We start from the raw sequence: 72,089 nt of genomic DNA, 5'->3' as shown, positions 1-72,089 counted from the left end.
TTTTATCCTCAACGTCCTGGTGTCCCGAGAAGGATTTTCAGGATATTAAATTATCCCGGTTTGGTAAATAATGTAAACATTATTTTTCGGAAGACAAATTTCACTCTAATTTAGGGAAATTTTATGCGTTGAGGGTTGACAACTTCTGACCTGCGCGCCTGCCTGCAGGCAGCAGATGTCAAACCAAAACAAAAGCCAAATCTAGGTTAGTCACTTCACTGCTCATAGACAGTCTGTGTCATTACTGTTATTTTGGAGTTTAGGCTATTTCATTGTGCACATATTTAAGTTGCTGCATGTTAGTGTAGCGTTTGCATGTACAATGCCAAAATGAAAATGTCATTTCAGAGAACAATATTCTAAGGTGAACTTTTATTAAAAAGGAGAAGAATGAAGAAGAAGCATATTGTTCTTTCTGCAACAAGTTCATCTCAGTAAGTCACGGCATTAGAGCTGATCTGTTAAACCATTTAAAAACAAACATAAAAATAGCATGCACGGTGTGAATTCTTCTAAGATGATTGGCGAATTTTTTTGTGAAAAAGGATTCGAAAGAAGAAATAATCATAGCTACTGCTGATCTTACAGCAGGTACCATGTTGTAAAATAGCATCGCTCTTTTAAATCAGTTGATTATTCAAATAAGTTAAATCCGAATATTTATCCCGACTCTAAGGTTGCAGTAAAACAATAAACAGCACGCACTAAAGCTACTCATTTATCAGTTACATGCTTTCTTCACATTCAGTTAGTACGTGGGTTTCAGAATTAGAAGAAATTCCATATTATCAAGTTTCAACTGATGCTAGTGACCATAAAGCAGAAAAATATTTCCTGTTGTTGTTCAATATTTTAAAGAAGATGATTATATTACCAGTAAAATAATAAAGGTTTCATCACTGAAAGATAACAGTTCAGATACCATAACCATCTACTGCTTAACAAGCAAGCCTAGCTGAAGTAAACCTCCCTTTAGATAAATATTCGTCATTTTGTGGTGATAACACAAAGGCTAATTTTGGAGGTGCGAACCACAAAGGGGTAAACAACATTTTCCACAAACTGCAAGGTAATTTGCGGAAAGACATAGAGGGGATTGGGTGCCCTGCACACACATTGCACAATACAGTTTCTTGTGCAGCTGATGTCCTTGCAATGGATTTTGACACAGTAGCTGTCAAACTGTTCAACTACTTCTCTACACAAGCAGAACTGAAGTTTCTGTGAGTTTGTTGATATAACTTACAAACAGTTGCTTTACCACTCAAGAACAAGATGGGTATCTCTTACGCCTGCAGTTGAATGAATTTTAAGTTTACAGGAAGCTTTGAAGGTGTAGTTCCTCAATCAGGAAAAATCCCCTAAAATACGCATGGACTTTTTCTCAACCACACTAAGTGAGGCTTATATGTGATTTCTCTACAAGCAGCTGTCTTTGTTTCATAAAAAAAAAAATAAAAACAATTGAATCAAAGCTAGAAACAAACTATTGATTTTATTTTGAAAAAAATGTTCAATGTTATGATCTTACCAGGTCTTACAGTTATTTTGTTCTATCACCAATTTTCAAGTGGTAACTGAGGTAGTCTTCTTAATTGCTTTGTGCACGGTGAATGACATTTAATTTATTATGATCTTCAACTTTACAGTCATTAACCCAAATTTGACATTGATCAAGCAATTGCTCAGTATTACCAAAATGCGAAACCAGACTGGGTTTCAAATCTAGAACCTTTGAAAGTATAATAATCAAAGACAAATACAAAATGCATATTTTTTTCAATCCTCAACTAAGTTGAAGCAGTGTGTATTACACATTGCTTACGCAAAGGTGTTCATTATTTTGATTTTAAAACATTAGTTTGTTCTGTTAAATACTTCCTTAACTACTGCTATTTCATTTCCTATTTTGTAGTCTTCTATTAACATAGTATAGTACCTAATTGTTTGTACTATAATACTTGTTCAATTCCTCCATTTTGTATGCTGATATTCATTGGCTCCTATGTTCATTACTTTGTTATTTACTAATATTCATTTTAATTTCATACCTTTTTTTCATAATATTTTCTAATTTTGAAATCATCTGTTGAATATGCAGTGCTTCATCTCCAAAAAAAATTGATATCATACATCTTCAACTATATACTAAACAATGTAAATGATAGGAACAGCCTTGTCTTAATGTTTTTCCTACATCAGAAAACTCGTCATAGGATTTTCTGATTTGGAGACAATTTCTTTAAACTATCTTTCTTTCCAATCTATATTTTGGATTTTTAGATACAATTGAATGGTTTTTCTATATCTACAAAACTAATTACACTTATCCAGAATACACTCATGTGTGCAGTCTTGTGGTTTTTAATTCAAGAATTGATAATGAAAATTATATTATCTTTATTAAATTCATTAAGCCTTTTTCTCCCCTATCATTCTCTGTTCCTATTTGATACTTTCCCACTAATTTTTTGTACCTTAAATAATATATGTGACTTATTATTATAAGGAGACCAGACAGCTTGGAATGCTCATTAAGTTAGATCAACATATAGGTTTTGAGTTGTATGTACAAACTGACCTGCCACTGTAGTAATATATTTTTATTAAAACTAATTTGTTAGTTGAACATTGTAGTTCAATTATTATGTTAGATCATAACTGTCAGAAGTTTCATTCATTGACCTCATTAAAAGTGAGCCAACTTTATACGTGATTTGTTGAATATATAATATGAATTGACTGCCATATATATGATAATATTAAAAATTAATAATTTCAGCTGAGTTGTAAAAATGTAAAAAAGTAACTTAAGATAACATTGTTATTTATTTTATGATGAATCTATTTTTTGGAATAATCCTAATCTTAACCCCTTTCATAAAAGCCCTAAGCCCTAATCATCTAAACCTCTGTCTAACCACTATATAACCTATTTTATATCTTTTTTTACATCCTGATCTCATTCATATTTGTGCTCTTTTATGATTTTTAAACTGGATGTTTATAATCACTAATTTATACGTATTGTAAAATTCTTGAGAAGCCTAGTTGCTCTTTCATTTTTGTGATCTAGCACGTAATCTCTGATTACTTTCCCTTCTATATTTTCCTACTGCAGCACTCCAGTTCTAGTACTGTTTAATTAACATCTCCTTTATTTGATCAAATTATCTATTTCTTCATACACTCATCAGTTTTTACTGCTGAAAAGGTTTACACATATTGATCAGCATTATTGAAGTAACCTGCATTTTTCAAGGTTTTTCATTATTCAGTACTCAAAGCCTACAATAGGTAAGCTTTAAGTTTTTGGTTCTGTCATCAGTTACTTGGCACACAACCATTGAGAAGGCTGCTCCCATCATATAGGAGTTTTTCTCTCCTCTGTACACTTACTCACTTGTTATGTTGCACCTACAATACAGTTACATGCTTTCAGAGACAGGTTAATTGGCTTGTTTGTAGGCAGGTGACTGATATTTATCTCTAGTAGAGTTTCTTCATAAGCTTGGTATTATTTCTTTTTTTTTTTTTAGTTGATCGCCCCTCCTAAAACAGCATTCCACCACTCATCAGATACAAATATTACCTTTCTGGAAATACATATTTGGATTCTGGTATGTTCATAATTATCTTACCAATGGCCATTCCCCTGTCTATTACTTAAAGACATGAACTGTTACCTACAACTAGACTCCCAATCACCAGATTTTATTGCTGTTGTTATAACTCCTATTAAGATTAGGGGCAGTTTAGTACATAAACTTAAATCATCACCCATTGCACTGCGTGGAATACTAACTACAACCATGAAGGCTTAAATATTATTCAATGGATTTATGTACAATGTGTTTGCGAATTTATGAAAATGTTTAAAATATCAAAAACTTAGATTACTCAGACTTAATGGATTATGAACTTGAATTTCTGGAATGTTATGTATATAAAATTTTAAATCCTCTTGCATTTCTGTACTTTAAATTTTAATACACAGATCGATATTAATTTTTACATAGTGTACATTGTACTCAGGAGGGCAACTTAGGTTTATCATTCCCTTGTTTGTCTTCTGGGTGATCTTTATTGAGCTCATGCTGAAGTTCTAGATCACCTAATTTTAACGTTCTGACGTGGAATATAAAATTTTGTTGACATGGAATGATTGATTATTATACAATTCCTGATACCAGTAGGTGTTAAAACTATTACATTGTCTTCATCCGTTGTCGTGAATGCTTTTGTTCATGTTCATGTGCTCCTGTTTGAGAATTTTAATTTTTTATACTTATTCTGAACAAATATTTTCACATTATAACACAAAGGTTTGGTTGTGAACCTTCTGAACTTGTTCAGCTCTATATTTTATGTTTAATTATTAATCAACCGACTGTACATATTTGTATAATTAAGTTGGTAAAAGTATATTAGAAGATATAGGAATTTTTTAAATTATTGGTTATGCTTTTACAAAATTTTGATTTTAATTTTAAAAGATCCTTTTTTATTACTGTTATTAATACTAAGTTATTTCCATATGTCAAAAATAACATTTGTGTTAGTTTCTGTTTTGCATCAGTAATTATTCCATGTTTGCAAAGTTTTGCCCATGACAGCCATTGATGAAAATTATTTAATTCTATATTCGTTTGAAATGACAAAATAAAACAAATTTAATAAAATATTGTTTTTTATAACTTCCAAATTTTTTCAGTTGTACTTCCAAACATCTGTAGTGAGTGGTACTGGAATTGCTTGCTCTTTTCACACTAGTGTCTACTGAAGCTATTGCTGGCAACCTTTTATAGTAAGGAAGTTGCATATTTAAAATGTGGATACATAATTAGAGATGAGCTAAAATTACTATGCTCTGTTCATTTCATACATCATTTTTGGCTATTCTTGTGTTTGTATATTTTATTATTATATTTTAATTTGATGAACTACAGTCCTTTCTTTTATTTATATGATAATACCAAGGCTGTTCTCAATGTCAGTGGATGATTTGTGTTATTTGTAATTGTCCTGTTTGACTGGTAATCTTTGTGTAGAATAATGCAGTATATACCTGGAGTATAAAAATAAAACAAAACAATTATATAATTAATATACAAAAACCCTAAAAACCACTGGCAGCAGCATCAGCTGATATCAGGGTCAATACAGCAGCTTAAGTTACTGTAGATTACTGAAAGAGTGACTGAAAGCATTATTTAGTTAGTTGTTAAAAACAAATATATTCAGGCTAATTTTCACCATGTTTAGAAATTTGAATAGATTATTTCAAAGGTAAAAAAAACAAACAGTGATTTTTCATTCACTTACTTTGATTTTATATTTGTAAAATGAATATGTCATATTGATAACTAATACATGACATGCATGACAAATCTATTGCTTCTGGTACTTGAAAGAAAGATTTACTTTATATGCAAACCAGGAATGTGAAAAGTTCATTTTATGATATAACCTCTCTCAAATAAATGAAGATAGATGACACTGCAGCAAACAATTCTGTCTTTGAGCAGATAAATTACAAAAGGGAACATGGCTGGAATTATAGATTGCCCTCATTACTGTATTTTTAAAACATTTGTGCATGAGGAGATGTGTACTTAGCACCAAATTTCGCATGTATGAATTCACCATGTCTAACATAGCAATAAACTAAAAGAATTATATGTGCAAAGATCAGGCCAATTCACTATTAAATAATCTGGTAATTATTGTTGATCAAGGTGAAGTTGTGAAAATCAACAAGACCCCTGTTTCTTTTATAGATAGTGTAAAGTTTGTCATCTGTATTGGTCTTATACATTAATGCCTTTTTAAAACTGCAACAGAAAAGTTAGTAAAGATTTAGTTATTAAGTCCAAAAAAGGGAAAAGTTTAAATTTAAAATATGTTCTTAAAGATAAGTATATATTATAAATATTTAATTATAAAAAATTAATTTAATTTCAGTGTAGTAATGGTTAAAAAACTACTCTTAATTTCTATAGGTTGTAATTCACTAATGTTAGAAAAAGAAATAGTCAACTTAGAAAAAATATTATGATTTTGTGGTGTGAAGAGCTGTTTGTTGTTTTTCTATAAATGGGTATAAACTCTCATAGGAGATAATTTTCACGGTAGAAGAATTCACCTGTGATGATGAGTGTTTACTATATATTTAAATAAAGTTTAGAATATTGAATGTTCTATATGAATTATAAACCTGTTTTGTAAATCTTTACAGACTTCTGGAAGTGGTGATGAAGTTAAAACAAATTCATTAAACAATAAAGAGATAGCTCGATACAGTAGACAGATTATTGTTCCAGATATTGGTGTTATACAAATAGAATTCGTTAGTATTATTTAAAATGATTTTACATTTTAATGAACTGAAAAAATGTACTATTATTATATGAGTATGACTTAATTTTTTTTAATCATTTATAATGACTGTGTCATTTTAAGACAAACAAAAGAAAAATTCTTTTGTGAAATTGCTATTTTCCACATGCAATCATTTGTTTCAAATAATATAACATAGATCCTGTAAGTGTATCAGAATGACAAAAATTGAACACAGAAGTATGTAGGCAAACTTGGTTTGCTAAATTTTCAAATTTAAGAAAATTGAATGTCAGTTTAAAGCTTTTTGTTTTATTCATTTTAAAAATTTTTATGTTGTATTTGTAAAATGATCATAAATACTTCACAGAATACTTATATTTACTGTATGCAACAAATATTATTGTGAATTGAGGAGTTTTTATTGTTTTCCACATAACTTGCTTAGTGATGGGGTAAGCTCTCATATGAGGTTAATTTTCAAAATAGCAGAATTCACTCTATCATGATTGCATTGTGTTGTTTGCAGCAAATATTATTTCATCAAACATTCATAACTCTATGTCATACCATGACTCGGTCAAGAGGTATTTATTTTATTTACATTATCTATTTTGTGCAATGATTGTTTTGTTTTTTCACTAAATGAACACACACAATAGTGGACTGTATAACATTTTTATTGTGATGAATACTAAGACATTGTAATACTATGTAACATTTGAATATTTAAGATATTGTAACATTTTAACACTATGAATGCTTAAGACGACACACACATCCTTCTTTCACAATATCTCACCACGCACTAAACTACGCACCAAAGAATCCCCACTACTTCACACTCGCACATCAACATACATCAGCACGCACAAACACACAAACACACGAACGATACCAAACAATGATCATTCTTGTTTATCAGTGTTATTATTTTGTCGATAGCAGTATTCTAAAAAAGAGATAAGGTGTAGTGTAGGATTATGATTTTCAGAATTTATTATGTAGTGATTCATGCTAGTGAAGATTTCATTAAACAAAAGTTAGAAATTTTAAGGGCTTATGTGTAGTGTTAAATAAAAATAAAAAATTGAGTTTATTTAAGTGAAAAATTAATTATTAGGAAGCAATATTATTACCTAGTAAATCTGTTATTTATTCCACTATCAACTTTTTCCTTTCATTGCTTCCTCTTTCTCTTCTTCCAGCAGCACAGAGGGCATCGTCTTCTTCCTTTGTACAGGCTCCCTAAGTAAAATCTTTTTAGATTCCTTGAATCATTCAGCCTACACGCAAGATCAAGTCATCTTTACTGCTTTTGTTAGACATAATCCATAATATCTTTATGATACATACCACCTCATATGTCATTATTTTCAAATCTGACCAGCATCATCTTTCTCATATTCCTTTTGATATTCATTTCTGTTATCAAAAAGTTTGATCATACCTTTGATTTACATGCTATGCTTCTGTTCCAGAAAGCAGTACACAGAACTATAGTTCTGTAGATCCTTTTTTCATCTCTTACTTTTATCAAACAGCTGTTAACAATCATCCTACTCATATTATTGATCTCATCTAAATACATAACCTTATTGATTTTTTACATTATTTCCTTCTCAATTTTAATTCACCATCGATGTCCTATATCTATTCAACCAGATATTCTCATTTTCTGACATTTGCACTTAGACTTCACAATATTCTTCTCAAAGCTTTTGCACTATGTAGATACAATTTTACTCATCTTCAGATTAAACCTTGTTTTCATTATAATCACAAGCACACATTTTCTTACATATCTGTCTAATTTCCAGTGTCATTTTTGTAGAAAACATAACAGCATTAATAATATAGCTGATACGTTTTTACATATCTTAAGAATAACTTTAAGTGTATTTAATTTACATCATAAAAATAGATGTGTATTTGAATCAAAAGTTTATTATTTATTGGTTTTTTCCTGCTGCTCTGCATTTAATTTATAAAACTAAAAAACGATGAAAATGAGTGAACAGGTTTAATAACTTCAGAGTAAACATCTGTTTTATGTTTTTTATTATTATTTTTTTAGGACAGACCAGACTTAAGACTTCTTCAGTTCTTATCATCGGAGCTGGCGGATTAGGTTGTCCTGCTGCTCTTTACCTTGTAGGCGCTGGAATTGGTTAGTGCAGTATATATCTTTTACTTTTTTTAATGCTCATAGGTTTTATGTAATGTATAAAACTACAGCCCTTAAATTTTATTTCCTTTCTTGCCATGGTGTGTGTGCATGTGTGTGAAGATATGAAAATGTTTTATGTAACTATTCTCCACTTCTTTTTACTACTAATAATGTGATAATTAAACTAAATAAAGAAAAAAAAAAAATTCTACTTAAAAATGGTTTATTTATGAAATAGTTGAACTTTAATCAAAGTCTTAAAATTGTAACATTGTCACAGTGCTTCCTGCAGAACAAGTAATCAATCAATTTATTGAATTATTTAACGTTTTTTTTTTAGATTTATAGTGTTTATAGTTTTTTTTTTGCATTGCGGAATTTAAATCCATAGTTTAGAATAAAAAGCTCCATAGTTAAGCTTATGGAGTAGTTATAATAATGTATAAGATTTTGTGAAGAAATAATCTATAAAGTTAGGAAAATTAGAAGATAACAAACATTAAATATGCATTCAAAAAGTGAAGGAAGAACTGCTGCAACTTGTGAGATTTCAAATCATAAGTTGAAAAACTTCTAAAAGAAAAGCAGGATCTTCTTAAATCTAAATCACAGTCGTCCTCATTCAGAACACCAAAAGATATAAACAATGTTCAAAACCAGTTCTGGGAAAGACAGTTTTGATCAAGGCATTTTAAGAACAGTTAACGAGCTTCATGAAAACATAATGAACTGCCTAAATTAAATAAATTACGTGAACTTCAAAAGAGAATTAGATTTAAAGGTTCTAGAACTACACTAGCGGCTATCCTGAAAGAGTTAGGGTTTAAGTTGGTGGTGGAAAACTGATAATAATAGGGAACATTTGGTTGAGAAAGAAGACATCTGGTGAAAGAGAATAGAATATTTAAGAAAAATGATCGATTTCAGTAAAGAAAATTCTTCAATTGCTTATTTTGACCAATTGTATATAATAATGTCCCTTTTGTGGTCAGATGACAGTGGTACAGGAATAAAAGTGATCAGTTAATCATAATCCATGCTGGATGAGAAATGGGGTTTATTCCAAAAATGAGTTCAAAAAGTGATGACTATCCTGACAGTTTCTATAACAATTTCATGAAGTGGCATCTGAAAAATAATTTCCTGGTCTTTTTCCCCAGTCAGTGGTTGTTATTGATAATACATCATACCACAGTTCACTTCTAGAGAAGCTTCCGAATTCAAACGATAGGAAAAGTGGCATGATTAATTGATTATTAAAGAACAATATTCTGTTTAATAAAGTAATATTAAAACTGCAATTGTATGACATAATTAAATCACGTTGAAATTCAAAAATAAAGTACCATTTTGATAAATTATTAAAAAAACATGGGCATCAGGTTCTGTGACTTCCACCTTACCACCCTTATTTAAATCCAGTCGAGATGGTATGGTCGGCTCTGAAAAGAAATCTTGGTAGTAATAACACAACATTTTTAATGTCAGATATTAAAAAATTAGCCATTGAAAAGAATCAATGAAATGAATAAGTTAAATGTTCCAATTGAAAGTGAATACATGTGTTTACTTTGAATTGTCTCTCATTGAAAAAAAAAACGAATTAAGAGTAGGAATATAGGGCTGTGAGAGAGCTGAGAAAATGTACTGGTATATAAGCCAGCACACTCAACTAAATTATCGTTATTTAAGGAAAAAGTTCATTTAATGTCTTTTAAAGAATTAGAATTTTCTACAAAAATTCTTAAGAAGCAAAATTTTACAGTGATAAAATTAAATATTTTCAAAGATGTATGTGTGGACGAGGATCTGAAGAAGTATAAATTGCAATTTTTTTACTGAAAAAGATTCTTCTCATTTATGCAACTTTGGACATAGGAGTGGCAAAAATAATGATTTTTTAATCAAGCATTCAACTGTATAGTTGAAAATTTATATTTTTTATTAGTATTATAATTAACATTAAATTCATGGATAACTTTAAGAATAAAAGTATGTGTTTACAGAGAGATTTACACTTAAAATTTTTGTTTGTTTTCTTTCTTATGTGTAAGTAATTTACATATGGATTTTTAAATTGATCTTTTTTTGTGTTTACTGTTTACAAGTTTATTTATTAAAACTTACCCGATTACTTTTTATAATTTAAAAGATTTGTGTTTTTGAGTATTCATTTTACAGATGAAACTAATTTTTTTATATCTGTGAAAAAATAAATTTTAGCTGTTTAAAATAAATATATTATTTACTTTTCAGGTCATATTGGTCTAGTTGATTATGATGTAGTTGAAGAAAATAATTTACATCGTCAGTTGCTACATGATGAAGGAAGTATTGGTAAACCAAAGGTTACATCTGCAGCTGAGGCTCTTAAAAGATTACATAAAACCTTTATTTAATTTTTAATGTTAATATAAAATATATCAGTGGAAATAAAATTAAATTATATCTACTTTATTAGATTAAAAAAATAATAATATCTATTTTATTCAATTGCCTTGGGTTGATTTGCAGCTGTTATTGAAGAACTCAACAGTTTGAATTTGGTAATCAAATTCAAATTCTGTTAATAAAAATTGTCATAAATCTTTTTTTTTATGATAATTATTATTGTCATTTTATAATTCTTAATGAAACTTTCCTAATCTTTTCTTCTCAGCCTATTTTCTCTAATCTTTCATATTATTTTTCTTAATAAATTGTTGATCAGGTACGTATAATCAAAAGTCTTTATTGTGAAGGTTTAAGCAATTCTTTTTCAACAGCCCAAAATATTATCAACTTGAAAATTTAATATTTTTAATTAACTTTATAATACCTGAGAATAAGTATATGGCTGTATTTGCTCAGGTGAATTTTTGTGATCTTTTACAACTTTTACTGGTTTGGCAAATTTAATTAATTATGTTTTTTGATTAGAAAATAAGGTACTTAATAAGTATGAAAGTGTGGGATATATTTTCTTGATTTGTTCATTGTTCTACATTCTTACATACAATATATCATGCAATGATCAATTTTTAGTTTATGCTGTTCCATTTTTCTATGGAATTTTGTATTTTCTACTGTTAATATTTTTTATGGAATGTTGTACCTTTAGGATTTCACTAAACGTTTTAGTATTAATACTTTTTTCATGCTTTATTTATTTTTAATGTTTCCAGTTTATAATTGTAACGTGATGTAATCAGTTTTTATTTTTTTATTAATTTCTTCCTTTTGGGGGAGGGGGCTAATAGAAACTTGCTCTTTCCCTGATATGTCACTGCTTTCATCTGCCAAAATACTGTAAGCACATGCTTTCTTTATGTCAGTAGTGATGTTGTCTCTTAACAACATTGCTTCATAAGCCAATTATTTCATTTTGAATCCGTGGTGACAAGAAGTGGCAGTTTTTGTACCCTTTTCTATGTGTTCTTTTAAAATGTAATCACAGCGTCAATTTTGATCAATCTTCAAAAATACCTTCATGATTTTCTTTGCCTCTCAAATGTAGGTCATATGTACCACAAAAAATCACGGTCAAAATTATTGATGCAACAGTTTCCTTGTTGTCTTCCATTCTGTAATCAGCAGGTATATTTTCATCAAAATATTTTGCTGCCTCAAAACATTTGTGGCTGCCGATTTGTTCCATTGAGATGATGTGTGAGATTTTGCAAATTCGTACATGTCTTTGCAGCGAGTAAAGGGCCTCATTATGAAAGAACCCAAAACACCATGCACATTAGTTGGTGAAAACAACACACAGTAAATGCACACACACCCTTTAATTTCTCTACACCAGCCAAGGAGCATAATCCGCCAACCAGCTGTATTTGAATTTTCTTTTGCACACAGCATCCTTGGCAAAGTAATAACTTTGAGATGGTGACCAAGTTTTTTAAAACTTTCATTTTTTGAGATGAGGTCATACTAAACAAATGCCCAAGCCAATGACCCACATCATTATCAAAATTCATTTGATCCCGTACACCAGAACGGTAAAGACCCACTTGATTTTTCACCATCATTCTACTTTGATTTCTCTTCTCTGTTGTTATCACTTTTGCCCCTACTTTTATCTAATTGCTTCCTCTTCTGTCACTTTAAAAGAAAATAAGTAAAATAAGTCACTTCCCAAAAAAACTAAATCAACTAAGAATTTAAGCTTCTTAACAGACTCTACTAGAAACTTTAAGCTTAAAAATGTTTTTTATCATCTTTATACAATAATTTTTCAAAAAGTTAAACATTTTGAAAATCAGTAAAAATTCATATTTAGTCTAAGTAGAAACAAGAATATTAGAATAAGTAGAAAAAAAACAACAAAGAAACAGGTGGAATGGTGAAGTCTAACAGCCTGTGGCTATGTACAGAACAAAATTAAAGTGAACAAACATGGTTCTGTTTGAGGTTAGAATGTTTGTGTTTAACATAACTTTTGTAGTGATGGAACTTGATCACAACAAAAATTGGACTATTATGAATTTTGAACCATTCACTACTTATTAGCTGTCGACATTTTAATGTTTTTTTTTTTTATTATTGATTGATATTAATTTTTATAAACGTTTAATATTTTGTACAAATTTGTTTTATTATTTGCAACTAGCAGAAGTAGCTAGTAGCAAAATCAAACATTTCAAAATTCAAAACCCTCTAATTAAGCAAAAGTAGCTAATTACAATTTTCAATCATTTTTTTTTTAATTATTGGAGTGTGGTGTACTAGTTATTACTTCCTTATTTAGTATTGTATGATTTTTCCATAAAATTTCAATAATTAAAACAATATCAAAATCACTATTATTACAAACAAAAAAACAGTCTGTGCATTTCTTGAACATTTAAGGTTGCTTTAATTAGATGCTTTTGCAGCTCAGACTCAAATGAAAGTAATATAGATACATAACTTTTGTGCTAAAAAAGTTTCTAATATTCATTGTAGATTGCTATTGTTACGGGATTGCGGTCTGAACTAGCTCAAATTAGTCAATTCACTCAACTGACTTATTTGCACTGACTGCAGTACTTAAATAGGGAACAGAAGGTACTAGAACTTTCCCTTTAAATTCAACCTCAAACATTCTGTATTTTTCACCATCATTCTGCTTTGATTTCTCTTCTCCATTGTTATCACTCATCTTTGAGTTTTACCACTGACCATCCAGACCTTGAACTGCTAGTTCCCCCACTCATTCACCAGAGAGCGCTTCTGCCACGATTCAAACATGCTTTCTTGCCACGCAGTACTATTATAACCTGTTGATATTGACCTATAATTTTTTGTTTGACTAAATGATCCAGGGGGGCAAGTGCTCCACCCACCCCACTGTGGTTACGCTTATGTGTAGGATTAATTTCTTCAAAAACATTTTTTATAATTATTAAAAATATGTTTATCCCTAGAAAAAACTCCTCTCTTTCAATTACACACACACATACCCACCTGTCTTTTCTCATGCATTCTGTCCAGATTTTTTATACTATTTATTTCTCTATTTATAAATGGTGAATTGATATTTTAGCATAGTGTACTTTCTAATCATTACAATAATTACTAATTTCTGGTCAGTATTTTTGAAAATTATTTCCATAAACTTATAATTATTTAGGTTTCATCTTTGTATTTCTTTATGTAATTTTATCTTTAATTGTATTTTTATTCCTACAGTCTGATCTCCCTTCATTGTATACAAATTTAGAAATATGATTTTTACAAGAATTTTCTGTAAATAAATAAATTTTCTACTAATGTTTTTCATTCTATTGCTCATCTGAACAAATATTTTCAGACTTTTCAAGAATTGGTTATTATTATTTAATAACAATAAAAAATAAAAATATATTAAAAACTAGTGGTAATTATGTAGAAGTGGATTGATCCAGGCTGGTAGGGAGGACTCATCTATTGAGTTCTTTCAAGATATGGATCTATTGATTCTGTTTTTGGGTCCTGATAAGTGAATTTTAAAATATTTTTTCCAGTTATTACTATCCTTCACTTTTAAGACTCATGAAAAAAATTATTTAAAGTGGTGCATTAAATAAATAGAAAAATTTAGTAAATGTGTTTAATAATGTAAGTTGGTGCATTAAATAAATGGAATAATTTTGTAAATGTATTTAATAATGTACATGCTTTAGGAAAGTACAGCTACGTTATTGCTAACTCTTTTATTTATTTTTTTTTTAGATTGAATACAGATTTAAAGGTTAGTGAATTTTGCTGTGCACTAGAAAGTAGTAATGCACTTGGAATAATAAAAAGATTTGATGTTGTTATTGATGCATCAGATAATGTTGCTACACGTTATTTATTAAATGATGCCTGTGTTTTATCTGGTAAACCACTTGTTTCTGGTAGTGCATTACAGATGGAAGGTCAATTAACTGTTTATAACTATAAAGGTGGTCCGTATTATCGTTGTCTGTATCCTCAACCTCCACCACCTGAGACAGTAAATAATTGCTCAGATGCTGGTGTTTTAGGAGTTGGTAAATATAATCATTTTATTTTGCATATTTTTTTATCTAGTAACAAGATAATAAACAAATTGATAGGTCACACATCTTACCAATGTGTATAATAAGCGATAATTCAAATAAAATAGATGTTAGTGCACATAGAAACACTTATTGAAAATGAAGTATGCAGACTATTTTTATTGAATCATGCTATTTGCATTAAATTATGCAGAATATTTTCATTGAGTTGAGAAAACTAAATGTTTTTATTGATATGTTCAATTTAAAAATGGTCAACATATTTTATATCATGTTGGATACATCTATTATCAGCTTGATTTTACTCTGTCATATTCTTTATACAAGAATGTAATCATAACCCATTCGTGATAGATTATTTAAAATTGTATATTAAACATACTAAACACATTATCCTTCATAAAGTTATTTATTAATGGTTCTGTAGCAGTAAAAATTTCATTGCAGTTAAGGGAAGTCATGGCTGTTAAAAAAAAAAAAATACTCTGAGTGTGGAAAGAGATTTAGCTTGACACACTCTCAGACACTTAATAACAAATCTCAGTACTATTAACAAGCTGCTAGTATCAGTATAATACAAAGAACTTACATCCCTTATTTGTAGTATAAATTACTCTTCTAAAATACTTTTTAGAAGAGTTAATACAATAATTTTAGATGAAAATGTTGGCAGTTTTACCTATTGTTGTTGTTTTATAATCAGCTGATATAATTTTCTATTTCTTTTTTGTGAGCAGTTAGTTATTTTTGGTTATGTTTTTTATTAAGAAGGAATGGTTTTGAACATGGAAGAAAGGATTTTTATCATGGAGAATTATTTAACAACTAAATCTTGTTTTGTGCCAAGAAGTTTTTCAATTGCAATTCCTGGGTAAGAATGTACCAAATAAATCTTCAATTCATCATTTGATAAAGAAATATAGAGGGACTGGTTCTGTTTGCATTCAGAGATATAACCGGAAACATTCACTTCTTAATAACAAAACATTGGAAGATGTTAGTGTAAGCTTTTCAAACTCGCATAAATCATTACAAAAATTTACACAACAAAATGGAATAACTCTGTATAGTGCATTTAAAACTATCCAGCTACTTAACTTAAAACTGTACCAAATTAATATATCATGAATTACACCAGTTGATTTTGCTGCTAGGCTGTCAGTGGTTTAATCAGTTTGTTTGGGAAAGCATAAAAGTGTTGGATTTTTTTTAAAGTCGCAGGGACTCAAGTCAGGTGAATAAGGTGGTTGAGGAACTACAGGAATGTTTTTCTTTGCCAAAAACTCATTAATTGAGAGTGCAGTGTGACAAGGTGCATTGTCATGATACAGCATCCAGTTGTCTTTGATGGCTGGTCTCATGCGGGCAACTCTTTTCGACATCTTTCAAGGATTTCTCTGTAAACATATTGATATACAGTCTGTCCTGCAGGCAAAAACTACTTATGGACAATGTCATTAGTATCGAAGAAACAAATTAGTATGGTTTTGATTTGCTCATTTCTGCTATTTTGGGACATGAGGAGTTTGAAGTGTGTCATTCTCTGCTCTGGCATTTTGTTTCTGGGTTGTACTCAAATATCCAAGATTCATTACCAGCAATAACATTTTTTTTAGAAAATCAGGATCAGTTACAATTTGCCCTTGAAGATTGCGGCACACTTCCCCCTGTTGTTTTTCTGTTTAACGGTGAGGTTTTTTGGGACCAATTTTGCATAAACTTTAGTCATGTCCAATTCATTTGTCTAAATTTGATGGACTGTGGTACGGTTCAAATTCAATTGTTCTGCCATCATTCTGACAGTTAATCGCCGGTCTGCTGTATCAAGTCTGATTCGCTCAACATGGTCGTCACTTTTTGACGTTAATGGACTTCCAGAGAGTGGATCATCCGCAACTGATTTCCGGCCATCTGAAAATGCTTTAAACCTTCTAAAGACTTGGGCTCGTGACAGAACGTAATCTCCATATACTCTTTTCAATTTTGAAAAAAATTCAGTAGCATTCTCACCAAGTTTTAACACAGAACTTCATTGCACAATGTTGCATGTAATTAGTATCACTCATTTTTGTAATGCACAACAAAAACTCATTTCACAAAAAGTTTGTTTACATCTCGTGTGGCAACAATAAACTAAAATTATTAATATCTAATATAAATCAGCTGTTTACTAGTAACCTACAATGTTGCCATTTTGGCTGCCAAAGAAAAAACTAGTCTCATTACTTTATTTACAGACCTCGTATATAATACAACAAAATTTATTCTATTTATAAACTATGCTGCTTTCAAAGGTACTATTATTTAGCAATTTCTGAAGTGCCGTAAAAAAATGTGATAGATGATGAGAAAACTGGACTTATTGAGGATAAACTTCACTTTCAGGGTTTCTGTTCAGAAAAAATATTTCTAATTTGTAGTTCATTGTAATTATTCTCTGTTGTACATTATGATCCAATTAAAAATTTTGTGACCTTAGTATACATACATATATATATATATATATATTTATTTGTGAAGTCAATTCTTTTAAAAATCATATTCCTCTGTACTAACATACAAAATTATATTTATTTGATCAACCTAAGTACAAAACAATAAATAAAGTAGGATGACACTTAACCTTATTCCATGATACATGCAAAAACGTTTTCGTGAATTTCTCGCATCATTAGTTGCATTTCATTTTTTCAAATTGTTCTCATCAAATTACATATTATACGTAAATATTACAAAATAATATAAATATAAAGAATATAACTTTGTTAAAATTTCATTATTTTAGGTTTTTTAAATATGAATGTAAATGTAAAATTCAATGATTCAAAGTTAAGATTTAAAATTAAACATTATCTTTTATATATTATATATATATATATATTTTTTTTTTAATTTAAAATTAAACATTAAAAATCACATTTAGAAATATGACATCAATTAATAAATTTAATTTAATTTTATTAATTGACATCATATTTTTTAACCTTTCATGTTTAATTTTAAATTTTTAATTTTTACTAAATTTTTAAATATATAAAATTTTTTTTCTTTTTTTTTTTTGTCTTCAGTCATTTGACTGGTTTGATGCAGCTCTCCAAGATTCCCTATCTAGTGCTAGTCGTTTCATTTCAGTATACCCTCTACATCCTACATCCCTAACAATTTGTTTTACATACTCCAAGCGTGGCCTGCCTACACAATTTTTCCCTTCTACCTTCCAATATTAAAGCGACTATTCCAGGATGCCTTAGTATGTGGCCTATAAGTCTGTCTCTTCTTTTAACTATATTTTTCCAAATGCTTCTTTCTTCATCTATTTGCCGCAATACCTCTTCATTTGTCACTTCATCCACCCATCTGATTTTTAACATTCTCCTATAGCACCACATTTCAAAAGCTTCTAATCTTTTCTTCTCAGATACTCCGATTGTCCAAGTTTCACTTCCATATAAAGCGACACTCCAAACATACACTTTCAAAAATCTTTTCCTGACATTTAAATTCATTTTTGATGTAAACAAATTATATTTCTTACTGAAGGCTCGTTTAGCTTGTGCTATTCGGCATTTTATATCGCTCCTGCTTCGTCCATCTTTAGTAATTTTACTTCCCAAATAACAAAATTCTTCTACCTCCATAATCTTTTCTCCTCCTATTTTCACATTCAGTGGTCCATCTTTGTTATTTCTACTACATTTCATTACTTTTGTTTTGTTCTTGTTTATTTTCATGCAATAGTTCTTGCGTAGGACTTCATCTATGCCGTTCATTGTTTCTTCTAAATCCTTTTTACATATAAAATCCTTTTATCCTTTTATATATAAAATATAGTGTTTAATTTTAATTCTTAACTTCGAATCATTGAATTTTATATAATTCATACCTAAAAATCTAATAATGAAATTTTAACAAAGTTTTATTCTTTTATAAGAAATAACAAAGTTTTTATTTTGTAATATTTATTTATATGTAATTTGAAAAAATGTTATGTAACTGATGATGCGAGAAATTTGCAGAAACGTTTTTCCGTGTATAATGGAAGAAGGTCATCCTACTTTATTGTTCTGTACTTCGGTTGATCAAATAATGTTAGTTTTGGTTGTTTTTTTCTGAGACTTATAATTCCAGTATTTGATTTCATGTTTTTTCATTGAATTTATTCATTCAGAATTTGTAATTGAATTTAATTCCAGATGGAATCACTTTTTTAACTAAATTAATGTAAATAATAAAATATCAGCTTGTTAAAATAAATCCAAATAATAATTATATTAATAAAATTAATATAAAATAAATGTTAAAAACTAATATTAGGAAACAAAAATAAAAAATGATAAATTACAACTTTGATTATTAACTGTTCTTTTATATTTTGTTTAATGCATAATTTTAAGAATTGAAGCATTAATGATAAAATGATCATTGATCATTAATGCTGTTATAAATTTGATTATAATTTTGCATTAGTTAACATCATTATCAAGTACTTAAAATTAATTTGTTTTTATTTATATGTTATTGAATGAAGTGAACATTACATTGTAAAAGTTTAATGAGCTGGTTTTTTTTAATGAAAATTACATTCTTAAAAATTATTTGTTGTGCTAATAGGTGTTAGGGTCTGAATTACAAGCAATTCGTAGAGCTTGCAAAGGCCTAGAAGAAGGATACGAACCGAAAATAACATTCTTGGTAGTGCAAAAACGACATCACACTCGATTTTTCCCAACTCGTAGAGAAGATGAAGACGGTAAGAATAAAAATGTTCCAGCTGGAACATTTGTAGACACAACTATTACACATCCGACAGAATTTTATTTCTATCTAGTCAGTCATGCTAGTATTCAGGTATGTAAACTGTTTTTTGTATATATAATTATTTCTATTGAATTAGACATCTTTTCTCTTGATTTCAGTTCTTATAATTTTACCCAAAAGGGAACATGGAACATTCAACAAAATACTTAATTTGATTTACATCTTTTATTTTTTAATAGTCTCCTAAATTTTTTTAATTAAAATGCTTCTAAGCATTTTAATAAAAAGATTAATAATAATAAGATGTCTAAATCAGAGTGGCGACTATGTAGAGAAATAGCGCAACTATGTAAGTACTTGTTACAAATAAAATTTTTTTTAATTTTCTGACCGATCGGACCTTGAAAAAAAATAACCCTCGTATTTTTTAAGACTTCTATAAAGAGAAAAAAAAAATTTCTCCAAATTGATTGTGACGAATGAGATTTCAAAAGTATTTCTTACTTCTCCCATTATGTCTGCTGTGTTTGTACAGAGTGATCATATGCTTCGTGCAACCCGAGTAGCCTGCATATTAATTTTATCAAAGGATTATTATTACTCTATCAAATGCACAAATTAAATTTTTTCTTGTAACATTTAGAAATGCTTGCTACATGCATTGTTATAAATTGTAAGAACGCAAATTTGAGTATTATTCTCTACTTCACCAATTGAATGGGATTGATTATTTAAGTAGACAAGATCCCAAAGAGAATTGTACGATACAGATCATTGAGTTTGTTCATCAGATGGAGGATAATATAAATTTCATTAATCGATGAAGTTTAGATGTTACTGGCTGTGGAGAAAGTTATATTTCACAGAATCAGGTGACTGCTCATATAAGGAATGCACAGATTCTCAGAACTCCAAATTCTGTTTGACTGTTTATTTAGCCGTTGAAGTAAAATCAGATTCATCAGTAAAATAAACATGAAATGGCTAACTACTGGTAGTGCTATAATGATTTTTCCTTGACAAGCTTTTGTTTTGATGCATAAATTACATTGATACAGCTTCACTAGTTTTTCACTTTCTGAACAATTTTATTAAAGATAATCCATTTAGTCAAGAAAGTCTTTGAATTTCTTGTAAAATGTGTACCCGTGATTTAGAATCTTGAAAAAAAATTGTCTGTAAAAAGACATACAGCCTTGAACATTAACATCTGTTTTTGAGAAACAAAATATTAAGTAGCAGTTGAAGGATTTAGTTGATTTTGTATCTCTGACAACACAAGAAAATCCCTTCATGTTGTTTGTACACAATTAATTGCTAGTTTAAATAACGATCAATGATATGCAAACACCAGATTTGCATGAAAGACACATTTCATTAATGCCCAGCCAAGTGAGTAATATAGAAGGATATCTCTAAAGTAAAGACCGCTGGGAAATTTCTCTCCTTAAGGTTGGAACCTGTGTCGTTCATGACCACGCTAGTAATGTACACACTGCATTATTGCCTGTAAGTTGTTACATTGTAGTATCTCTGATTATGTGGGATTTATTACGTAATAAAATGAATAGGAAAATCAATGCTGCATAATAATGCACATCCATATGTTGTGGGTCTGACTCATGATTTACTGAGAACATTTAGATGGGAAATTTACAATCACCCACCATATAGTCTGGACTGAGCTCCTTCTGAGTACCATTTATTTGGGAAATTGAAAGAATTTTTGAGTGGTAAGCAATTTGCAGGTGACAATGAACTTTAAAATACTGTTAATCAGTGGTTAAATGGACTAGCGGCAGAAGAATACAAGGAGAGTATAAAGCTGGTGTATCGTTACGATAAATTTCATAATTCCATGTAATAATTATATAGATAAAAAAATGTATAAAGTTTTCAGAATAAATTTTTTTACGATGAAATGGCTTTAAATTGGCATAACTGACCTTGGAAAAATGTGACATTTATCCCCAGTTTCTTTTAAGTGTGAATATTGGATTGTAAGAGTTGGCAATAACCTTAATGTATTACTTTTTATCAGTTAATATTTTGTAAGGTGTATTATTTTGTTCATTTAGCGTATAAAGTTATTAATTAAACAAAATAAAATTTAAAAAAACCGGCTAAAAAAATTATATCTGCAATTAATTAAAATAGTTTGTTAATGTTGTCGATTGAGAGTAGCCAAGAACAGATAGATTTTAGATTATTGAAATTACTAATTTTCTACTTATATTTATTATTTAATCTTTATTTTCGTTTATGTTTATCGTCGTTTAACATCAATAACGTCACCGATCGAAACAGATTCGACTCGCCGTATACTTGAAATTGAATGTAACAAACAAATATAAAAAAAATACTTAAACTTCTTTTGCAAAATAAAACATTTTCATTTCTAAATAAACACGAGAGTTGAAAGAAGAGAGAGAAAACTTATATATCGATTTAGCTATTTACAGAATGCGATTAATAATTACCGGACGCTTTACGATCGCCGTGAAAATATGTTTTATATAAAAATTAATCGAAGTATATCAGTTCATTCCCGGTCAAGAACATTTGCAGAGATGTCTGCATTATCAAAACACTTTTTAACACTTGTACACGACAAATTAATGACAAAAAGGAAAAGTTAAAAATTTTAGATAGTTTTTTGCTCTTTTTGTCCTTTAAATAAGTAACCGCTCTACTAATATTGTAACCTAAACGATTATTGTGGCGCTATATTTTTTAAATGCAGATTACGGATGCCGGTTGCAAATCGGCGAATAAGTACGAACCCCTTTCTTTTCATTATCTAGTACGAATTCAAACGACCGATCAGGGAAAGAGGCGTAAACAAAAACGTAAATTAAATCCCGGATGAAGCCGCTACGGTCATAATAGCTCAAAGAATGTAATGAGTATTGCACGTTAAAGAATCCGATAGGAAAGACACAAAAAAAAAACCAAGTCATAATCGCATATACAGATCATCCAGAATTCGCGCGCGCGCAAGTGTGTGTGAACAATGAAATAAATAAACTAACTATCGGAAATCCACCGATTTTATAAAATCAATCGGATGTGAATTTCTTACTAAAGACGATTGTAGTGGTAATCGATACATTAATCTATACGTGTAATGGGATCTACACGTTACGTACAGTTTTTACGAATATTAAAAGACACCGATTTTGGAGGTTTTCACATTCATTTAAACTATTTTCTATACCGTAACACGGAACGGAACTTTTTCCAAATACTTTGCATGAAAGTCCGAGTGATCTTATATAAGCGAGAGTAAAATAAACTTAGCTTAAACTGTAGAAGGAAACGAAAATTAAAATACAGGATTTTTAATAAATTACTTAAAAATCGTCCAAATCTGCATCGATAAACTTTTCATACCGCATCATATTGTGAGGTTTTGCCGATGAATAAGTAGATTTTTGTATTATATCAAATTATAAAAAGGTAACTTCAAATATTTTTTAACCGATAGCGCGTATTAAATAGATTGTTGCATATCTTTGATCTATATTCAAATTCGTAAACTTCTTCAAATAAATAATCAATAATAATTTGGTTAATGCTTTTTAAAAAGTTAAATCAAAACCGTTTAATATTTTTGAAACGTGTTCTATCTGTATCTTTTTTTGCCTTAAGTCATTTGACTGCTTTTATGCGGCTCTCCGAGATTCCCTTATCTAGTGCCAGTCGTTTCATTTCGGTATACCCCTTCATCCTACATCTCTAACAATTTGTTTTACACATTCCAAACGTTGCCTGCCGGCACAATTTGTCCCACCTACAAGTCACTCTAATATTAGAGCGACTATTCCAGTACGTCTTAATATTTGGCCTATAAATCTGTCTTCTTTTAACTATATATTTTGAAATGCTACTTTCTTTAACGATTTATCGAAATATCCATTTTACCATCCTTGAATCCATTTTGACTAGTTTCGCCGTGACGTCTGTACGTACGTACGTACGTATGTATGTATGCGAGTATGTTTGTATGTATGTATGTATGTATGTACGTATCTCGCATAACTACAAACCGATTAGTAGTAGTATGTTGAAATTTTGGATTTATTACTGCTCTAACATCTAGTTGTTTACCTTCCCGTTTGATTGCAATTGATTGAATGAAAAATGTCCAAAAAAGCCCGAAATCCAAAACAAATTTCACTTTGGACTTTTTCTTAACTGCAGTAATAGGCCTTCATTGAGAGCTTTTCAATGATATATCACAAGTGGTACTTTTTTCCGTCGGTTCTAGAGTACCTAAAGGAAAATTTAATTTATGAAATATCTGGATCTATAAGGAAAAGGCATATCGGTTCGAATCAGACATCATCTCCTTTTCCATTTTTTAACGTGTTTTTTTTTAAATTTAATTAAATATATTAATTAATTAATAATTATTAACCCGTGATTGTAAAAAGAATTTTACAATAAATAATTATTCAATAAAAAAAAAAAATTTTAATAAAATTCTATGTACTTTTAAAAATGTGTATATGTAATAGAGATGGTAGTACATCTGATTATTTAATAATAACTGAAAATTATAATTTATCTTATATTTTTATAAATCATCTACAGTTATTAGTTGAAAGGTTGCGGACCATTAGAAATGGTCCGCAACCGAAAAAAAAATATTTTAAAGAAAAAATAGAGAAAAGATTACAAGAAATAATTATGTTGATTTTTTAATAATTCAAATGGAAGTGAATACTTGTGTATCTTTGATGAAATGTTATTGTATTTATTAGGAAGAATACGACTGATTTAGTAAATTAACAAAAAGCAACTGCAGACTAGAGTAGTATAAAACTTTACCGTTAAAGAAAAAAGGGACATCGCAAGAGAACTAAAAGACATAAATCATCTCTTATAAGAGGAAATGACAGCTGTCTAGTAAAAAAAAAACTCAAGGGTGATGTTTTGTGTCTCATGTACGTGTTCATCCGTTTTAATGTGTATATACACACACACATACTGCAGAGAGAGAGAGAGAGAGAGAGAGAGATAATAAGTGAGTAAGCATGCTCTGTAATATAAACGATTTATTATAAATAACTAACAAATCTCTTCATATTCTCTCTTTTGGTTTTTGTGACTGTGATATAAGTGTGCATCCATTATGTTTCAATACATATACACACACACACACACACACACACACGCATAGGCAAACCAAATAAAATGTTTCGCCTGCAGAATTAAAGGAAAGAACTAATATAATAATTTTATAAATGTGTCTTGATTAAATATTAAAATTTTTGTATTTCCAAGCATACAACGTAGAAGGAATAAAATATTAAAAGCTGATAATTTTTATTATATTATTATTAATTTTTTATATTATTATTTGTTATTAATCATTTTTTTAATATTTAATGGAGAAAATAGAAACAGACAAAAAATTATCAGCTAGCAAAACCGTACTGCCGGGTTAATTGTCTGCTATAACTCGATTGTTTGTCAACGGAATTTTACAAATGAGGTGTCATTTTCTTCAAAATAAAATGCTTAATAAATTTTGTGTTAGTATTAATTATATCAAATAAACAATCACAAAAATATTGAAGAATAAAAAAATTAAGATGGCCGCCACTTTTTAAGGTGACGTTTATAAAATTTTAATTACTGTAGGTTTACCGGCTCCTGAGAAATAATTTTTGAAAATCACAAAATGGCGTCCAGAAGGAAAAAAGTAAAGTAGGACTTAAGTCGATCAGAACGTTTTTTCACATTTTGGTGTCCTGAATCAGATTCTGGAGTTTGGCGAATACGTTTCGCAACATTCTGTACGTACGGTCTAATTATAAATATAATATTAAAATTATACAGAGCTGTATTTTTTGTATTTCAGTCGCTGATAAAATATGAACTAATCTGTGCTCATCAGTAGAATATGAATTTTTATATTCCGCTGAATATTTTACATTCAATTTATACCGACGTGAATATATTTTTCAAATAAAATACATTAACTAATTATACAATCTTATCTTAAAATTATAAATAAAATGATCGGATAAAATAATTAATAACGAATCTTAATTCTAATATATTTAAATTAAATGTGATGCTTATAAATTATAATTTGAAGATAAAAATGATATAACAAATAAACCGCTTTTTTTGCTGAGATATTAGGGAAAAGTAATTACATACTTGTAGTAAAATAACGTGAAAATATTTTAAATACACGGCAAGAAATTTAAATCCTGTCTTGTTGAAGAATATACATAACTGCAAAAAAATATAATTAACCTCAGTTCTACATCTATTGACGTTTTTTTCGTTTGTTCCCGATAACCGCAAAAACTACTGAACGTCATTAAAAAAGTTTACCTTATGACACCTGGAAACTTAACCGCAGTTTAAATCTCATCGATCTCACTACTATGTAAATCATAAAATACGAGCAGCGGATCGATTATTAAGAAAAAAGGAAACCGATTCAAAGAAAATAACGATTAACGAGAGCAAATAAACTAGCCGAAAGAAAAGAATTTCACGAGTATGATTTTTAACGACCGTCGATATTTTTATTTTTATGAAATTATGTCAGAGATATGCAATAAAATATAACAGGAAGTTACGTAACAACAATAGCGAATAAACTACAAAGACGATCGTGCCCTTCAAACGGAATACGTACATAACAAGATAAAAATAGAAACTAAACTATAGGCGGAGTAAAATTTACAAATAAAAAAACTTTACGTGTGAAATAAATAACGGTACCAAACAGTATTAGCGGTTATTTATACTAGTAAAGAGTTTATTTTCGAAAACTTGAGAAAGACCCGAGGGTTTTTATTTTTTATTTTACTTAATTATTTGTCGCATCAAGTTACTATTTTAAGATCAAATTCGATCGAGCGATAACCGGGAACAGCATTCGGTAACAACGAAAAAACATTCGCCGATTAAAAAAAATTTAAAGCGATAACAAAAGGTAATCGTAGAAAGAGCATAGGCGATGATGAAATAACGAAAAAATCTTGCGGTTTTAAAAAATTTACAAGGTAGGTTAACGCACAGAAACGTAAAAGATTAAAGTAAAAATCAGCTTGTACTAGAATAGCAGATTAAAAATTTAAGCGAAACGGTACGTTTTAAGTAATACCGATCACCTCTTAACAAACATCGTACGTACGATGGATTTTAGTAAGTCATAAAATAGTATTAAAAGACATCATCCTTATCAAACCGATCGTAGCTTTAAAACAAATGCCTGTCGTATTCGAGCCTTTACGGAAAAACATTAAAATTATCTTCTTTTCTTAATTTCTTGAAAATTTTGTACTTTGACATACGAGTTAAAACGGTTCCCAGAAAATAATTGCTATCTCTAAATAGCGGTATAAACTACTAGTGACATTATTAAATATATATATATATATATATATATATATATATATATATATAGATTTTTTTTATACAATCGTTCATAACGATAATAAAAAATATACTGACATTTTACGGCCGCCTATGTAAAAGGTTCTTATTTTGCTTATATAAAAAATAAAACCGTCATTCACTTGTTTTTATTTTCAACCGACTTCTCACGTACATTAAAAATATCTATAAATCAGTTAAACGGAAGATGTAATCGCTCGATCCTTTCGTTTTGCGTTTGTAACCTATTCCCTTATACATTATTTTTTAACCGAACCGTGCACGCTATAAACAAAATAGGAATGTCCTCTATCAATTTCAAATGTCATTTATATATATATATATATTTAAATTAGTTTACAATCTATTTAATATTTTAATTAATTTTTTTCACAAAAACACATTAGATTACGGTTTTAATTTTTGTTCCTAAATTAAAAGTTATTAAACTTAATAACAGGAAAAAACAAGTAATAAAAGATAAATCGGTTTAAAATTCCGCGATAAAATTTAAAATTGAGAAATTTATTTCGTCCAGGATGTTTTATAAATAGTCTATTTCTACGCAAATCGGTTTGCCGCCCGGCGTTGGATAACACTCTTTCTGAGAGAAGTGACGTAGCAGGTAAACAGGAGTATTTTAAATTTATCTGGTATAATTCAGGTAATGAATTTTTATACAATTCCCAAAATTCCAAAGGAATTTTCCGTCTATTTAAGCGTGGCATTTCCAAATACCGTCGTATTTGCAATATTCCGGTTGTTCCAGGAGTAGTTGTTTGCACTTTCGTAATTTTTCTTCAAATAAACTCTAAAGACAATCGTTAGGATTTGTTGTGTCTGAGGTTCTAAGATTTCTATTTACGGCCGAGTATCGCCGTCCATTCGCTTTGAATCGATTAAATTTGTAACCTCATCGGTTATCCGTTTTTTGCATTTTCTTCTACGTCAAATGCGGGTTTTTTAAAATCTCGGATCAACAAAAGTAGCTTTGGCTACTTCACGAGGGTCTTTGCTACCCAATATTCGGCAGTTAGGGGTGTTCACCTTGGCAGACATGTCAAACGTCGACTCATCGCTAAAAATTACATCGTCTTAAAAAGTATCGTTGTCTGCAAATCTATTCATCATTTCCACGCAAAACTGCAGCCGTGCAACTTCGTAGTCATCTGCGATGTGTTGAATCGCAGTCAGTTTGTACGGCTTCAAGTGCGATCGCTTACGTAACACGCGCCAAACAGTCGTTTGTAGAATGCCATTCTCTGGTAACGCAGGTCGAGTTGATTTTTTTCAGATTACGTGCAAAGATTTCTCCGAATTGTTTAACAGCAGTTTCAGACGCGTGGGCGTCCTAGCCCACGCGATTTAGTATGTCTAACAGAACGACTTACTTCAATGAAGATTTGGTGCCAAGAGTAAATTTTACGCCTACTAAGATGCTCCCTTTACTTTCTACGAAAACTACCTTGAACTGCAATCGATGACTTCAAACCGTGAAACCAAAACGCACAGCGAGCACGTTCCATACCGGTAAGTATCTATTTTAACAACGCTGGAGACCGAATCTGGTACTAATGAATTACGTGAGCCAAAACTTGATATGTTTTGCTATGAAATGAGCCCTCAACCGAATTTGTAAGTTATCTAAATAAACTTTTATACGCTTTTACATTTGTGAAGTCCTTTTTTAATCACCCGGTAGTACTAATCGCACTCGTTAGGGGCGCTAAAATGGATTAAAAGATTTGTTATTTACCGATTTGCAAGCGTTTACAGGGTCCTAGATTACGGACTTAATATTGTTCCACTCTGGTTTGAAAAATGTATTTTTTAAAGTCCATATACTAGATTGCTTTTTCAAATTTTGATATTTTTTTTTATCTAACGAGAATTATTCGCAAACTTTGTTAACTTTGACAGTAAATGAATAATTTCAAGATAAATTTAGAACAATTTCAGAAAGTAAATCTAATAAGCCAATAATTTCATTACAAACAGTTTTCATTTCACGCAAATCGGTTAAAATATTTTGGAAATATTTTAATATGTCCATCATAATATTGAAAAATGCATCTTGACATGTTTTCTTTTTCAGAACGGGTAGGTAAAGAATGCTGTTAATTATTAATTCAAGTGTTAAATACATTTAGAAAAATTAAAGGAGTTATGAAGATCAACCGATTAATATAATTTTAAGATGAGAAAAGACGCTAATCTAGGAATCAAAAACTCAGTTTAGATTTTACATCTCCTAATCCATATTTCTAATTTTTTTCTGCTTTCTGTATGAATGTGCAATTTTTGTAAAAAGAACGGTCACTTATACTTAAAAAAATAACCGTATCCATCTTTACCAAACCGCACAACGGAACTGTTTTCATTTATAACTCGATACTATATTTACGAGAAAGGGCCATATTATGCTATCGTTTTAATAAATTGACAAATCATTTGAAAAATCTCCCGACCGATTTATTTGAAATACAATAAAAGGGATTTCTTTTACGGGAAAAATAAGACTCTTTTCGTGAATTTTTAAATAATATTAATTAAAAACAAGATTCATCGGCTTCCCGTTCAACGTATACTAAAAGATATGCTCAAAATAATTTTTGATACCGAAATTACGATTCGTTTTGTAATAATCTTTTATATTTACTGTTATACCTTAACATTAATTCATGCGTTTGCATTTAAGCGATTAATTTGGATTTCAAACACGTCTATTTTTTACAGAATTTTCGAAGAAAATTACGGTTATACTTTCGGTTACACGGTGGGAGCGGCGGTTGAAATTGAATTTTCTTTACCTTTTCAGATATGAAAAAATTTAATCGAAAAAATTTCAGAAGAAAATAAACGTCGATAACTTCCAAAGACAGGAATGTAAAGAGATATTCAATAAAAATATAAAAAACTTTCAGGACATGTTCTAACGTTAACGGCACAAAAAAAAAAAGAACTCAGCTTACCGGTTTCGAGCGTAAGAAAACCGTTGAAAAAAATGAGTTTTACACCGTATTAGATCTTGTTTTTTTCCTGCGTGAATAGCGGTTTTTCAATTTTATTTAATACAGAAACAACCCCTAGCTAAAACTGTAAATTGCCATTAAAACCGTACAATTTTTCGCTTATTATCTAAAAATAAATTATAAAAGGAATTCGTTGGAGTTCCTTTAATAATTTTAATTCCTTTAATCTGTTAACTTCGTTAACAGATTACGTAAAAAAATAGTCCTTAACAAAATAAACGACAGTCGAATTCTTTTAATTTGACTATCGTTTAATTATCTTTAACATTTTTCCGACGGTAGGCGCCAATTTAGCGGAAGTTTAAAATAATGTTATTTAGATCCTTAATAAAGGTATGAAAATCGTTTTTGGACTAAATTCTGTATATTAGCGACACTGTTACGTTATGTAGGTATTTTTTTCAAAAACGAGATGGAAAAGGGGTTACGAAGGCGAGAAAGATTTTCATAAAAATACTGGAAAACTCTAAAATAATACGTCTTTAAAATAAGCCCGACTACAGTAAAGTCGCTTTTCGTAAACGTAAATCACAGTTCGAATCTCTATTTGTATTTATCTGTATCGCTGAAGAGCAACGAGCAGAGCGGTATAACTGGATGTAGTAAAATAAAAAGAGATCAGGATCCCGCCTACGTATAACCCGATATATACTTATATATTTTGCTTATCTCTTATTTTTAATCGAACTAATAACGGTAACAGAAAGGAAGGAAGAAAGAGAGCGAAAAGGGAGGCGATTGTGTGTGTATGTGTATATGTGTATGTAATTTGTATAATGCGTTGGGCATCAAAACCCTAATCGTAATGTTCAATACCTCTTCAACGGGAATTGTAGAAAACAAGTCTAGTATACAGAGTAGTTGCCGAGTAATAAAAACCGTCCTAAACCGTTTTCATAGCGTATGTTTTGCGTATCAAACGTCATAATAAAACACGTAACAACTCAAATAAAACTATCGATAAAATTTAACGTCTGAAAAATACAGCTATTGTCGTTTCCTTTCTCTCTCGTTACATCGCCCCCTTCGCTTTCACTACACAATTAATTCGGCCGGCTACACTCGTACGCCAATATATTCGGTTAATACGAAAAAGAACGACATAAAACGGACGTGAAACATATTAAGCGAATAAAAATACATACAGTATAAGCAATATGCAGACCTAATAAAAATATTACGACTACGGAATTACATTCCGTACGATATAACACCAACGATACTAATTTTTGAGGGCGAACTATAAATTACCGATTACAAACGATCCAAAAACCTAAAATAATATTTGTGATTTTTGTACCTCTCACAGTCTGCGTAAGTTTAAGTGTAAATGCGATAGGATGAGTGCGGAAAATTACGATGAATCGACGCTAAAACAAATAAATTTGAACGAAGCACTTAGGTTCAAGCCGGTCGTAAAAGATTCGACATAATCAAAAGCCTACACGACCCCCACATCGGCCGACCAAAAAAACAATTAAACAAAGAACGAATTTTTATTATTGCGACAAATCGTTGAAAATAATAATAAGTTTCAAAGGTAATTAGAAAATAAATTCATTAAAGGGCCCTATTATTACTGAAGTCAGTGGTCTACGGATTGTAAAAACGAATCGCTATCGTGACGGATACCAAATTCTCAACCTTCGTTTAAAGTAATTAAAATAGCATTTGGGTATTAAAACAACATATGTTAAACAAATGGGCTGTTAATTTCCACGCGTAAGTTAAACTGCAGTAGATGTTTTGAATTTTTTATACAGAGATCCGCTATTAAATTTAAGTTTAAATTATTTGCAGATTTTAATAAGGGTAATTATCGCTCGCTTGAAGAATACGTCGTGAAAACAGCACCTTCGCCCCGGTACTGCAAGTGCGATTAAATAATCCTAAGAGCAGTGTGCCATTAACGTCTGCTTCCTTAACGATAGTACTGAGATTAATGTTTTAATTTCGCATTTTGTTTTTACAGTCGGCGAGTATATTTTTGTATTATTTTAACGACGAGTAAGTGTGAAATACCGTTAATTAATTAATTTAAAAGTCGCAGCTAATAAGGTATAAGTTAGAAATTTGTTCCTGACCGAGAGAAAAGTAATTTTTTTTAATTTCATCGTTCAGGAAGGGCTACGCGTACAGGCATTATACGTTGACCCAAAATCGGAGTGCCGTATGGTAAACGAGTACCTGTAAACATATTCACGGCTTATAGCGAGAGTTTTTGTTTCAGGAACTTCGGCGGCAAATTACAAGATACATCGGAGATTGTGTTTCACACGTATTAGCGTAATTACAAGTCAGACGATAAAATTTCACGTACCTTTTCGGTTATGCGAATGCCAAAAAAGAACGATCCGATTGTACTCGGATATCGTTCTGAAAACATGGAGTTTGATAACAGATAACCGTGGACTCACAGTCGTTTGGTAACATCTGCGGTTTCTTCAGAAAGTTTGTGTTTCTTTAATCCGGTTTAATTTTATAACGCGATTCTAAATATCATGAAAACAAATATAGAAGAATATATTTCAACCGAACGCGCGTAAAATATTGAAATTCTCTTTTAGCTTTCATTCTTATCGATGAAAAAATCGGCTAGAAATGCGAATGAAGATCTACTGTTGTTCCATCCATCGATTCGTTGATAAAATCATCATTCGATTGTTTGGTCTCGACTTACTGTGTTACCCCTTACGCACGAACCGATTACGAGTGTATATTCCTCTATTTACAATAATCGTTACCGTCGATCGACGGGTAAGATCTCCACTGCTTCCTTGTTGAAAATCTTGGGATACTGCGCGTTAACATCAAAAGGTACAAAATTTCCACAAAACTTCATCTGCAAAAACCTTATTTTTTAAATTATTTATTAAACCGTCGTTACTTTGAACGAAAGAAGATGACGGTCGCTGAAATTCGAATCGAAAAATAGAGCTTTAAATAGAATAAAATAAAGCTTTATTTAAGATAGAACTGAAAAAAATAATAATATAAAATTAATGACTCGAAATAACAGTAGAGATAATAAATTTGGAAATAAAGTTTTATACATATAATTTAGTCCGATAATAAAGAATGCGATCGTGATTTTATATCGATATGGCAAATAGAAAATTTATTACAATACATCAAGAATATAAAAAAGTTATAACATATGACTACATTTATTTTCAATTGTGCAAGCGGTATAAAAAAAAATAAAAACATAAATCTGGAATTATAGAAAAATGAATCAGGAATAATAGAAAATCGTAATAAAGAAATATACAATCAAATCGAAAAATTTTTAATGTTTTTATATATATGTTCATTTAAATTTAAACAAAGTAAATGAACAGATTTTATTTAAAAATTAAATTTTTATTATGACGTTTTCTCTCTCCTCTCTGTGTGTGTGTGTGTCTGTGTGTGCGCGCACACATTATATATATATATATATATATATATGTGTGTGTGTGTGTGTGTGTGTGTGTGTGTGTGTGTGTGTGCGTGTGTGTGAGCGCGCCCATGTAATTTAAGTTTCGAATCGCAAATCCGTAACAGTCAAACCGATTAAAGAAATAATTTAAATAAGGTAATTATTTAAAAATTGAATTTCATTTTTGGTATTCCCAGGAATATAAAGCATTATTTGCTGCGACAGCAGTGAATCTTTTTTAAGAACAAAACGTCTTAACACTATCTCGTATAAAATAAAATATGTTTAACGGGATTATCTAAATATGCTGGTAATAGTCTTGACTTGCCCGTTCCGTTTCTGTCTAGTGCAGAATAAACATACGTCCTACTACCAGATAATCAATCCATAAACGGTCGCGAATAAAACACTAGAGATAAAAAAATTACAGTTAAAATACGAACTTAACTACAACCGACTGTAAAAAAACATTCCGATTAAAAAAGAAAAAATCAAACTAAAATAGTTTTTCCAGAAACATGCTGAATTTCACAACCGACGTAAAATTCTTTAAAGATATTAATAAGAAACAAGAATAACGCAAAGGAAATCCAATAAAAGAAATAATGCGGCTAAAAAAGCTTCTTTCGGTCATTTAATGCTTATTTTTTAGAACGTACGATTAAAGTGCCGTAATCATATTTATGGAGAAAACTGCAAGCAATACTAACGCGATAAACGAAAATGTTATATTTTTAAAAATTTCAGACTTCGCAATTACTAAGCTTTGCTTAAAGTCGTATTTGTAATCGTATTAATTATCGATGGAAAAATAATCGTATTAATTACAGGATGGAATCGACATAAGTTACATTTTGTTTAACAGTAGCACCGGTGTAATTACGGATTTTTTCAGCCGATAACCCAGAAATTAACTCGTTTTTTTATCTTGATTATTTTTATTTTGTAAAATATCTGAGCTTTAGATTTCTCTGCGATTTAATATTTAGTTCGTTAAAGTTTTTACAGAAGTGCAATATACAGTACAACGGACCGAGGAAACGTTTGCAGGTGGACAGAACGTTTCATAAATGTAGTTTATGTCGAATCGGTCCGCGGTTTTATAGTCCGGTTAACTACAAAACGATCTGACAAATTAATTAGATACCTGCTCTCCGACATCGGATTGCGGATCAAAAGGGTTCGACAGATCGAAAAAGTTTTTATTTTTCGTAACAAAACAGTGCGTTGTAATGATTATCTAAATTGTCACTAACGATTTACATTTGCCGCATACATCTATCGCCCTTAGAAATACAACGTAATCGATAGTATTATTATTCTCATTCGTTCACAGCCGCACGGACTCCCGATTAATGCGGATGTGACTTTGCGGATAGTTTTGAAGAAAAGGATTAATAACACCAAATCTCAAAGCACCGACAAACTTTAAAGTAAATTAAAGAAGAGATCGCAAACTTTACGACTGAAAGTTTGCAGAAAAGGCTGTGAAATTTCAGCAGAGACTTCAAGAACGCATACTCGAAAGAAGTGGGCGTTTGAAGAATATAATTTTTAAGGCGTAACGGTTATAAGGTATTTATAAATGGTATTTTTGTTCCAAATTTCACGTAAATGAAATTAAATGTTTTCATTTTCAGCTTAAAGTTTATCCATTTCCTTCGGCCGCCAGTATATAAATTCTTCCTATAAACAAAGTACGTTTCTAAACATCTTTTTTAAATCTAATTTCTTAATTTGTATTTTTTCTTAAATTTTTACAAGGTTTTAAATCTAATAACTCGATCCGGCAACTACTTACTTAAAGCCTTTTCGTCCACTTCTATCGACCTTTTGTTTGTTTTTTATTAGAAATTAATTTTGTTGCGCTTTTATAAAAAACAATAGTATCTTTGTTCAAATTGACAGAAACAAACCGAATAATAATTAAGAGCCAAAAAAATAACAGAAATATAAACGTCAAATTTAGTACGATAGCATCATAAAAATTATGTAAATCAGTTACCGTACAATTTTATTCCTGTATGTCTACTCGTATTTACGTATAATGAAAAATCCGATAAATTTTGTCGTAAGTAAAATAAAACATAAACTAGTTGTTTTAAAGGGCTTAGTAACGTCAAAAATAAAATACTTTCAAAATTTGTTTATTACGACATACATATTAATCCGTAAAAGACAAATTCCATACGGAAAAAACACGGTTATTTCTTACTTTTATTCCGTATGCTGTTATAGAATGATATTTATTTTTTACGATGAAACACCTCTTCTAAGCGACAAACCTACTCCTAGTCGTTAAATTATTAAATTCTCCAAAAATAACATAGATGTTAAGAAAATAAATGTTAAAAAATACTGTACGTACAATTTACAATAAATTACAGATTACTTTCACGATATACATTTCCCGTCACTTGTATCGCAAGCGTTTCTTTCTTTGAGAATAATTTAGACGTACGAGACACTAATTCCTTTAAATAGGTCTACGCAAATGAATTACTTTTTTATACTGACGCTGAACATTTCGACTATTTGCAGATATTCTACTTAGAAATTTTACACAAGAACCTGCGATCACAGACAGATCAGACAATCACGACCGAGTGTAATCTTGCAACGAATCTTACATGCGTAATAGTGTAATAATAATATTGAATACGTAATAAATAATTTGATCAAACCGAGTAATAAACTCACCGGGTCGGTCTAGTGAAGAACGCGTCTTCCCAAGTAAGCCGTCTTGGAAGTCGGGAATTCCAGCGTTCAAATACTAGTAATGGCAGTTAGTTACTTTTATACGGATTTAAATACTAGATCGTGGATACCGGTGTTCTTGCCGGACATCCGATTAAGTATACTCGACTCGGGGACGTGTCCTTTCCGGATCATTTAATTGCCTGCCTCTAATCTCCAACGTAAGAACCAGGCCCGGCCATGCCGTTCCCAGCCCACCAGCCGGAGACCGGGTCTCAGTCTTTCCTTTTGCCAGCCTGAAACCGATGGCGCAGGAACCGAAGCCGCCAAAGCGTATCCGGGAACCCACACCGCCGGCCGGGTCTCGGTCTTTTCATTCATTCACACCTAACGGACCCCAGGAATCCCCACTCCATCATGGAACGCACACGCCAGAGCATGTGAGCCCTCAGGAACGGGGCTGTACGCCCAGCCCTACTATAAGCTACACTCCTCAGTATCCCAGTCGTCTTGCCTCATCTTCTTTTATTCTGATAACTGTTCTTGCAAATATTGCAAAATTATTCCGGTTTCCGGACATAGCCAAGAGCCACTCCGAGAGCTGCTCCGGTCGGGTATGCATCAGTCCTGCATTTATACGTTGTTCCTCCCATCGTCTGCACTCAAAAATAGTGTGTTCGGCATCGTCAACCGCATCGCAGTAACAACAACAGATCGGTGACTCTCTCCTGCCAAACCTATGCAGGTATTGTTTTATAATATTCGAGTAATTTTTACGTTAAGTGTAAAGAACGGTTGTGTTCGTTTCTTTACAGCGTATTGATTTTTAATTATCAGTGCGAGTCAAAATGTACGGATAACTACAATTTTTTATTAATTATGTAAATCCATTTAACATTAAGTAAAATAACAGTTCTGTTATTTGGATTTTTTCTATTTGTCATTTTATTAAATCGGCTTCGGTTTCGATTCTGATATTAACGGGTCTTTATAATGTAAAATTAGTTTTACAATTATTCTAGAAATATTTAATGAAATCTTTGCGATAACATTTAAGAAGTCCGATGAAATAAATTTTTCTGTCTTCGTAATCTATTTAGAGTTCCTAAAAAATTTTAATTTAAAATATTATTGAAAATATTGAGAACTAAAAACAAATTTAGTCGTGTTTAGCTTTCTTCGACTAAAATACAGGAGGAATATAAGCCGTAACTAATTATGATTTGAATCAACCTACCGACTACGAACACCTTATTTCTGCTACTATTAAAAAAGAAACTCGAGTAGTTTTTTGTTGAAAATCACAGTTATTTTAAAATAAAACATACACAAACGCATTTTATACAACACAACCCTAATAATAATAGTTTACTTAATTTATATTTTTATTAAAAACTTGAAGGGAAAAAATTGTTATAAGAGAAAAATATTATCGCAGTTTGTTAAGTTTAACTGTTCTTTGGATGACTTAATTTAGTTTAAAGTAATTTAGTATACGCGACACAACTTTAAAATCTTTTCTTTAATCGTTGTTCTCCTGCTCCACTAGGCAAGTACGGGCCAACAGTCAAGTATTACTCGGCCCAGGAGAGTGTCCTCGCGACTCTAATGAGCCTCCCCGCCTACCGGCATGACAGGTCGGCTCACCGATTCCGGATCTTTTCCTTATTTTTTATCTTGCCTTTGTTTCTAACCGCTAGGCCAGAGACGCCGGCGTCGGCTATGCAGATTCCCGGGCCCTGCTCCAGCAGGCGGGTCTCGGTCGTTATGCTTTTTCTTTTCTTAAAGTAACTCCTCCCGCTTCTTGAATCCGGTTTCTTTGTTCGCATAACTTGACCGCAAATCTCTCTACCGTCAGCCATTCCTCTTTACCTCTCGGCATATACTTTGTTTTAGTTTCCGGGGTAATCTCTTGTACGTTACATCTTGCTTTTAGATCCTCCGAACGTGCACATTCAAAAAAGGTGTGTTAGGGAGTGTCCTCTTGACCGCAGTACACGCAGTTCGGGAGCTCCCTTCTTCTAAACCTGTGAAAATATACACCAAATTCTCCGTGACCGGAGAAGAATTGCGACAGTTAGTACCCCGCGTCGACGTGTTTCCTCCCCGGTCACGGTCGTATCTCGAGAATAAGGTTTTTTATAATTAACATATTTATTCTATTCCAAATTAAATTTTAAAATAGCGACTTATTATTTATTTTTGGAGTACATTATAAAACGTTCGACTTTTTTTTTATTCGGTATTTCATCGGATACGTAAAATGTTAGCGATAGGCATTACGGTTAAGTACAAATGTCTGTATTTTCGTAGGAACCTAGCGCGTTTGACCGATGGAAGGGAAAGCGTAAGAAGTACGGTCGCCGTAGAAACCGAGAGAGGTGGTGGGTTGATTTCTTCTTCCTTGATTTATTTAATTTTTTTTTGGGTCAGGATCGATTTTTTTTTTCGTATAAAATTTCAATCGTTTATTTTCACGCTTATATAGCTAATTAATTTATCGACTAAAAAAATAATAAAATCTTGAAAGTAGAATCGAGAGTAGTATCGACGTGGTAAATTCACCAGAATAATAAGTACAAAACAAATAGCGCAATAATCTTCTTATCGACATAGGTAACAAATTTTTCAAAATTTGGGAGATATAGGAGACGGGTCTTTTAGTTTAATGAAATATAATCGAAAAAATAATCGGTCACGATTTATTTAATGTAGAAATGAATTTACAAATAATCTACATAGATAATCTATATTATTTAATCTATAGTATTTAATTTCCGATGAAATATAGCATCTTTCATCAGAAATTCCAGTACCTCTGTTTTGACGCGCTTCATTTCATACAGAAGAAATTTATAAATTGAAATCGCTAGAAATTAACTTGAAGTTTTCAATTAGTTATCATTTTTTATTTTAGCTAGTATTTAACGAAGAATTCGCTAATTAACTAAATTACATTAAAGCGGTTGTTTTTGAGAAAAAAATTACAGCATATATTTAGCATAACACCGATTATGTAAAATCAAAGAGTGCGCCTAAGAAGTTCTGTTTCTATCCCGATGTAATTAAGTATAAAGTTGTTTTTGTCTAGACGGTAAAATTATTTCAGACGGTGACAGGACAACAGACCTGTATTAAATCTACAAATATTTTGCTCTGATAATGCATTATACAATTAATATCAAGAAAGGTTAAGGATGGAAATACATCGATAAAAAAATAACTCTTATTATACCGGATAAATCAAAGAAAATAGAGGTAAAACTTTAATTAGAGCGACAAATAAAATAAAATTGGATGCGGTGAGTCTATATTAGGTCTTAGAAATATTAAATATCTGCATCGATAATCGGTAGATTAAATAAAATTCAAAAAAATAAACAGCTAAAAGGCATTGAGCGCATATTACACAGCGATGAAAAAAAACGAATTAAAAAATCATTGAAAACGGAATATTATTTTTTTCTGTAAAAGAGAATATTTTAATTAAATTAACGGGGAAAAAGATTTAACTAGATCTTATTAAGAACAACAGCAGAAAAATAATTAACTCCTTTCTTGTACTCCAAAGAACAAGTAAACTGTTCTATAGCCCGATTCGATAAAATACAGGTAATTTTGTTTTTTTTTCTCTTTAGAATAAGTGACTACCGAATAGTGTGATGTTAAATAAAAATACAAGGATAAATTAGAATTGATCGTACAACGGTAAAGATGTTTGTTACTTACGAGCGCAAAATAAAGAGCACACGGGATACATTTGTTTCTTGAAAGCCTTTCATTTTGATGAAAAAGGAATGAAATAAATTTTAATCGATACATTTAGGTGATTTTTCTTACTCGTCAGATTATTTTTTTTACAGAAAATTCTGCGAAGAGGGTTAAAATTAACGATAACATTTTGAGGCAGATTATTAATAGGCGGTTAAGAAAAGCAAAAGAACTAAGGGGGTTTCCTACGTTCTATAATTTGGAGTAGGGACTACATTTCTATGGATGTTATAACAGAGAAATAAAGAATATCTGATGTCAGTAATGTGTGACCGTAATCGGTTTTAAGTAATTCCTTTATTATCGTAATAGCTATGACGACTTAACAATAAGTCATAAATCTTCGGTAGAGGGACCGCCGAGAAGGTTAATCTTAACACAAATTTTGAGTTAGGAGTTTACCTCCTTTATAACTAATTACCTAAAAGGATGAGAAAATACACCTCGTATTGTTTGCTTTCATAAGACTATATTTACATTAAATATATTTCCTAGATAGGCTTGACGTTAAGATTAATTATAATTTTTACGTTCGAAGAACCAGACATGGACACTAACATCACAAAGCAGTGATGTTTACTAACCCACCGAATCGGTCTAGTGGTGAACGCGTCTTCCTAAATCAGCCGATTTGGAAGTCGAGAGTTCCAGCGTTCAAGTCCTAGTAAAATCAGTTACTTTTATACGGATTTGAATACTAGATCGTGGATACCGGTGTTCTTTGGCGGTTGAATTTCAATTAACCACGCATCTCAGGAACGGTCGAATTGAGACTGTACAAATACCTCATTTACAGATACATATCTCTCTGAAGTAATACCTGGACGGTAATTCCCGGAGGCTAAACAGGAAAAAGAAAGAAAAAGATGGGTTACCCGAAAATGTTCGGTATTTATAACGAATCCTACGATTAGCCGTAGGATGTTGAAATTTTAGATTAGGGCTGTTGTAACATTAATTGTGGACCACACTTTTCGATTGCGATCGAAATTAAAATAATATTTTAATTTATGAAATGTTTGGATCTTAAAGGAAAGGCTCATCGATTCCAATCAAACTTCATACGTTTTTTTTTATTTTAATTTTTTATTTATTTTTTTAACTTTCATTTTTTTTAGTTTAAATATATTGCTTTAATATATTAACCCATTATTTAAAAAAAAAAAAATTACAATAATAAATACAATAAATTACAATTCATAATAATATATATATATATATATATATATATGAAAAAAAAAATCAGAAGTTACTAGTGAAATAAAATTTTATGGAATTTTAAAAACGTGTATATCTAATAGATTTGGTGAAGTGTCTGATTATTTAATATTAATTGAAAATTATAATTTATAATCGTATTATTTTTGGATTTTCTACTTTAATTTCTGTTTAATTTTATTTACATTAATTAAAGTTAATTACAGACTGACTGAAATAAATTTCTTATAGTAACAAATGCTTTAATAATAAATAAAAATAAATAAATAAATGAAAAATAAATATTTCAAGAGTTAATGATAAAATAATACCATAACATAATTTATAAAATTGTATAGTTTATACGCTGACAGAGGACTTTTGCTAAGAGGAATTTTAGAGGTAAATCTTTTTTTATTTAATTTTTTTGGGATGACGCATCTAGTAAAAACATCTGTCAGTCTAACTAATGCTAAGGGAGTGACGGGGGTTTAACGACGGTTGCTTCCTTCGCTCTGATTGGCTATCGTCAGACAGTACTGGTCAAGCGTTTTACAATTTAAATACAACCGTAAACATGTGTACATGTGTGTGTGCGTACGTATGAGTATTGCTGTGCGAGTAACACGTTAATATAGACGTTTTCTTATAAAGACATTTCTTATATAGACGTTCGATATAATTAAATTAAATGAAGATTTGTCGATTATTTTATATTTATTACATTTTATTTAAAATAATAATTAATCTCCCTTAATATTTATAATTTTTTTTTTTTAAATATTACGAAAAAGTTTATCTTTTTTGTAAAGTAATTTAAAAAAAAAAAGATTCTTATTTAACTTATTAAAAATAAATCCATTAAAATAAAACAAAATAGATTGTAATAAAATCTTTACGGGAAGGAAACGAAGCTATATAAATATATTACTAGGATGAAAAATTATGATGCAAGTGTTATCGCACATAAAAAAATATAACAAGACGGTCAGGAACCGATTTGCTGGCCGTTCCCGTGTTACTAGAGAGCCTCCTAAAATTTTTAAATTTACCATCTGTTAAAAACAATAATTACAATTACTGTTTTTAAGATGCTTTTTTTCTAAACGGCAATTGCAATTATTATTTTTAAACATTGCATATCTTAGTTTAAGCTGAGAGCGGGTGATACTCAGTCCGGTCACAGTCTTTCAATAGATTTCAATGCCTCGGCACAAAATGAAGAAAAGCCAAAAACTGTGACGCTACATTAAAGACTTCACAATTTATCATTAAAGCTAAATCGTCTAGATGAAAACCCTTTTTTTTATTTATTTTATCGCTACGTTGCTTAGATAGGGAGATATGCAGCGTTAAAGACAAAAGTGGCCTTTTACCTTTAAAATGGAACATTTCCGTTTAGCAAAATCGGAAAAAAGAAATTAAATGTAAAATTTTAAGATTTAAACTATTTTATTGCAGTTCACTTCTTTCTTTTTCCTGTTTAGCCTCCGGTAACTACTTTTCAGATAATACTTCAGAGGATGAATGAGGATGATATGTATGAGTGTGTACATGAAGTGTATGTAGTCTTTTACAGTCTCGGTTCGACCGTTCCTGAGATGTGTTAATTGAAACCCGACCACCAAAGAACACCGGTATCTACGATCCGGTATCCAAATCCGTGTAAAAATAACTTACTTTAGTAGGATTTGAACGCTAGAACTCTCGATTTCCAAATCAGCTGATTTGGGAAGACGCGTTCACCGCTAGACCAACCCGGTGGGTTATTGCAGTCGCTGATAAACTTTATTTCCCCTATGGGCTCGATCAAACGCGGAGAAATACTTTAAAATTTTTTTAAATGTTTTTTCTCGCCGATCTTTTTTTTTAATTTGATTATTTTTTTAAATCTGAAGTATACGGTCAAGAAGATTATTCAAGCTTTAATTTTTTATTTATTCGCCTTTTTAGACCTGTCGGTTGCAAAATTAAAGTAGTTTGATCAGAATCATTTTTTATCGTGACACATAGGTGTCCTTCTAATTTTTACTTCTTGTACGAAGTAAAGGAAGTAAAACGATCAGAACGAATTTCGGTTTTCATATTTCAACGGAAATATTCATTTTGACTAGTTTCGGCGTGACGTCTGTACGTACGTATGTATCTCGAATAACTCAAAAACGATTAGCTGTAGGATGTTGAAGTTTTGGATTTAGGACTGTTGTAACGTCTAGTTGTCTACCTCCTCTTTTGATTGCAATCGACTGGACCAAAAGCGTTCAAAAAAAACGCAAGATCAATAAAATTTGGATTTTGGACTTTTTCTTAACTGCAGTAAAAAGTCCTCATCGATAGCTTTTCGATGATATATGATAAGTGGTACTTATTTTCATCGGTTCCAGAGTTATAGAAAAATTAAATTTTAATTAATGAAATAATTAAATTCGGTACGAATCCGACTTCGTCTCCTTTTTTTTTATCATTTTTTTTTAAATTGATTTGTTAATAATTATTAACATCTGATTGTAAAAAAAAATTACGATAAATAATAATTCAGTAATAACAATAAAATAAAAAAAAAAAATGAAAACCTTTCAAAAGTTATTAATGAAATAAAATTTTACGTACTTTTCATTTAAAAAACTGTGTATATGTAATTTAATAGGCGAACAAGGAAGTCATGTAGTGTCCGCATCAGATTTTTTATGATTAATTCACCATATAAGATAGAAACTTGTGCGTGGGAATATAAAACGGAAATTTTGTAGACTATCTGGCCGGGATTCAAACCCGTGACCTCCGAATAAATGGCTGAGACGCACTATTACTCCGACATGTGACCGGAGAAGTGGTATAATTTAAATTTTATATAGATCCGCACTTCTGTATTCCCTCTAATATCCCTCAATTTAATATATGAAACCGATTTTACTTTTAATATTTTATATTTTATTTATTATTTTATATTTTTACTTTTAATATCTTTTTTTTGTCTTTAGTCATTTGACTGGTTCGATGCAGCTCTCCAAGATTCTCTATTTATTGCCAGTCGTTTCAATTTCTTTTACATATTCCAAACGTCGCCTGCCTGCACAATTTTTCCCATCTACCTTTCCCTCCAATTTTAAAACGACTATTCCAGCAAGCCTTAATGTGGCCTATAAGTCTATCTCTTCTTTTAACTATATTTTCCAAGAATGTCGGTTTGTTTTTCTTTAATCTTCCTTCTACTATTAATCTGAGGCCTAAAATCGCTTCCCTTGTCCCTATACTTTTTCTGAAACCAAATTGATCTTCTCCTAACACTTCTTCCATTCTCTTCTGAATTCTTCTGTACAGAATTCTAGTTAAGATTTTTGATGCGCGGCTAGTTAAGCTAATTGTTCTGTGTTCTTTACTTTTATCTGCTCCTCCTTTCTTTGGTATCGTGACTACAACACTCTTTTTGAAGTCTGACGTAACTTACCCCTTTTCCTAAATATTACCCACCGGTTTAATATTAACCTATTAAAATGTGCTATTTGAGGAATGTTCAAATTGTACAATTTTAACATAGGTGTGGAACAGAAAAGTCTATTGAAAAAAAATTGTTTAAAATTTTAATAACAAATCATTTTTATTTGTCTTTTTTTATCCGGTATTGATTTACATGTTATTTAAAACCCTCCAACTAGTAAAAAGATAGACATCGACGACAAAATGTTGTCAATTATATTTTTTCATCGTCAAATAAAACGCGTAATGAAAATTAATAGATTTCATTTTATATTTAATTATTTTACGCCATTAACATTACATAATTACAATAGCAATGTTATATCTTTGCAGACGGTGATTAATTAAAAATAAAACCCCATATTAAAAAGCGAATTGAATTATCTTTTTCATCGTGGTACTTTCTTTTCGTTTTACTGGCCTACTGATTCTGAACTAAACTAGTACTTACGGTAATTAATTATGAATGTAATATTAATATTGTAATTTAAATGAACGAATTAAACGCTTTACTTTCTGAATATTTTCGTATTTTTTTATCATCTATTGCACTTTAAAATACCGGTATGTACTCGATTTTTTTTTTAGCTTTTCGGTCCGGAAAATCGTGGCGCGGGGCTTATTATGTGGCGAGGGGTACTCGAATAAATACGGTATATATTTTTATATTATAATAAAATTAAAAGATAAATACTGTGAATAATAACAAATAAACAGGAAGAGGAAGGTCCGATAAGGTATGACATCAAATAATGGGAGGGGCATTGACTTAACGTTATACAAGGAAACTGGGAGAGGGGTGAGGGAAAACGGTGAAAGGAAAAAGTTGGAAAGGGAAAAGGGGAAGGAGAATAAGTGAAAGGTAAAATTTGTCAACTTCAGTTTTTTAATTTGTTTTATCAAATTTTCAATTGCGTTCATTTAAACTCTCTCTCTCTCTATAAAAGCATTGCCGCTTCTGCTAGTATCAAATAAGTATGAACAGTGGTCACGTACAAGTAATTTGTTATATAGTTTTTTAATATGCTATTGACCTTGAAAACATTACATATAATAGCGTCTGTATTTTTGTTTTGACTACACTGTCAGTTTTAACTGAAATTTCTTTTTTGTTTAGCAAGCGGCAGTGTAATTATAAAGAGTTTTACTTTACAGTACGTATTATCTTATATACATAACTCTTGTACGAACAAATACAAAAAAAAATTCAATAAGAAATCCTTTTTTCAGGCTTACTAGGAATTATAGAATGAGAAATGAAATATTTTCCTGTCTTCACAAAAGACGAATATATATTTTATATATCGATATACCGATTCAAAATGTTTATTACGATCAGTCATTAGAAGAAATAGAAATGATATGTAAAACAAATTAATAAACGAGTTTTGCGCAAAATCCTTTAAATAAAAGAATCACATTAAATCACTCTACAACCCTTCAAATTGTTTATTTAGACTAAATAATTTTCCGTTCACATAAGTTATAAAAAAACTTTTCTCAGGATTACCAGAGGAATTTCCTCTACAAAATACATGAATCTATCTATGGATAGGAGGTAATATCTATGGACAGCAGTAGCCCCACTACTTCCTATCGTATCAAATCTATTTAGATTATGAGTTAGTAACTCAACTCGTTCGTATAAGACAGAACAGTGGAAATATTGCTGAAGTATGAGTACGATTTCCATTTGTCAACTCAAAAAATATAATCAAAATAACAAATTCATTTCTTTATGATAAATTAAACTATCCTTTTTAAATGAATACGATTCATCGTAGAATTGAAGAATTCTGCGATGAAAATTAATTTCAATTTGCTCCTTCGAACGAAGGAGACACTTTCTCCTTCGTTCTCGCTCCTGTCCACCGTTTTGTTATTCTTATATCAAAAATTTATCTCAGGTTCGGATAGGCGAATCGCATTAATATTTGTTAAGCATCTTTGTAATGGAGGTTTTACAATATTTCGAAGCGCCCCTATGAAGAGGCCGCAGCATACCGTTTGGGAATCACTGGTCGATAAGGTTTCGGTTATTATCAGTAATACGAAATTGGGAAATTATCTTCGATTAGTTTTCCTTATCGAGAAACAATTATTTCCATTTAGAAAGATTTTCTAGCAGTTTTAGCATTAGTTGCCCTTACATTCGATGCGTATAAAAGAAACTTCTACTAAAATAACAGTTTGTTCAAAATATTATCGTGCTTTATTTTTTCAACCGTGTTTAAATTTCCGTCTGTATTTTGTCCGAACTTGATTCAAAACAGCTCGGTCAGTTCTGTATTATTTTAAAAATATAAATTATTTTAAAAAAATATTTTTTAATAAATCGGACAAAAATTTCAAATCTTGGCCTCACGTAATTATTTCTATCTGTAGCGATATCATTTCTGCTTCTATTTTTATCTTATTTTATTTAGTCTGAAACAAATAAATTAGACGATTGAATCAATTTTATTAGAATTCCTTTTTTTCATTATAAGAAGACCGTATCGCTGAATCGTAAAATTAGACCGCATGATATAAGATCGGTTACAGTTTATTTTAAATTTTATAGATTAATTTAAATGTGTTAAAGTAGCTTTTTTTGTTTTAAATGGAAGAGTAGCCTCGGATAAAATATCAGAACGTTTTACTCTTAGAAAAAAACATTAATATAGCATTGAGGTATATTATTTAAACAGGAGGTATTTTCTTTACCGGTTTCCACTTTGTGGAGGTAATGAAAAAATGCTTAGTTAATTTTCAAGGGCAAAAAATGTGTTATATGAGATATACGTGCAATGAACGCAGAGGAGAAAAAGGATACATCGGTTAGACATGGAGAGGGAAGAGGGAAGAATTGCTGCGTGTTGAAGGTTTAACTTTTAACCGTTTTACAGTTTCAATTCTGCTACGATATAGAATAGGACTTTTTATTACTCAGTTTTAAATGTTTAACACACACACACGCACGCACGCTCGCTCGCTCGCAAGAACATACAAGAACATAACAAAAGATATATGTACAAGAAATAAAAATCTAATTTCTAATTACAAAGTACTTTATAAGCAAAGTATTCGTCATAATATTTTAAAAGAATCAGAAAATTGTTGAATAAATTCATTTGCTACTGGGATGTTTGCTGATGATTCTCCATGAATTTAAAGTTCCCAAATTCCATCATGCTGATTAAAATTTTGAAGCCACCTGTATTTGCAATAATATTTTCATTCCCATTTAGATTCTTATTAAAGTAATTGCTTTCTCTACTGGAATTGATCCACTAATTGGTTTATCAAGAGATCACTTTTGAACAACTCACCAAAAGAGCTCAATTCCCCTCATCATTTGATGCTTTCTTCATTGTCTTACTGGAAATACTTTATATTCTGTTTTGAGTTGCAAAACATTAATCATAATGGTTTCTCCACTTATCTAAATATCTGAAAGAGTGGATGTTCCTGAACCATATTCATCTGATTACCATTATCCAATTTTTCTAAGATCTCTCTTTTTTCTGTAATTGATAAAACAATTGTTTTGTTGCAGACATGATATTAACAATCCCTAACAATATTGATACTTATGTTAACAGCACCAGAGTTACATTATTATAAATTGTATTTATAAGAAATTTTTACGTGTACTGTCTCTCAATATCCTTAATTATCAAACCAGATTATTATATGAACTGAAAACATGCGATATATATATATAAATAAAATATGTCCTTACTTACTTACTGATAATCAAAAACTACAGAAGATAAATTAATGAAAATTTGTATACACATTCTTCTTATGATGTAACTGCACATCACATTAAGAAAGTATTTTTTTAGATTCTGAGTTTAAAGAGTTAAAATGGGGTAATATTAATTTTTTATTTTTTTTCAATTTCTTGGTAGCAAAGTATTTAAAAACCAGTTTCTAGATTTTTTTTAAATTCTATCTTGAAAGCGATGAGAGGTAAAAAATGTTGACAATGATTGTAAATTTTCCCCATTTCCGATTATACTAAACGAGATATTCATTCGATTTGGGCTTACAAATACTCTTCAGATAATTATCTTAAAACCATTTTTAGATTTTTTGAATTTTAACATTTTAAGGGATAAAAAATAAATTATTTATTATTTTTTTTGCTGTTTTATGCTACAATCAATCTTTATGAGATGTGGATGTGATTGTAATTTATGTTTTAAGATTTTTTTTTAATAACGTGTTACTTTTTTAAAATTGCCTAGTGCAGATGTAAGGAGTCCAGATAGTTGGACATCTGGGAAATTGGCGTTCCATTGTATATTGTGGATATTGGCAACAATACATTTAATATTTCCACTAAAGTATATATTAAACTGAAGATTTGTCCATAGTACATATTTTAGTTTTCTTTCAATCATTGCAGCTTATTATTAAATCCTCCTCTATGAATCATGAGACCTTGCCGTTGGTGAGGGGGCTTGAGTGCTCAGGGATACAGAGTAGCTGGACCGAAGGTGCAACCATATCGGAGAGGTATCTGTTGAGAGCCAGACTAAGGAATGATTCCTGAAAGAAGGCAGCAGCTCTTTCAGTAGTTGTTAGGGGCGTGAGTCAGGACGACTTAAACGGCCGTATCAACATCACTCAGTCCTCTGAGTACTGCGCAGCTGAAAGCAATGGAAAACTACAGCTGCTTTTTTTTCCAAGAAAATGTGGCTCTGCATTTTCACATAACAATAATGGAGGCGCCTTCCTTGGTAAAATATTCCGGAGGTAAAATAGTCCCCCGTTCGGATCTCCGGGTGGGGACTACTAAGGAAGGGGTCACCAGAAAATTAAAAAATAACATTCTACGAGTCGGAGCGTGGAATGTTAGAAGCTTAAAAAAGGTTGGTAGGCTAGAAAATTTAAAAAGGGAAATGGATAGGGTGAATGTGGATATAGTAGGAATTAGTGAGGTTCGGTGGGAAGAGGAAGGCGACTTTTGGTCAGGTGATTTTAGAGTAATTAACTCAGCGTCAAATAATGGGCAGGCAGGAGTAGGTTTCGTGATGAACAAGAAGATAGGGAGGAGAGTGGAGTATTTCAAAACGCATAGCGATAGAATCATTGTAATAAGGATAAAATCAAAACCTAAACCGACAACGATTGTTAACGTTTATATGCCTACAAGCGCCCATGATGATGATGAGGTAGAATGTGTATACGAAGAGATTGATGAAGCAATTAAACACGTAAAAGGAGATGAAAATTTAATAATAGTTGGAGATTGGAACGCAAGCATTGGAAAAGGCAAGGAAGGAAATATAGTGGGTGAATACGGGCTGGGCAAAAGGAATGAAAGAGGGGACCGACTTATAGAGTTTTGCACGAAGTATAATTTAGTAATTGCCAACACCCAATTTAAAAATCATAATAGAAGAATATACACTTGGAAAAAGCCAGGCGATACTGCAAGGTATCAGATAGATTATATCATGGTTAAGCAAAGATTTAGAAATCAACTCGTTGACTGCAAAACTTACCCTGGAGCAGACATTGATAGCGACCATAATTTGGTGATAATGAAATGTAGATTGGGGTTTAAAAACCTGAAGAAAAGGTGTCAGATGAATCGGTGGAATTTAGAGAAGCTTGAGGAAGAGGAGGTAAAGAAGATTTTTGAGGAGGACATCGCAAGAGGTCTGAGTAAAAAAGATAAGGTAGAAAATGTAGAAGAAGAATGGGAGAATGTTAAAAAGGAAATTCTTAAATCAGCAGAAGCAAACTTAGGCGGAATAAAGAGAACTGGTAGAAAACCTTGGGTTTCAGACGATATATTGCAGCTGATGGATGAACGTAGAAAATATAAGAATGCTAGTGATGAAGAAAGTAAAAGGAACTATCGGCAATTAAGAAATGCTATAAACAGGAAGTGCAAACTGGCGAAAGAAGAGTGGATTAAAGAAAAGTGTTCAGAAGTGGAAAGAGAAATGAACATTGGTAAAATAGACGGAGCATACAGGAAAGTTAAGGAAAATTTTGGGGTACATAAATTAAAATGTAATAATGTGTTAAACAAAGATGGTACACCAATATATAATACGAAAGGTAAAGTCGATAGATGGGTAGAATATATTGAAGAGTTATACGGAGGAAATGAATTAGAAAATGGTGTTATAGAGGAAGAAGAGGAAGTTGAGGAGGATGAAATGGGAGAAACAATACTGAGATCTGAATTTAAGAGAGCATTAAAAGATTTAAATGGCAGAAAGGCTCCTGGAATAGACGGAATACCTGTAGAATTACTGCACAGTGCAGGTGAGGAAGCGATTGATAGATTATACAAACTGGTGTGTAATATTTATGAAAATGGGGAATTTCCATCAGACTTCAAAAAAAGTGTTATAGTTATGATACCAAAGAAAGCAGGGGCAGATAAATGTGAAGAATACAGAACAATTAGTTTAACTAGTCATGCATCAAAAATCTTAACTAGAATTTTATACAGAAGAATTGAGAGGAGAGTGGAAGAAGTGTTAGGAGAAGACCAATTTGGTTTCAGGAAAAGTATAGGGACAAGGGAAGCAATTTTAGGCCTCAGATTAATAGTAGAAGGAAGATTAAAGAAAAACAAACCAACATACTTGGCGTTTATAGACCTAGAAAAGGCTTTCGATAACGTAGACTGGAATAAAATGTTCAGCATTTTAAAAAAATTAGGGTTCAAATACAGAGATAGAAGAACAATTGCTAACATGTACAGGAACCAAACAGCAACAATAACAATTGAAGAACATAAGAAAGAAGCCCTAATAAGAAAGGGAGTCCGACAAGGATGTTCCCTATCGCCGTTACTTTTTAATCTTTACATGGAACTAGCAGTTAATGATGTTAAAGAACAATTTAGATTCGGAGTAACAGTACAAGGTGAAAAGATAAAGATGCTACGATTTGCTGATGATATAGTAATTCTAGCCGAGAGTAAAAAGGATTTAGAAGAAACAATGAACGGCATAGATGAAGTCCTACGCAAAAACTATCGCATGAAAATAAACAAGAACAAAACAAAAGTAATGAAATGTAGTAGAAATAACAAAGATGGACCACTGAATGTGAAAATAGGAGGAGAAAAGATTATGGAGGTAGAAGAATTTTGTTATTTGGGAAGTAAAAATACTAAAGATGGACGAAGCAGGAGCGATATAAAATGCCGAATAGCACAAGCTAAACGAGCCTTCAGTAAGAAATATAATTTGTTTACATCAAAAATGAATTTAAATGTCAGGAAAAGATTTTTGAAAGTGTATGTTTGGAGTGTCGCTTTATATGGAAGTGAAACTTGGACAATCGGAGTATCTGAGAAGAAAAGATTAGAAGCTTTTGAAATGTGGTGCTATAGGAGAATGTTAAAAATCAGATGGGTGGATAAAGTGACAAATGAAGAGGTATTGCGGCAAATAGATGAAGAAAGTAGCATTTGGAAAAATATAGTTAAAAGAAGAAACAGACTTATAGGCCACATACTAAGGCATCCTGGAATAGTCGCTTTAATATTGGAAGGACAGGTAGAAGGGAAAAATTGTGTAGGCAGGCCACGTTTGGAGTATGTAAAACAAATTGTTGGGGATGTAGGATGTAGAGGGTATACTGAAATGAAACGACTAGCACTAGATAGGGAATCTTGGAGAGCTGCATCAAACCAGTCAAATGACTGAAGACAAAAAAAAAAAATATTATTAAAACATTACTAGAGCTATCACAGAAAACTATAATGATTAAAACTGCATCACAATTAAAATGTACTCTTCTTAGAAGATTGAAGGTAGTGTACATTAATTGGAAATAAAAATCAATCGAGTGTTTTTGAGAAAAACATCTTAATTTTTGTGTGTAGTATATTAAATATCATATTAATATAGCTTAATTATATTAAATAAGATTTTTATCCGTAGAATATATGCTTATGCATAACTGTTGTAATATTATGTGGATTATCACATGAGTACTTTTTACCAAAATTTAAATTTATACTATAAATAGTATCACGAGTAGGATTTAAATATAGTACTTTCTCACTTTAAAATTTTTACTGAATGACCATTTAGTAATGTTACTTTCTTCTACAGTATAAGGTTGGGTTGTTTTTTCCCCAATGTTTATTTTAATTTACCATCTTGAAATGATTTTACGTGGTCATTTATATTGAATTTTAATTTCATTTTTGTATAGTACATCTGTTGTCACAATTGAAAGTATAAGCAGGATTTGCTTTTTAGGCATATTTATCACCATAGTTATTCGGGATCAATTCGGTACATTGTTGATCGACTTTCAAAAAGGAAGCACATAACAAATGCTGCGCTAGCCTTCTATCAAATGATATAGAAATTGCACACCAGAATATACAATCAATGACACCTAACAAAGAGCATTGTGTTATTGCATGATAACATAAGCATGTAATACTTGTGGGGCGTAAGGTTTATTAAAAAATTATGATGGAAAAAGAAAACAGAAAATTCAAATCATAGATAACTGGTAAAAACAAGTAAGTTGAAGGGGTTTTTTGGTACCGATTTGGGAATGTGCTGAGTTGAAAGAAGCTGTCTGTTTTATGCGTTAACCGTACAGTTGTAACATGCTTTATATATATATATATATATATAAGCATAAAAAGATAGTAAATCAACAAATTATGTAATATATTGTGTCATCAAATAATATAATATACAGGCTGGTTTGATTATTAGAGTAATTAACATAATACAATTTTTTCCTAGCAGACTTATTGCAGAGGATTTGATAACAGTAACTATTGTAATCATAAGTAATTTCTAGTATAAATTTGTTATTATGTATATTGTGTTGAATGCATATAATCTTCTTTTTCAGAGGATGGTATTATTATGGAAATTATTACATTTGGCAGAACTGTAAATATGTTGTTCAAGCATGGCATGATTTTAGGTCATCTTTTGACTGATAAAAACAATGTTAATAATCAAATATTTTAAAGGTAAATATATTTCCTATGCAAGTAATTTGATTTAATTTTTTTTTTTTTTTACCTTTCAATATATAACAAAATAAATTATGTTCACATAACCAAATGAATGAAAATGCAAACAAATGTTAGTGAGAGTACTGTTCCAGTATGTCATGAAAAGTACTGTTCCATGTGTTACAGGGAGATTGTACTGCTAATCGGATTGAAGGTTCTGAAAATCATATGTACTATAAAAGATGTTCATATAAACATTGTATTCCTTTAAATCATTTTTGCTAACTTTTAATAGCTACAAAGCAATAAGATTACAATAAAAACTGATTATTGTGTGTACTTCTTTATCAATGTATCCTTCGTTTAGAATGAATGATTTTTAATTCGACCGGTGTATCCGTGCATGTTTGGTTTTTTTTTGCAACATATATGCATTTTGTGTTGTAATGATTATTTCACACAAAGAGCAGCATCCTTAAAAGGACGTTTAAAAAAGATAATGAAATCCTTAAAATATATGTATTACTTTTCTTTGTTACAGATTTTCAAATGTTACACTGCAGAGATAAGTAATTTTTTTATAAATAATAATGAATGCATTTATTACAAAAAAATGTGACGAAAAAATATTTAATTCTGGATAGTATTTATGTGTGAAGTCATTTAAATTAAATTCGAATGGTATTTTAATATTAAAAAATAAAAAATGTTTTATTATTTTGTAAACAAAAATTTAATGTTTTATTTCCTATTTTGTTATCGATATATATTAATTTGTTTTTTTATCTTACTTCTGACTAATAAAAAAAAAAAACAGTTTATTTTTAAAGAAATGCTTCTTTTAAATAAGTTTGATAAAATGTTACAAAAAAGTAAATTTTTCTTTAATAAATTAGATACCTTTTACCACCTTTCTTTTTATATTTAAGGGAATAATTTATTTATGCTTTTAATTACAGGCTGATGATGCCAAATTTAATTGCTATACTTTTTTATGGATGAAAGATGAATTTTGTTGTGTATGAAAAAGGTCAACCCTAACTTGGATTGAAAACAAGAACCTTCCAGAAGAAAGACTTTTTCATGCTCCCATAAAGATCAGCATGATAAAGATCTCATTATTATCAAAATTATCTTCTATAAAGTGAAAAGTTAGGTTTTCAGGTTAATCATATTTAAAATTTGTGACAAAAATTTTTAAAGAGATTGATGGGCTGTGTATTAAGATATCCACGTTCAATTAATTTAGTAACAGAAAGATGTATGGAACATAAAAAGCTGTGAAACATATATATTTGAATATAAAACAGCGATTAAGGATGTATAAATACGTCAAAGTTAAAAGATTTGCACAGTACATAAAAAAATGGAGAATACAATCAAACCAGTGTGACAGATGACAGAAAAAGTAAATATAATATTAAACTTTTTAAAGCCAGGAAAATTAAAATATAAAAATATGTGGAAACAAAAGTTTATTTTTAAAATCAAATTGAAATGTTATATTTTGTACTAGAGCAGTGGCTTACTTACCTAAAACTTCAGATTATTTTCAATGTAAAAATAAATTATGGTAGCATATTAGTTGAAACAATAACTTCTGCAAAATAAAATCTAAGTTCATTACTTTCTGGTGGGTTGTTACTTTAATCAAAGTCTAAATTCTTACAGTACCTTTACTATATTGTTATCAATGTAAAAGTTCATACTGCCATCCTGAAATTACTTCAGCAACAGAAATGCATTCTGAAGTAATAATTCAGACCATCATCTTTGCTAACATACAAAACCCAAATTATTACTTTTGTTATAATTAAGTTTATATAATATATATGCGATGTTATTTTCTTTTAAAAAATTCTTCATACATTTTTAAGAGAGAAAAAATTCAATTTAATAGAACAAACACCTAAAGACAAATTACACAGAAAGTGGTTTAATTTTACAGTAACAGTAATTACTCAAAATACCGACACAATAACAAATGATGTGTTCAACCAAGAAAAAAAATTAAAAAAATTAAGAAGTGCGATAAAGTTAAAGATAGAATTCTACATTTTAATAGTAATCCTTGAATTTTTTTACTAGCAATAGGTCTTACTAGCAATTTTATCATTACAGAAATATCTGATATGGACAACACATGACATTTTTTTTTTAAATGAAAAGTACATAAAATTTTATTTCATAAAAAACTTCTAATATTTTATCTTTTTTTTGTTATTGAATTATTATTCATCATAAAAATAATTTTACAGTGAGAGGTTAACATAATTATTAATTAATCGATGTGTTTAAATTTTTAAAAAAAGTTAAAGAAAAAGGAGATGAAGTCTGTTTTGAACCGATGTGAACCTAAGATCCAAATATTTCATTAATAAAAATTTTATTTGGTTATAACTCTGAAACCAATGAAAATAAGTACCACTTTTGATATATCTTTAAAAAGCTATCAATGAGGGCTTATTACTGCAGTTAAGAAAAAGTCCAAACACCAATTTTATTTTTATTTTGGGCTTTTTTTGACACTTTTGGTTCAGGCAATCAAAAGGAGAGGTGCACAGTTAGATGTTACAACAGTCCTAAATCCGAAATTTCAACATCATACGGCTAATCATTTTTTAATTATATGAGATACATAATACATATGTGCATACAGATGTCATGCCGCAACTAGTCAAAATGGATTCAGGGATGGTCAAAATTGATATTTCTGTTGAAATATGAAAACCAAAATGTTTCATGATCACAATACTTTCTTTACTTCGTACAAGGAAGTAAAACTAATTTAATTTTATTTAAATTACTTCTATTTTATTTATTAATAAAGTCTGTAATTTTCCATCAGCCAAACCTTTCTGGATGTCCTTGATATAGTCATTTTCATACAAATTATGCTGCGCTTCATTAAATATATTAATTATATTCAAAACTATAACCTAAGCAAGCTAAAATTAACTGTAAAAAAGTGATTGAACAACAAAGGTGGACTAAGGAGGATAAAAATAACTTCCAAAGACCATGTTATTAGTAATTTTAGACTTGTGAAAGGAATGTGTTTTGAAAATAATTTTTTTTAATGACAAGCGTAATTTATTAATATTTAAAACTAAGCATAGTATAATTTTAGTATTTTTCCTTTTACATGTCATAAAAATGTTTAAAATATCCATCTTGAGCACTGCTGGAGAAATCAACTTGTTTTTATTAAAATTAAAAATAATTTAAAGGTAGGTTAATGACTGACTGTCTTAAATACCCTATGGTAATCGTTGGAGTATCAAATATCAGAATACCTTTAAAAGAGGAAGATATTTTTGTGTATATATATTAGAATTAAAATTTATAATAGATGATTACCAATCAGTGTGAAAAGTATTTCTGGTGCTAAGAATTCTACAGCCAAGAACAGACAATTTAAATGAATGTGTAATTAAATTTAAATTTATTTAACTTAAATATTTACACCGTTTAACTGCAAAAACTAAAGTTATGCCATTCATCTTGCATTTACTTAAAAATTATTTTAGGTTACCATAATGTTGGTAGTGACCATCGATAAGTTACACTTTCTTGAATTCATGAATGTAATTTCACTGTAATCCACAGTGACATCTTAAAGAAGGTCCATTGAAATCTTGTCAAATTCTAGCCTTCAGTTGATTAATTTTATTTTGGAGGTAATGAGAGAATGCTCAGCTCTTTAAAGATCCCCATAAAAAGAATTTTATAATAAGATGAAAAGTTTGTGATTGAATGAAGGCTAATGAAGAAGCAAGATAAAGGAGCACATACCCCAATTTTTGAAAATATTAATGTAGGGTTAGTGTTTTATGGTTGTAAATTATGGATAATAGGAAAACCAGAAAGGGAAAGTGTAAATAGAGATTTTTGAAACATCATGTTACAAGAGGATGTTGAAAGTTGGTAGTTTAATAAATCGCTAAAGAAAAGATCTTAACAGAAACATGAGAGAAAAGAAAGTTTTGGCAGAATCTTAACAGTCAAAGTTGGTTGGGGGTGAATAAATTTATAGCTGATGGAGATCAATAGTTTGGCGATGGAGAGATAAGTAGTTAAGGTAAAAACTGTAGAGGAGTTGATGATTATAAAATGTGTGAAACGGACAATGGAGGATGAATGATGTAATAAATATGCTAATGTTGAACGATTAGGATAGAACAGAAGAAAGGATTTGTGAATAAATAGCATGAAACCAGGCAATTGACTGACTTCAAAATAAATTAAAGATCCAATAATTTCTCTGCTGCTGTTCCAGGACATGTTTGCAGCTTCTAAAAAGATCTTGTTGTGCAGTAATTGATATTCTTGGATTGTAGGTACTAAGTAGTCAGTCCTCTTCTCCTAAATCCATACATTTTAATTCATAATATAATTTTACTGTTTATAGCCAAAAGACATTTGAATCATGTCATTAATTTGTTCTGAAGTCACAATAGCCTCTCTGCCACCATAATTTTTATATTTATTTTTTCACAGCACAGCGGTCACCATTTTGTTTTTTAAATGTGTTTAATATTAATGTATTCTACACTTCTGACCAATCAATATAACATGTAACTAAATGGCAATGACTAGAAAACTAAATGGTGTCATAAACTTTGAATTTACTCTGAATAATTCAAAATTATCCATTCACACCTGCCGCTTTTTTTAGAAATGAATTTACGTTATTGAATGCAGTAATTATATGATGTATGCAAAACTATATTCAATAAATAAATAAAACTGTAAATAAAAGATGGTATTTTTGGATTTACAAAATATTGACTTCACTGTGGGTTTTTTCAAATTTTATTTTTCTTTATACTTGGTATTAAATAGTTTTGGAATCATTCTGCTGTGGTAATCAAATTTATGGACATAATTTGAATTATCTTTAAAAATATATTAATAAAAGAAATTATGGTATAGTTTACATTGTTTATAATGTTTTTGTTCTTTTTAGGAACTGTCGCTGCCCTGGGCAAAGAACAATTTGTTGGATTGTACATGGCAGCTGGTTGCATATCCTCATTAACTAGTTTATTATATAAATCTGCGTTTGGAGTATCTGGGCTTTCATTGGGAGCAGTATGTTTTTTTTTTTTTTTTTTTGTTTTACTTTATATAAGTAAATATAGTTTTTTAATAATTAAAATACTTTTTTAAAATTTAATATTTTAAAAAATAACTGAAAATAATAACTGTAAAGGTCATCCAGAAAATAAAAACCATTCCATTACATTAACTCATTCTAAGCCAAATTTCATGACTAAATACATTACTATTGTGTCCTGTATGAAATACATGTAAAACACTGAATTTCTCTGAAATTTGCAATTCAAAGGATGATCCAGTTTTTTCTACTAAAAAAGCTCATCCTGTAGAAAGAAATCGATAGTCAAATTAGAAAAGTGTATATGAGGTTGTAAATTAAGTATGAGAAAATGGGAATCATATTTAATAAAAAACTATCAGCTCATCATTCATACAATATTTTACAAGAAAAATTGTTCTGGTTATTTTTCTTTTATGACTGAAAAACTGAATCAGAAAATTGATATTAATTGAGATTCATAAAAATCGGCAACTTAAATATTTTATTCCATACTGCCCCTATCTGGCCCGCAGTGATTTAAACAAATTTTTTCATGAAAATTTTTAAGCTGAATCATTTTATAAGTGACAAAAAATTATGCATTCTGTATTTTAACTTAACTTTTAGTTAATTTAACTCTTAATATGAGTATTCTCTATATGTATTTAATACAATGTCAATTATTGTGATAAAATTGTAATGGTTTTTGTGCGCTAGTATAAGTGCTAAGTATAATATTATCTTTGACAATTAATTTTATTTTTATAACTGTTTAATTTAAATACAATTTTATCAAATCATTCACCTAGTCATCGATTTACTATATTAATATAGAAACTGTTAAAATAGGTTGCTATGTATTCTATTTTTACACAAATCTTTCTCTTAATAATATCTTTAGGAAGTATTCTTTAGTGTCACTGCTTTTATCTGCCTGTAGCAGTTAACAAGTTTCCTTTCTACGCGACATTATTTTTTAGAAAAGAGAGCAGTGATGAACCATAAAATGGTTTAGATTGTTTTTTTAGTTTTAATTGTTTAGATTTTTAGTGAAGCATTCTTTGTGTTGTAGTTATGAAAAGCTCACGTAATTAGAAAAAAATTCAAATTTTAATATTATAGCGAAATTATAATTTTTCAGGAAATATGAAATCACCATAAAAAAAAAACATTCCAATGTGTTATACAGAATATAAAAGTATAGCATGTAAATGATTTTGAAAATGTAAACTTGTTACAAGCACACTAAAAGAATATATAAAATTAAAATAAAAGACTAATGGAAAGAAAAAAAATTATTCCAGAATTTAATTGTTTATTTGTTCATTATTCATTCACATCAGACCAAAATGAGACTATGAAATGTCTTATTTCATTCTATTTATTTCATAATACTCTGGTAACTTCATTAATATCTTTTGGCTGTTGTACGATCTGAACATTTCATGAAAATCTCATCTATTCCTTATTCCTTTTGTTTTCAGGTAAAATTCATCTGCTCCATAGTAGTTTTCTTTAGCACAGGAAGCAGATTTTTCAAGCAAAATTTTGATATCCTGTGTCAGACATGTCTTCTCTTGCTCATATTATGTAACAATTTTCTTCTAAAGTTGACCTTTCTGGTTTTGCATGTATTTCTTACCAGTATTGTTGCTTTTAATACCAGTAAGCCGTGTTAAGTGATATGTAAAAATTAAAACAGGTTGTTCTGGTAAGTGGTTGCCAAGAAAAAAATGTTTTCAAGACTGTGAGATCCAAAATAGAACAAGTGAAACACTTATAATTAATTAATTTAATTATCCAGTAACACTGAAAAACACTTTTAGCTAACATTATCGATTAGCATCTATACTTCAACTTTCTGCAGGCATGCTCCGAGCATATTCATTGACACTACACATTTCTCACTTACTAGTACATGATCCAAGTAATCAAAAGCCTTGCAGTAAAGAAAAAGGTGGGGTCCCTCTTCCCTACTTGGTTTACTAAATACTGAATAAGCACTAGCATAACAGTTGTTGACTTATCCCTATCAAAATAAATTTAAATAAGTAAGTAATAAACTCAATTAAGTTAATTTTAACTTAGTATTTAATTTATTTAGGTTATATTAGTTTTGATTAACGCTGTAATTTTGTATTTTTGGAATAAATTTTTGTGTTATAGTCTGGTGCTATAATGGCCATCATTGGTTATGTTTGTACTGCCTACCCAGATACTGAGATGTCACTAATATTTTTACCATTTGTACATTTTAAAGCTCATCATGTAAGTTTAATTACATATAATATTTTATTAATTAAAATTTATTTTAAAAATTTTATTATAGTATAATAGTGTTTTTTCTTTTTTGAGTTTACAGGTAGGCTTTATTTCAGTGTTTATGCACTGTGCAGATGCTTTATAAATATGTGGTGCATTCCTTTCGACGTTAGGTTAGTTGCTCTGTGGACAACCATTGGGTGTAATAAACCGAGATGTCAGTTGTTGAGCTGTGATTGAACATGCTTCAATATTCATGTTGTTTCATTTATCACAGTCAATTGTTGCAAGTAATATAATGTTTCTTTCTGTTGAGGAGGGCATTTTTCTCGTTGAACACATTTTTCATGAAGGTAACAAGTATATCGATTTAATAAAGCACTAGTTTTCTGAATTGAATTGCTCAAAGTGGAAGACCACCAAAACTAAACGAACAGAAGCTGCTGGAAATTTCAGCATGAAAGCCATATCTTGGGGTTAACCAGGCCCAACTATGTCATTCCTGAGCCCCCTTCCAAGGACCGTGACTCAGTCTGTACATTTTCTTGCCTGCCTATAACTACTAGGGGAGGGGTTTATACTGCCTATAATCGGGACCCAATTATGTTGGGCCCTGATTAACAAATAACTTACATTTGTTAACCACCAGTTTCAGTCCCATGTGTTTGTATCCGCTTGTCAGTTAAAGATAATGCAGAATTGCCTCTTGTCTGTATTTCCTCTTCCGTCCTTCCGCTGACAAGGACCACAAGGTCATCGGCATATGCAATGGTCTCCGTCTGTGCTGGCAGACAAAGTTTCAACACGCCGTCATAAACCACATTCCAAAGCAGGGGCCTCAGCACTGACCCCTGTGGAACACCTCTAAACAGCTGAAACCAATAACCGCCTTGTTGTGTATCAGCTGTGGCCCACCTATCCTTTAGATAATCTCCAACCTGCCTGCACAGTTAATTAGTAATGCCTTTCTCTCTCAGCGACTCCATAATGGATCCCCACAGTATGGAGCCGAATGCATTCTTTACATCTAACAAAATCATCATCTGCATATTCCTCGTTCTCCATGTGCCCTCTCTTTCTCTCGCAGCCCAGTTTATCACTCTTGAGATCACCTGGGTAGTCGACTTTCCCTTACAGAAGCCATATTGGTTTAAGTGAATATCCATGCCAGCTTTTAGTTCATCAATTACTGCCAGCATCCTTTTCACCACTTTAGCCGTGGTATTTAACAGGCAAATAGGATGATACTCTGCTGGCCAACCAGCTGGTCCTCCCTTGGGGAGGAAGACCACCCATACCTCCTTCCAGCAAACCGGGAAGAAGCCACTCTCCAGACCCCTATTAACCATGATCTCCCAAAAGATCCATCTCACAAGGCTTTTGAGAATCAGTGCAGGAATCCCATCAGATCCAGGACTCCGTTTGTCACCCAATCTACCAATTGCCCAGGTCACCTCATCCATCGTGAATCTGCGTGCCTTAGAGTCCTGTTGTCTCTCTATGTCTTGTTCCTGACAGAACCCCAACCCCAATGAATTACACAAACAATCTTACAAAAATTGGAGTCTGGGTCAAATACGCATTGTGGGTCCAAACTTTTTTAAAAATACAGTTAATAGTGACTGTTATTGTGCTGTTTTAACAAACTTCATTAGTCAGTTAACAGAAATGGAAATTATCACGGTTTGTTCAAACAAGATTGTCCCACAGTGTACACAACTAACAGGTCAATTATGTTTTTATGAAATGTCTTCGGTGAATGAATCATTTGAAGGGGTTTGTAGCCTGCACAATCACCCAATCTGACTATCTTACTTTCTACAGCAGTGAAACAAGAAGTGTATCACAACAGATCACACACAGTTGACGAACTAAAATCCTCATTAACGACATACGTAAGAGACATTCCAGTACACCAGCTGGTTAAAGTGTTTGAAAACAAATTGAAATGTGTGCAGTTTTGTTCTGATGTTGGAGGTCATTTTCAACACTTTTTATAAACTATTCTAGTAATTACAGTATCCATTTTTATAAAGTAATACTAAGAAAATTTCATTACTTTTTTTCTTGTGCACAGCAATTTTCTGAATGCACGGTAATCTAACTGCCTATGTGGTTGAAAAATACTTAGTTTATTTTTGTCTGCTCCATAGCAAGGGAAGGTTTAGTAAATCCCCGTTTCTACCATCCTAGTCAAAAAGAATAATACTTAACATCCAATTTGTTTATGAATAATTTTAATGATGAAAAGCTAAATGGTTAATTTGACTAAAACACTACTTACTTGCAAGTTCTTTTTTTTCTTTTTTTTTAATGATATTTAGTCTATGCTTATGTAAATTTAAATGTGTTTTACACTTTGTGATTACTGTACAGTAATACAGTAGAAACCTAGTAATCGTGACTTAAAATAGTACTTGGTCTGATCACTAAATATCTTGATTAACCAGAATTATCTTTCAGTCCATTTCTTTATTTAGTATTTTAGACAGCATGCATATTGCTATTGTGTAATGATTTATAAAATCTTAATCATCATAAAAATAGGTTTGCGGTTCTGACAATCAAAAGAATGAACATGAGAAGGTGAGATTGGAATATTATAGGCGGGTACCAGATAATTTTCTTTCCAAGTATGTCAAAAGAATGTTTATGGGAAAGAAAAGATAAATTTTTAGACAAAAACATATTGTGGTTACTAAACAAGTGTAAAATAGTTATTAATGAAGTGCACCAACTGTCCTTTCTTGCCCGCTTTAAAAGGAGTGGAGGAAATCTCCCAATATACCAATGCCAAAATTTCAGATAACTTAAATAGGGATTATTTAGTTAATAAATAGTTTTTGTAATTATTCCTTGAAAAATATTTATTTCTAAACCAAATTATGTAATATTTATATTCATAAGAATTAAATTATGTAATTCTTATATTACATAATTTATAATAATGTAATCAAATTAATATAATTTCTACGTAATCTAACTTACTTTTGTTTCCTTTATTAGCTAAACCTCGGTTTACATTTCTACTTTTCTCATTTTAAGTATATAAATTTGTGAAGAACATAGCTTCTAGATGCAAGACAAGTCATTCATAATTAGAAGATTAAAAATATAGGTGTAAAAAAAGATTAAGAAAGATTCCCTTGACATTCAAGTTGAATATATAGGGTAGACTTGACCATCAGTTATCTATTTTTTTATCAGTGTCTATTTAAAATTCTAAATTTATCTTTAGATCTTACATATTCAAAATTTAATCTTTTATGAAATAAATAAAATAATCAGTTCTACAACAATCTGTTTTTCTGTCTACAGTAACATTGTGTACAACAATAATGTTTTAAATATTAAAAAACATGATTTTTCATCATTTTAAGCTGTTAAATTTTAGAGGAATACAATGTGATAAACAAGTGATAACAATGCGATATGCTCGTATATATATATATAAAATACAAACATGGAAATCGTTTTTATATTTTCATTCATTATATTTGCTTCAAAATTGTTATTAGAAATAATTATTTTATTTGACAGGCCTTAACTAGTCTGTATTAACAGGTATGTTTTGCATTAAGAAGTAAATTTAATAATTTTTATTTTTTTTAGGCTATAAAAGCAATAATGACATTGGATGCTGCTGGTATTTTATTTAAGTGGCAATTTTTCGATCATGCAGCACATCTTGGTGGTGCCATAGTAGGAATGTAAGATATAAATTAAAAATTTTATTCTTTTACTTTTAAGAGATTAACAGTTATAGAGATTAATAGTTAATAAATTTTAAGTGCAAACTTATGTCTTAAATATAAGCTAAAAATAAACAGATCCTTGGAGATTTAATCATTTTTGACAATCTTTTATATGATATTTTTCTTCATTTATACATCATCATAAAAATATAACTAATTGCTGATGAACTTTTATGAAATAAATAACATAATCAGTTCTACAAAATCTGTTTTTCTGTCTACAGTAACATTGTATACAACAATAATGTTATTTTATATTTTAAGATAACATGTGTAAAATACAATGGAATGCCGATTATCCAGACTGCCATTTACAAGGCCAAATCCAGGTAAATGGAAAATTAAAAAAGGTTCATCATAAGTGTGGACATACCATTCCGATGTATAATGGGTATCACACTTAATAAAAATATGAAAGTATAAAAAATAATTGTATTACAGTAAAAAGATACTCAGAACATAAGTAAGTACAGTATAATAAAAAACAGATACAATTAGACGTTACAAAAATCGAACGTGGTAGAAATTTGCTAATAAAAGAATCTGAATTTATAAAAACTATTTTAAATAAATTAAAATTTGCTACTACTACCTTACTGTTTTATAAAAAATGTCATTTCAAAAACTTACAAAAACATATTGAAGAGAAATTGCATTTATTATAAAAATATATTATTTTAAAACTGTTAAAAAAATAGAAAAAAAATTACAGTACGTTTCATAGAATAAAACTTTAATAATACTAACATTTAATAATTTAAACATACCTTTAAAAATACTATTTCTTTTTTAAAAAAAATCAAGAATGTATATTTGCTTGTATGTTGATCTTCATTTAGGAGCTACAGTAGCCAACATGTAACAGTGCGCTTGGATGATCAGCCCGCACATCTGCTATACTATTGTTCTCTAAAACATTGGCACACCATGATTAGTCAATTCTTAGTAGCATAAACATGATGTATGATACGTTGGGTAGTAATTGTCGCCACTCCAAGCTCACCGTTATTTGGCGGCAACTGTACGAGATCACATAATCATTTTAACAAAGAATCTGTATGCTTTAACTGTTCAATAATGATGGACAAAAATTAAGTTTGTGTGAGACAGCCCTGGATTTAAGTCATTGCCTTTTCTTGAGCTGTTGGCTGATCATATATGGTATCTACAATCTCATCATTGCACAAAATTTAGTACCCTGGGTTATTGTCATCACTAATGATCCATTCATCAACATTCTCGAAATCACAGTCTGTATTGCCCGATATGAAATCTCTTGTGTAAAATTAAGCCTTACGTTATAAAATCTTCACGATGCATTACATCAGTATTGTTGGCATTGTTTTATTTAAAATTTCATTCCACATTCTTTGCTAATATCACCCTTCTGTCAGAGTTCCATGCATAGGCCACATAAAACAGCAATCTTTTAGATTAATGTCTTTGATTATCTTAATTATGCCACGTACATCTTCATTATCAGCCAAAAGAGTTCTTTTCATGTCCTCTGAAACCAGGGTGAACCCAACTGTACATAACCCTACCTTCTCCAGTATGCGAACGCTGTGCTGGAGTCTTCTGTTGAATCGCTGGTCCTTTGGGAACAAAATTTCGGTTTTAGTTAATAATATTTCAGTACTTGTTGTTCCTCTTGAAAAAACTAACAAACTGGGAGTTTGAAAAGACTTCGACCAACCTTTTCAGCTGAAGAGGTATCGAACGATAAAGAAACAAGTAATGTAACAGAGAGTGCTAAATTATTTAATGTATGGTTTCTTTTAGTAAAGTGTAACAAGGAAGTTAAATCCTTTTCTAAGGTTTCTCTCTTTGTAATAAGTAAGTGCATAATAACAGCTCTGGCTTTGAAATTTATTAAAAAACTTAGTAATGGTGCCCAGGTAAGTAATGATAACAAGAGTCGGAAACTACTAGCCCTTAGGTGCATGGGGAAGGACAAAGTGATAGTGGAGCCCAATAATAATACACTAAATTCCAGCAGGAGAGTGTATCTTTCTAAGAGTGATCTTTTACCATGAGTTGGCTGGTATTGAATTATCTGAAATATCAGAAGATCTATCATCGCAGTCAGTCACTTCTGTGCAGAGGATTATGAATAAGTAAAATGGTTGTGTCAACATTTTCACTTATCCTAACCTTTTTTACTCCAACTGTTCCTAAGCGAATAAGACTTGGCTACCTCTCTGTCTGTGTGTGACCATTCATACCAAACCCAAGATGCTGCTTACAGTATCAGGGTTTTGATCACAACAAAATTGGTTGCATGAGGGAACAGATTTGTCTGCATTGCAGCCGTACAGGACATGATGATAGTGCATGCTTTGAAGCTGAAAAATGTATTAATTGTAAAGGTTCGCATTTGGCAAAACTTCAAGATTGTTTCGAGGTTGCCCCCTTTCCAAGGAGGAACAGGCTTTATTAAAAATTTGTACCGAGCAGAAAGTGTCCTTTTGTGTAGCTTGTCAGGAATATAGAAAATCCCTCAACATGAGGAATCCTATACAACGCACTGTTAAGTTTTTTCCAGGCTCTTTCTAATAATGTGCAAAAGGAGAATGCATGTCCATCATGGAAAGAACCGACCAAATTGGTCTAGGCTTTGTCAGACCAGATAAAATTCCTTACGTCTGCTTTTTCGTCACTGAATTCTTTTTAGGCAAGAAAAAGGAGGATATTTTTGGTGGAAAGACTGATAGTGAGCAGTTTATTGAAAATCACTCAATCAGTACATCACCAAATAAAATTCCTGCTGTACCAAATATGCAGCAAACTATCAAAATCCCTATGAAGGGATGTATTAAAAAAAAAAAATTGTTGCCTGGTATGGTATCTCTGCCCTCCAAGGTTTCCAGGTCCCCACCACATCTCGAGGTCTCTTCACAGATATGGTGACAAATGAAGTGTCTGAAGAAGCAAATTACTTCCTAAAGGTTATAAACACCAAAAAGAAAAACTGGATCGTATTTGATAATCTACATGCAGGGTTTATATATTTTTTTTACTAAAGGAAGAAAATTCTGTGGTACATTGTCTGCAGGAAATTCACCTCCTTCCCCATAATGAAGTGTCTTCTCGCAGCTAGGTCTATAAGAGATGCGGCTAAGTGTAGGTAGAGGACATGAAGGTGTGGCTGTTTTCCTGAAGGAGGTTGATTAGCCGCACAGATTCCCCTGGCTATAAACATCCCTGCAGCTCAGTGAAAGTATTGGCATCATTTAAAATGAATATCTGCAACTTATACTTTTCCCCAAATTCCAGTATCAGTGAAGACGATCTTTCCAATCTGCTTTCCCAAATACCTTTGTCCTGCCTAATAATTGGTGATTTCAACACCTTTACTATTCATCATTATGTTCTTCTTTAGGTACTATAGTTGATTGAATGACGCATAACTTTTATCTCTGCATATTGAACAATGGGTCATACACACTTATGTCATCTTCATCTGGTACATTTTCATTTGTTGATCTGCCTTTGTGTTCAACATCCCTACTTTCATGTCTTATCCACTACATGTCCTAAAACTTTAGAAGCAGTTATAGACCAGTTTTTACCTCAGTTGTTAATTGTGATTTGCCTCAGAGTGAGCCAAGCAGATGGATAGTTGGGAAAGCTTGGATGCAAGAATTCCTTTGGGCAATACAACAGGAGTCGTATAGTGTGATCCACCAACTTGTCGCATATATGGCATGTATATTTGTATTGTCATGGCATTTATAGACATAGAAAAGTCATTTGATAATGTAGACTGGAATAAAATGTTCTGCATTTTAAAAAAATTTAGTGTTGAGAGCATAAGAAAGAAACCGTAATAAAAAAGGGAGTCTGAAAAAAAGATGTTCCCTATCCCCGTTACTTTTATCTTTACATAGAACTAGCAGTTAATGATGTTAAAGAAAAAGTCTGATCCGGAGTAACAGTACAAGGTTAAATGATAAAGATACTACGATTTGCTGATGACATAGTAATTATATCTGAGAGTAAAAAAGATTTAGAAGAAGCAATGAATAGCATGGATTAAGTCCTACACAAGAACTACCGCATGAAAATAAACAAGAACAAAATGAAAGTAATGAAATGTAGTAGAAATAATGTTGATGGACCACTGAATATAAAAATAGGGCAAGAAAAAGATTATGAAGATAGAAGAATTTTGTTACTTGGGAAGTAGAATTACTATAGGTGGAGCGATATAAAATGCCGAATAGCACAGGTGAAAAAAGCTTCAGTCAAAAATATAATCTGCTTACATCAAAAATTAATTTAAACATCAGGAAAACATTTTTGAAAGTATATGTTGGAGTGTAGCTTTATATTGAAGTGAAACTTGGACGATCAGAGTACCTGAGAAGAAAAGATTAAAAGATTTTGAAATGCGGTGTAATAGGAGAATGTTAGAAATCAGATGATTGGATAAAGTGACAAATGAAGAGGTGTTGCGGCAAATTGAAGAAAGAATCATTTGAAAAATATAGTTAAAAGAAGAGACAGGCTTATAGGCCACATCTTAAGGCATCCTGGCATAGTTGCTTTTATATTGGAGGGACAGGTAGAAGGGAAAAAATTGTGCAGGCAGGCAATGCTTTGAATATGTAAAACAAATTGTTAGGGACGTAGGATGTAGGGGATTTACCAATATTAAATGACGGGCACTAGATAGGGAATCTTGGCAAGCTGCTTCAAACCAGTCAAATGACTGAAGACAAAAAAAATTTATATTTTTAATATTGTGTCATTGTGATTTTATTTCGCCTTTAACATATGACATAGGCACTTCACATTATGCTGTACTGTATAAAAAATATTTTTGTTTTGATATTGAGCATTTTAATTGCTGATTTTATTTCTTTTATAACTCTGTAATTTAATTTTTAAGTTTGGTATTTTTAACTAATTGTTCATTCTAGTAATATAGTGTCCAGGTGTTGATAAAGACATTTAGTTGTCTGTCCAGGAAAAGATTAAATAGAAATAATCATATCAATGTGAAAAAATTTGCTAGAAAAAAAAAAAATTTTTCTTGCGGTCACCTCTATGATCTTTTTGACTAATCCAATCAGTATAAGATTTAATCGATGATCTCAAGTTGTGTTACTACCAACCAACAATGTCAAATATTTTGTAGCCTGGAGCTGATTCTTCTATGCTGGGAAATAAAGTTATCTTAGGAAGAGCTTTCCATTCAAGGACATATTGTCACAATTTTCAATTAAATTCAATTTATTCAGGTACTCAAATGTAACATGATAGACCTCTATAAATAGAATGAATCAGTTCAGCTGAGAGTTACCTCCTGTGCTCAGACCTGGATATAAAATTACAAAGATTTACATAACATACAAGAACATAACAAAAGATATATGTACAAGAAAAAAAAATCTAATTTCTAATTACAAAGTACTTTATAAGCAAAGTATTCATCATAATATTTTAAAAGAATCAGAAAATTGTTGAATAAATTCATTTGCTACTGGGATGTTTGCTGATGATTCTCCATGAATTTAAAGTTCCCAAATTCCATCATGCTGATTAAAATTTTGAAGCCACCTGTATTTGCAATAATATTTTCATTCCCATTTAGATTCTTATTAAAGTAATTGCTTTCTCTACTGGAATTGATCCACTAATTGGTTTATCAAGAGATCACTTTTGAACAAATCACCAAAAGAGCTCAATTCCCCTCATCATTTGATGCTTTCTTCATTGTCTTACTGGAAATACTTTATTCTTTTTTGAGTTGCAAAACATTAATCATAATGGTTTCTCCACTTATCTAAATATCTGAAAGAGTGGATGTTCCTGAACCATATTCATCTGATTACCATTATCCAATTTTTCTAAGATCTCCCTTTTTTCTGTTATTGATAAAACAATTGTTTTGTTGCAGACATGATATTAACAATCCCTAACAATATTGATACTTATGTTAACAGCACCAGAGTTACATTATTATAAATTGTATTTATAAGAAATTTTTACGTATACTGTCTCTCAATATCCTTAATTATCAAACCAGATTATTATATGAACTGAAAACATGCGATATATATATATATATATATATATATATATATATAAATAAAATATGTCCTTACTTACTTACTGATAATCAAAAACTACAGAAGATAAATTAATGAAAATTTGTATACACATTCTTCTTATGATGTAACTGCACATCACATTAAGAAAGTATTTTTTTAGACTCTGAGTTTAAAGAGTTAAAATGGGGTAATATTAACTTTTTTTTTTTTTTTCAATTTCTTGGTAGCAAAGTATTTAAAAACCAGTTTCTAGATTTTTTTTAAATTCTATCTTGAAAGCGATGAGAGGTAAAAAAATGTTGACAATGATTGTAAATTTTCCCCATTTCCGATTATACTAAACGAGATATTCATTCGATTTGGGCTTACATATACTCTTCAGATAATTATCTTAAAACCATTTTTAGATTTTTTGAATTTTAACATTTTAAGGGATAAAAAATAAATTATTTATTATTTTTTTTGCTGTTTTATGCTACAACTATTGAATCAATCTTTATGAGACGTGGATGTGATTGTAATTTATGTTTTAGATTTTTTTTTAATAACGTGTTACTTTTTTAAAATTGCCTAGTGCAGATGTAAGGAGTCCAGATAGTTGGACATCTGGGAAATTGGCGTTCCATTGTATATTGTGGATATTGGCAACAATACATTTAATATTTCCACTAAAGTATATATTAAACTGAAGATTTGTCCATAGTACATATTTTAGTTTTCTTTCAATCATTGCAGCTTATTATTAAAACATTACTAGAGCTATCACAGAAAACTATAATGATTAAAACTGCATCACAATTAAAATGTACTCTTCTTAGAAGATTGAAGGTAGTGTACATTAATTGGAAATAAAAATCAATCGAGTGTTTTTGAGAAAAACATCTTAATTTTTGTGTGTAGTATATTAAATATCATATTAATATAGCTTAATTATATTAAATAAGATTTTTATCCGTAGAATATATGCTTATGCATAACTGTTGTAATATTATGTGGATTATCACATGAGTACTTTTTACCAAAATTTAAATTTATACTATAAATAGTATCACGAGTAGGATTTAAATATAGTACTTTCTCACTTTAAAATTTTTACTGAATGACCATTTAGTAATGTTACTTTCTTCTACAGTATAAGGTTGGGTTGTTTTTTCCCCAATGTTTATTTTAATTTACCATCTTGAAATGATTTTACGTGG

General features: G+C 30.5%; 2 protein-coding genes across 2 annotated transcripts; both read left to right on the top strand.

Moving 5' to 3' along the window:
* The first annotated feature begins 12,889 nt into the window (after positions 1 to 12,889).
* LOC142329105 (adenylyltransferase and sulfurtransferase MOCS3-like) lies at positions 12,890 to 53,649 on the top strand. The gene is made up of 4 exons (XM_075373441.1): positions 12,890 to 12,912; positions 14,687 to 14,984; positions 19,609 to 19,845; positions 53,605 to 53,649. Exons 1-4 carry the CDS (start codon positions 12,890 to 12,892, stop codon positions 53,647 to 53,649), a joined length of 603 nt encoding a protein of 200 aa, XP_075229556.1.
* A 4,274-nt stretch (positions 53,650 to 57,923) lies between these two features.
* Positions 57,924 to 64,790, top strand: LOC142329104 (presenilins-associated rhomboid-like protein, mitochondrial). The gene is made up of 4 exons (XM_075373439.1): positions 57,924 to 57,933; positions 58,683 to 58,807; positions 60,981 to 61,082; positions 64,689 to 64,790. The coding sequence occupies exons 1-4, from the start codon at positions 57,924 to 57,926 to the stop codon at positions 64,788 to 64,790; spliced, it is 339 nt and encodes a 112-aa protein (XP_075229554.1).
* Positions 64,791 to 72,089: the final 7,299 nt, after the last annotated feature.

Source organism: Lycorma delicatula, chromosome 8 (genome assembly GCF_047948215.1).
Source record: "Lycorma delicatula isolate Av1 chromosome 8, ASM4794821v1, whole genome shotgun sequence".
NCBI lineage: Eukaryota > Metazoa > Arthropoda > Insecta > Hemiptera > Fulgoridae > Lycorma > Lycorma delicatula.
This window is presented reverse-complemented; position numbering and strand designations above follow the sequence as displayed.

What these genes read in the sequence shown, in the direction of transcription:
- LOC142329105 (XM_075373441.1), top strand. Translation starts at nt 12,890, where the DNA reads ATGGTTCTGTTTGAGGTTAGAAT. An exon ending in GTTCTGTTTGAGGTTAGAAT is followed by an intron (nt 12,913 to 14,686) that starts GTTTGTGTTTAA and finishes TTTTTTTTTTAG; the next exon opens with ATTGAATACAGATTTAAAGG. An exon ending in TCAGTCATGCTAGTATTCAG is followed by an intron (nt 19,846 to 53,604) that starts GTATGTAAACTG and finishes CTTCTTTTTCAG; the next exon opens with AGGATGGTATTATTATGGAA.
- LOC142329104 (XM_075373439.1), top strand. An exon ending in CTGGGCTTTCATTGGGAGCA is followed by an intron (nt 58,808 to 60,980) that starts GTATGTTTTTTT and finishes TTTGTGTTATAG; the next exon opens with TCTGGTGCTATAATGGCCAT. An exon ending in TACATTTTAAAGCTCATCAT is followed by an intron (nt 61,083 to 64,688) that starts GTAAGTTTAATT and finishes TATTTTTTTTAG; the next exon opens with GCTATAAAAGCAATAATGAC.